This window comes from Narcine bancroftii, chromosome 8 (assembly GCF_036971445.1).
Source record: "Narcine bancroftii isolate sNarBan1 chromosome 8, sNarBan1.hap1, whole genome shotgun sequence".
Taxonomy (NCBI): Eukaryota; Metazoa; Chordata; class Chondrichthyes; order Torpediniformes; family Narcinidae; genus Narcine; species Narcine bancroftii.
Window position 1 is genome coordinate 170,928,018 of NC_091476.1, and position 56,818 is coordinate 170,984,835.

At 42.1% G+C, this 56,818-nt stretch overlaps 1 long non-coding RNA gene across 2 annotated transcripts; it reads left to right on the forward strand.

The window, feature by feature from the left end:
• The first annotated feature begins 14,502 nt into the window (after window positions 1–14,502).
• Window positions 14,503–49,796, forward strand: LOC138741947 (uncharacterized). Of its 2 annotated transcripts, none has more exons than XR_011343915.1 (4): window positions 14,503–14,563; window positions 15,235–15,335; window positions 47,538–48,153; window positions 49,623–49,796. It is a non-coding gene; the product is annotated as an uncharacterized lncRNA (long non-coding RNA). The 2 variants fall into 2 exon arrangements; XR_011343914.1 differs by having other exon boundaries at window positions 14,529–14,605.
• The last annotated feature ends 7,022 nt before the right edge of the window (window positions 49,797–56,818 follow it).

The window sequence follows — 56,818 nt, forward strand, 5'->3', positions numbered from 1 at the left end:
TTTTATTGGGGGCTCAAGCCCAACTCTTGTATGTTTTGTGTCCTGCTGTTACCCCCCTTTACTGACTCAACGGTCCACATAACAAAAACAGGTTTCCCACCCGCAGGTACATTCCTACATAGCAATTCCCTTCTTCCCCATGCGCGGTCCCTATCTGTTAACTTTGCAGTGGGGCCAGTGCCATTTTGGGGTCGCTGGTCCTTAGGCTGCCCTAGACATTCATCCGCCAGTTCACTTGCTGGGGCCAGAGCCGCTGCGCAGTCTGCTGGCTTTTGGTTAAGCTCTCCACCCGGAGCACTCTCACACCCACATCTTTTTTGCTTCCTCTGAACCTCTCTTCTTGATCTGATTGAATGGTTGCACATTTTATCTGATCCAAAGGTTCTGTGAGAGGATGTTGTGACCCAAGTTCTGGGAAACTGCCTCCGCTTCACACCCCGTCAGAATTCAATGAGGAATCCAATACTCGATGCTTTCAAGTCGGGCAAGTGGACTCAGTATTTTTGGGACTTTCAACTAATATGTGCAAATGTGGGAATTTGGAATAAAACTTGGCTAATATCTCAAGTAACATTTGGGGCAAAAAAAATCCACATTCTGATACTGTCAATACCCTGATAAAGTAGGTGTGCAGCAGTATTTGCACTGGCCTAAACCTATTTATTGAATTAAACTTCAAGATCTCCTTGAATTGAGAGGATAATATTCACCTGTATCATTTCTTCCTGCTCATTGGTTTTGTTCCATTTCAAGAAAGCAAGCGTTCTGTTTGTTCTGTATTCTATACATACTTTGTAATAATCCAGTTTTTAAATCATTATATATGTATTTTTATAATTTACTGGGGCATTTATTTCTCTCTCTCTCTCTCTCTCTCTCTCTCTCTCTCTCTCGGTGTCCCAAATTCCATTTATTTAAGTGTGTTTTACCTGGACTGTGGTTATGATGCGTGAGGCAAAGGTATCTCAGCCAGGTTTGAACAGAATTCCCTACTTGTAGTTTGGAAGAAAGGCCTTCAACCTAAAACCTTAGCTCTCTTTCTCTTTTCAGAACTGCTATCTGCCTTGCTGAGCTTTTTTTTCTAGAATGTTACTGTTTTTAATTTGTTTCCAACAGCTTCTTTTGTTGTGAATTCTTCAGTACAAATGATGTCCTTCAGATCATCGGATTACAATCTAGCAGGACTGCTTGAAAAACAAATATTTGAAATCCTAATTTGCCAACCCTTTATGAAAAGTAATACTAACTTGAAGTAGGGAAGACCAAACACAGATATTTGGTTAAATAATCTAAGGTTTATCATCTTAGTATTTTCCTATGTCTCCACAGGTACCACGGGAGAAAAAAGATCCTGTTTGCTATTGAATATATAACATTGAATATAAAATGCTAAGAGATCAAACATTGACCATGTAAGTTTCCACAAAGCATACAGGGAGCAAACAACATGGCCTAAGTGTGTTCCACAATCCTGAGAGTGCTTCTGAGCTAGAGTTAATTTAACAGATGGAACCTGTAATTCTTAGTGGCGAAAAAAAAGTGCTGCCCCACCGATTGGGACACCTAAGCTTTCACCCATCTTGGAGACGTAGGAGGGATCTAGGGTACCCGAGCCAAAATAATGGGATCACAGGGAGAATGAGCAAACACTACCTAGTTGTTTACAGTAAAGGGTAACTGAAGCAAACGATGAGAAGCTGAGAGAATCAAAAGGTCAGGTGGCAGCCATGGAGAGAAGTGGACAGTCAATGTTTTGAGGCAGGTCCCTTTTTCGAGACCAGAATGGGAAAGATTAGGCCATTTCATGTTGGGCCTCTGCCTTGAGGCTACAGGAGTGGATGGAAAACAAAGAACTTACCATTCAGACTGCTGTTCCAGTGTCCCATTCAAATAAGAGGCACCTCGCCACATCCTCCGGAGCCCATGGAGGTGGGCCAACTGGTGCTGTAGCTCCGCCCAACAACATGACATAATTGAAATGCGCCACAGCAGAAGAGCCCTATGCTGGATCATGGTGGCCCCAGAGCAGGCAAGGCAAATGCACCAGCCTATCCTTAGTGTTCAGACTGAGATCCAGCGCCCCCTCAGTGAGGCTGACGACGTCACTGAAATGTCATCAGCTGGCCCCTAAACAGCCACTTAGCATGGCTGTACATGCAGATTGATTGGCAGAGGGCTGCACTGAGGAGATTATCCGTCTCCAAGTGGGATTGGATTATGTGGCTCGGAGACAGAGAGGTATGTGGTTATGTATTTTGGTGGAGGTTTCTCCACCTTTACATTTGGACATTTACTGTATCTGAAAGGGCCTATTGACAGATGGGTGGTGGGAGGAAGGGTTGGGATGGGAAAAAGAAGGATACTTACCTTTTATACCTGCCAGCCACCAATTCCTTTTGCTGTACTGATTACAAGATTTCAGATGTATATTTCCAACATCACCCTTAAAACTAAATGATTTTTTTTCTCCTAGTTCTACTGAAGGGTGTTTTAACTGAAGCATTGACTCTATTTCTCTCTCCACAGATCTTGCTGAACCTGTTTTCAACCATTTTCTTGTCTTTTAGATTCTGAGCTCTTTTCAATTATTTTATATATATTGTATGTAAAATGGAATTTGGAACAGTTGCAAAAAGGACCATGAGATCCCAATGGTTTCCCTAAATGATCAGCAAAATGCTGTAAGTGCATGGATGGGAGGGGATTGGAGGGTTATGGGTGAGGAGCAGGTAGGTGGGACTAGAGGAGATCATTTATATCGGTACAGACTAGAGGGGCCAAGATGGCCTGTTTCCATACTGTAATTGTTATATGGTTATATGATCAACTGTGAAGCATGCGGCTCTTGATCTAAATTTCTAGCCCTCTGTTTATTTTATCTTGTATTTGTATGTGTGAGTTCTTAGACAACACATGGATGAAGGAAAAGATTATTTACTTTAAAGTTGTGGTAAACAGCACCAGGAGGCAGTCCATGAGGCTGCAGCCTCCATTACAGCTCTTGCCAACTATGCATCAGCTGGCAGTCAAGTCTAATCAAACAGTAAGGTATTGCTAGTTGCATTGCAACCACGATCCCTATCATTACACTATTAGCTGATTTGTCATGAGGAAAACATATTCTCTTTCCCGATCTTCTCTTTCTATCAGGAAAGATTTTTTTGCACTACACACCAGACATATTTTCCTCTCCCCTCACCTCTCCACATTCTGTAGGGGATGCTCTCTCTGGGACACTCTCGCCCTCTCATCACTTCTCACTAACCACCCCCCTGGAACTGATCACTGTGACCACAAGACGTGGTACATTTGCACTTACACCTCCTCCCTCACCACTATTCATGGGCCCAAACAGTCCTTCCCAGTTAAGCAACACTGTGCCTACGAACCTGTAAGGTTCATTTACTGCATCCTTTGTGGCTTCCTTTACATCAGGGAGACTGAATGCAGATTAGGAGATGGTTTTGTTGATCACCTTCACTCTGTCTACAGCAACAACAGGACCTGCAATGGCAAACCATTTTAATACCACACATGATCGCCACACTGTTTCATGGCTTCATGTACTGCTAAATGAAGCCATCTGAAAATTTGAGGAACAACGACTTGTATTTTATCTCGGCAGTCTCCAACCAAATGGCATCAATATCAACTTCTCCAATTTCCCTTAGCCCTCTCATCTGTATCTCACTCTTTCCCTCATCCTTGTGTCCTTTCCTCCAGCACCCCTTCTCCTCCCTTCCTTCTCCTATCAGATCTGCACAGCGCCCTCTCTCTCCCCTATCACCTCAACTTCATCTCTTCTACCCCTCCACCTGCAGCCACCTGTTAGCTTGTGCGGCTCCCCCACTCCTTCCTCCTCCTTCTCCACTCCCCCTAGCCCCAACCTTTCTATTCGCATCTACCTATTTTTTCCTGATTCCTGACAAAGGGCTCAGGTGCGAAACGAGTGTTACCACCTCCTATGGGTAGTGTGTGAATGACTGAATTTCTTCAGCATATTTGTGTATAGCACTTATTTCTTTTATGGAGAGATAAATCCCAAGTTCAAGGATAAGACATTCACGCTAATGTATCAGCTAAAACTTGACTGACAAATTTCCGTCCCAGAAATGAAGGTGCCGTTCTTACAATAACTTACACTTGCACTCACTGTCTACAGCTTTCCCCATTCAGTCAGTTAATACTCACTCTTTCCATCTTTGATCTGACTGAGATGTTGAGAATCAGTGAGCTGGGCTTTTGCAGAGGGAAGCATTGCTTGCCAGTCCCAGTCCTATCAGCTTTTGTCAGCTGTATTCTCCGAAAGTGCCACGTCAGGAGTATTTAAAAAAATGCTGCATTTCAATTATTCTATATGGAACCGGCAACAGAGAACAGATGTCCTACTGATGTTGTTGCGGTCTGTGAGGGCCGTGTAATAACACTGCTCATGTCAACGAGTTATTTCCATCCAACTTATTAAAGTGTCATTTATGAATTAGACAAGAATGAAGGAAATGGGTCTGCAAATTGGAAAGTGCACTGAAGTGAAAATAAGTCTGTAGTTTCAAATTAGCAAACAAAAAGACTATAAAAGTCACATAATTGTGTCCAACAGGAGAGGCATTTTTGTCATTGTCTCATCTGATGGGGGGTCACATACTTTTATTTCCCCTGCTCTCTTTCTGTAAGATGTTCAAATTAGCAAAGCCCATAAATAACCTTTTTTTTTATTTACTTCCAAATGCCACCTGGTTGGTCTTGGGCCAAGTAATTATTTCCTGCGACAGGAGTAAAATATCCCCATTGAAGTCTGAATTAAAATGTGTTTCTAACAGTTACGTCATTGCTTCCAGAAGACTCTAGTGAACAGATGGTGGTGATATTTTCTCAAGTTTTTCTCATTGAGTCTGACACTTTGCAAATTAACAGTTAAGTGAAGAAAAGGGGACTTCACAAGGCATCAATCTCCCTGAAGTGTTTTGATATTTTGTTAGATGCTAATTATGGCTTCGTTAAAAAAAAACCTTTGCATCAGAGTTGTGGATTGATGGTACCCTGTCAACCTGCACAACACTGAAGAATTGCTGCACTCTTAGAGATGCTATGTTTTGGATTAGATAATGAGATGTGGCCCTCTAATATGTAGATATTTAAGAATGAGTTAAAATATCTCAGGGGATCATTTTGAAAACAGAACAGGGCAATTCTAATGGATGCTTTGTCTCGTTTACTCACCAATTAACATCTCAAAAATAGATGACAGATCACATTCTTAAGCAAAAACATGACAATCTCCTAGAGGAACAATCTCCTGGGTTGACCAGCTTATATTGGAGAAAAAGAATGATCAATATTTTGGATCAGAACCTTTCATCAAATGTTTCTCCAGATGGTTCTTCCAGGTGAAGCAACACTTCTTTGGTAAATCTGCAGGGGTTTGCATCCATTGCTCCAGTTTTTGGTTCCTCGATGTCAGAGGGGCTGAGCATGGACTGGGAGGTGGAAATCCACCTCTGAGGAAGCTTGCCAACCCATGTAGTTTAAAAAAAATTCTACCCAGCAATTAGCCTGTACCTGGGTAGATAACCTACCAAACTGGTTTATTTATTCTCAGTCTCTCTTCTGATTTCCAAGTTGACATTATACATTTTTTTGCTACAGCTAAGGCTATCATAATAAATCTTTTTTGCGCTTCATCCAGTTTGAGGCCTAATTCTTTACTTCTTATATTACTTAGAAGAAAGATCTCTGGATTTTTTGGGATGTTGCTTTTTGTGATTTTATTTAATACCTGATTTAGATCTTCCCAAAACTTTTCCACTTTCTCACATGCCCAAATTGCATGTACTGTTGTTCCCGTTTCCTTCTTACAGCGAAAACATCTATCTGATAATGTTGGATCCCATTTATTCAACTTTTGTGCCATGATATATTGCATGTGTAACCAATTATATTGTATCATGCATAACCTTGTGTTTATTATATTTCTCATAGTTCCGTAGCATAGATTTTCCTATATTTCATTTCTTATCTTTTCTTTGGATCTTGTTCCCACTTTTGTTTGGGTTTATAGCTTATTTCATCATTTTCCTTCTCTTGCAGCTTGATGTACATGTTCGTTATAAATCTTTTAATTATCATTGTGTCTGTAATCACATATTCAAAGCTGCTTCCTTCTGGTAACCTCAGTCTGTTTCCCAATTTATCCTTGAAGTAGGCTTTCAGTTGATGGTATGTAAACATTGTACCATGAGTTATTCCATATTTGTACTTCATTTGTTCAAATGTTAATAAATTATTTCCCAAAAAACAATTTTCTATTCTTTTAATTCCTTTTCTCTTCCATCCGCTAAAGGAAAGGTTATCTATTGTAAAAGGGATTAACTGATTTTGAGTCAAAAATAATTTTGGTAGTCGGTAATTTGTTTTTTTTTCCTTTATAAGTGAATCTTCTTCCATATATTGAGTAAATGATGCAATACTGGTGAGCTTTTATATTGTACCAGCTTTTCATGCCACTTATAAAGTATATGTTCCGGTACCTTCTCCCCTATTTTATCTAGCTCTATCTTAGTCCAATCTGGCTTTTCCCTTGTCTGATAAAAATCTGATAAATACCTCAACTGTGCTGCTCTATAATAATTTTAAAAGTTTGGTAACTGCAAACCACCTTGGTTGTACCTCTCTGTTAATTTATGTAAAGCTATCCTCAGTTTCCCACCTTTCCATAAAATTTTCCTTATTATTCTCTTTAGTTCATTGAAGAATTTCTCTGTTAAGGGAATGGGTAATGATTGAAATAAGTATTGTATCCTTGGGAAGACATTCATTTTAATGCAATTTACCCTCCCTATCAAAGTTAGTGGTAATTATTTCCAATGTTCTAAGTTTTCCTGCAATTTCTTTATTAGTGGTTGATAATTTAATTTATAAAAGTTGCTTAAATTATTATCTAACCTAATACCTAGGTATTGGATTGCTTGTGTTTGCCATTTAAATGGTGATTCTTTTTTAAATTCTGTATAGTCTGCGTTACTCACTGGCATCATTTCACTTTTATTTGCATTGATCTTGTACCCCGATATTTCTCCATATTCCTTCAATTTCTTATGTAATTCTTTTATTGATAATTCTGGTTCTGTTAAGTATACTTTGGTGTCATCTGCACATAAACTGATTTTATACTCCTTCTAGTTTATTTTTATCCCTTTAGTTTTATTTTCTGTTCTTATCAGTTCTGCCAATGGTTCTACTGCTAAAGTGAACAGTGAGGGAGATAATGGACATCCCTGCCTAGTTGACCTACTTAATTTAAATTGGTTCGATATATATCCATTTACTGTTACCTTCGCCAATGGTCCATTATATAATGCTTTAATCCAATTAATATATTTTTCTGGTAGATTGAACCTCTGTAATACTTTGAATAAATAATTCCAATCTCCCCTGTCAAAGGTTTTTTTTCTGCGTCTAAAGCAACAGCCACTGTTGGCATCTTATTTCCTTGAACTGTATGAATTAGATGAATAAATTTACAGACATTATCTATTGTTCGTCTTTTCTTAATAAATCCAGTTTGATCTTGTTTTACTATTTTTGATACACAGTCAGCCAATCTGTTTGCTAATAATCTTGCTATTATCTTATAGTCTGAGTTAAGTAGAGATATTGGTCTATACGATGCTGGTGTTAATGGATCCTTCCTCGCCTTTGGTATTGCTGTAATTTTTGCTGTTTTACATGAATCTGGCAAGTTTTGTGTTTCTTCTATCTGGTTCATTACTTCCAGGAGAGGAGGAATTAATAACTCTTTAAATGTTTTATAGAATTCTATTGGGAATCCATCCTCTCCTGGTGTTTCATTGTTCAGCAGCATTTTTAATATATCCTGTACTTCCTCTATTTCAAATGGTTTTATCAGTTTGTTTTGTTCCTCTTCTTGCAATTTCATCAATTCAATTTTAGCTAAAAACTCTTCTATTTTATCATCTTTCCCCTCATTCTCAGTTTGTTCATAAAATTCCTTAAAGTTCTCATTAATCTCCATTGGATTATATGTAATTTGTTTGTCCTTTTTCCTTGTTGGTTCTTTTAGCTTGTTCTGTTTTAAGTTGCCAGGCTAATATTTTGTGTGTTTTTTCTCCTAGTTCATAATACTTTTGCTTTATTTTCATTATGTTCTGCTCCACCTTATATGTTTGTAATGTTTCGTATTTTATTTTTTTGTCCGCCAATTCTCTTCTTTTTGTTATATCATCCCTTGTTGTTAGTTCCTTTTCTGTACTTACTATCTCCCTTTCCAACTGTTCTATTTCCCGATTGTAATCCTTTTTCATCTTAGTTACATAACTTATTATCCTCCTTCTGAGGAAGGCTTTCATTGCATCCCATAATATAAATTTGTCTTTCACTGATTCCGTATTTATTTCAAAGTACATTTTAATTTGGCGTTCAATAAACTCTCTAAATTCCTGCCTTTTAAGTAGCATGGAGTTTAACCTCCATCTATATGTTCTTGGTGGGATGTCCTCCAGTTCTATTGCTTATAACAGGGGTGAATGATCAGATAGTAGTCTAGCTTTATACTCAGTTTTCCTAACTCTCCCTTGAATATGGGCCGACAACAAAAACATATCAATCCTTGAGTATGTTTTATGCCTACTCAAATAATATGAGTATTCCTTCTCCCTTGGGTGCTGCCTCCTCCATATATCTATAAGTTTAATTTCCTGCATTGATTTAACCATAAATTTGGCCACTTTATTCTTTTTGCTAGTCTTTTGTCCAGTTTTATCCAACATTGGATCCAAATTAAGGTTAAAATCCCCTCCTATCAATTTACTCCCTTGCGTATCTACAATCTTCAAAAAAATATCTTGCCTAAGCTTTTGATCCTCTTCATTAGGTGCGTATATATTGAGCAAATTCCAAAATTCTGAATATATCTGACAGTTTATCATTTCATACCTCCCTGCTGGATCGATTATTTCCTCCTCTATTTTGATTGATACATTTTTATTAATTAATATAGCTACACCTCTAGCTTTTGAATTATATAACGCTGCCACCTCGTGCCCTACCCAGTCCCTCTTTAATTTATTATGTTCCGCTTCAGTTAGATGCGTTTCCTGCACAAATACTATGTCTATTTTTTTCTTTTTTCAGTAAATTTAATAGTCTATTCCATTTTATTTGGTTATGTATTCCATTAATATTTATAGTCATATAATTCAACATGGACATCTAATACCGTGTTTATACATCATTTCTGCTTCCTCACCACCACCATCCCCCTTTTCCCCATTTTCATCTCTCAGTTTTCCCTTTTTAAACTCAAAGTATGACAACACATTTAAAACATAAAATACTTCAACAACTCCCACATCCAATATTCCCTTAGCCCCAAATGTCCCCCCCTCTCTGAGTTGCCCCTTATCCCTTGCCGGGCAATGACAACTCCCCTCTCCATTTGGATTTGCAGTGATGTTTATTCTCTCCCACCCAACCCCCCAGGAAAGACTTTTTTCTAACACATATAACAAAGCTCATCCTCTTTTTTTTCCCCCTTATTTCCTTTCTTCCCTTCTTTAGTTCTGACATATACATTATTTTTACATCTTTACATGTATTTTATCACCGTTCTTCATTCTTGTTACAACTCGTCATCTCTCCTACTGTCCTGCAAGTGTTCTGCAAATTCTCGTGCTTCCTCCGGATCCGAGAACAGTCTGGTTTGCTCCCCAGGGATAAATATTTTAAGCACAGCTGGATGTCTTAACATAAATTTATAATCTTTTTTCCATAGGATCAATTTTGCTGTATTAAACTCCTTCCTCTTCTTTAAGAATTCAAAACTTATGTCTGGGTAAAAAAAATATTTTTTGACCCTTGTATTTCAATGGTTTATTGTCTTCTCTAATTTTATTCCTTGCCTACTCCAATATACTTTCTCTTGTCGTATATCTCAAAAATTTTACTAAAACGGATCTTAATTTTTGCTGTGCCTGTGGTTTTGGGGTTCATGTTCTGTGTGCCCTTTCTATTTCCATTCCTTCCTGCATTTCTGAAATTCCCAGGACTTTGGGTTCCATCCTTTCATAAATTCCTTCATATCTGTGCCTTCTTCATCTTCCTTTAGGCCCACTATTTTTATGTTGTTTCGCCTACTATAATTTTTCCACATATCTATTTTCCTGTGACTCTTTAACTTTTTTGTCACTTTCTTCCAATTTTCTTCTTGTCATTCACTTCTATTTCTACAGCCGTTTCTCATTCTTCTACGTTTTCTACTCTTTTCCCTATTTCTGTCATGACCAGCTCTATTCTATTCACTTTTTCTTCTGTACTTTTCATTTTTCTTTTCATTTGACTAAATTCTAATGTCAACCATTCTTTTAATGCTCTCATTTGTTCTTGAAAAAAACTTTATCTATATTCTGTCCATCTATTTTACCTTCTATTTCTCTGTGCAGATCTTGGTCTTCTTCTTCCTCTTCTGTGTCTGCACCTGTGTTTGTGTCTTCTTCTTCTCTTCCTTGTATCTGTGTCTCTTCTGACTTTCCTGATGAGTTGCTTGTCTCACTTTCCTGGGCTTCTTCTTGCTTGGCTTCTTACTGTTGGTCCTCTTCTTCTGGGCCTCTCATCTGTTGGGCCTCCTGCTGCTGCTCTTCTTTCCTATCACTTCCTTTCCTGTCGCTTTCCTCTTCTTCCAGCTCAGAGCCCTGGTGTCGGGCATCCCTCAGATGGTCGTGTTGTGTTTGCCTGCTCCTCAGCTGAGATCCCCTCCTGTCGGTGTTCTCCTTCTCCTTAGTAAGCGCACTGCACACTTTTGTTTGGTTCAGAGAGCCATTTTTGCAGTCCAGCGATCGGGGGGTCGCGACTCTGCGGGATCATCACCAACCTCGGAGAACGGGCTCTCTTCTCCATGACAGCTCCCTGTTTCTTCATGCAGGTAAGGCCTTCTCCTTTCTCTCCCGGCGTCTTTTCTTCTTTTTTTTTCCCATTGTTTTACTTTTTCCTTCTTGGGTGTCATTTTCTTTCTTTTCTCTCCAACTTTATCTTTTATTTGTTATGTTTTGTATTTCTTGAACTTTGTCTTTTCATCAGTTTATTTCTTATTTTCTAGAGAGGGCTGGTATTCCCCTATCGGCCACTACTCCATCACGTGACTCCTCTGAACTATTGTGATTCACTCCATTCTCACGTTCTTGTTTGTGGAAGTTTCTGAAGCATAAATTGGTGACCTCAGTTCCATTATTCCTTACATCACTAGAGTGAAAAATATTTTATTAACTGCAAAGTAATTTGTGACAAGGTAAAAAAATGTACCAAGTAAACATATGCTTTAGTCTCCTTGCACAAAAAACATGGCTATATTGCATTATTTGCTGAATAACATTCGTTAGGTGATTGCAAACAGTTCATTGCCATTGAACTCTAATAATCCTTGTAATTATTCATTTTCGCTCAGCTTTCTTATGAAACTGACAGTTTATTGTGTGGGGAGTTGGGCATTGTTTTACACTTCTCTTTCTGCTAATGGATGTAATTTTGGATGGTGTTAATCAAGTAGATATATGGCTGTAATCAATAGTCATTCATTTTCCAAAACAACTTTGTCTGGAAATGAAAATTCTGAGGGAAAGATGAATGATAGCAGGACAGAGTGTAAAACAAAGCTGACAGAATGGTTGGACAACCCTCTGAGGAGTTAAACGTCTTCTGTGGTCACTTCGACTGTGGAGCCAGCAGGGAGGTGACATCCACACCAAACACAACAAGCGATATTTCCCCCATAGTCACTGCCAGGTCGCTTTCCTGTAGGTTGCCTCTGGCCCAGATGGAGCCTCAGAACATGTCTGGGGAGTTTGCATGGATGAACTGGTGTGCATGTCATCGAAGATTCTCGAAAACTTCTACCAGAGCATTCTGACTGGTTGCATCACTGTCTGGTACGGAGGTGCCAACGCTTAGGAAAGGAAAAAAAAAACTCCTGAGGATTGTTAACTCAGCCTGTGACATTGACGTCATGGGCAGTGGTTTTCACTCCATTGAGGATATCTACAAGAGGTGGTGTCATAATAAAGCAGCCTCCATCCTCAACGATCCCCATCATCCAGGCCATGACCTCTTCACTCTGCTACATTGGAAAAAAGGTACAGGAGCCTGAAGACGAGCATTCAGCGGCACAAGGACAGCTTCTTCCCCTCTGCCATGAGATTCCTGAATGATCAATGAGCCACACACACTGCATTAAACTTTTCTTGCACTACTTTTTAATTTATTCTATGACATGGATTATATAAAAGTTCACACCGAAACTGCTGCAAAACATTGTCATGAGATGTTCATGACAATAAATTCTGATTCTAATCTCTCCCAACAACAGGCTTTTTGCTTCAAAGCCAACATTACACCAGTACTAAGGCATAGTAACAGGCCTAAATTATTACCACCACCATGAAGAGGTTGAGAGATTGGTTATGGATCAGATCTAGCCTTCCAGTCAGCCATGACCTTGTAAGCAAAAGAGATCCTCTGAGAATGTCCATACTCTATCTCTTCATTTGACCCTGGAACATCTGGATGTTAGGGACACCTATGTCAGACGTGGAATGCGGGTCTCCATTCTCAAACTGCAGGATCTAGGCCTCAGTGCCCTCCTCTGCAACAGGAACTTTGGCTTCCTGTGAAGATGAGTAACAGCATCTCGGTCACTCTCAACACTAGAGCTCCTCAAGATTACGCACTCTGTCCAATACTCTACTCCTTCTGCATTCACGATTGCACGAGTAAGTTTCATTCCAACTCCATCTTCAAGCTCACTGACCACAGTAGTTGGTCAGATAATGACAAGACAGTACACAGGAAAGAGATTGAATGTCTGGTGGTCTAGTTCCGAAGGTAACTGAATCTCTCTCAAGCTCGATGTTGAAGGAGATGATCAAGAAGGGGCAGAGTCCACAATGTCACACACCTCCATCATTCCAATGTGATGACTGGAAGTATCTCAAATCATGAATTAAATACCAACAAAATAGCAGAGATAATATATATTAAACTAGAGAAAACAACAGCCATTCCCAATGGTAGCAAATTAATATCACATCATTCTTTCCACTTCGACTGCTGGCACACACCCCAATCTATCAGAATGATTTCTCAAAATAGTGGCACTAGGTTCAACATTTGTTGCTTTCAAGGACTGTTTCTCTTTCTGAATTACATCATTCCAGATTCAAAACAATTTTGCAGTTAAAAAATAATTTGCCCGTATTAAAAATGTCAGGTGACTTTAAAAGTTTGCTAAGTCATAATCCCTACAAAGCCTCAAATAAGGCACTACTAAAAGTAAACATAAGTAAGAATTGAAGATGGCGGCGCTCCTGGAGTCACTGTAGCTCCCATGGGGTCTAGCTGCCCTGTCAACTGCTGTTGACTCTGCATGGGCTTTGAATGTCCTGTTGACGGAGCTGACGGTGGTTTTAGTTGAGGTCCCACGGTGACCTTGTGGTCGGTGCCCTAGGTGTTGGTGCCGATTAATCGACAGCAGCCACGAGGGGCTGCAGACTTGAAGGAAGCAGACGGACTGGAGCAGGGCAACAGAAAATGGGAAGACTGACCCCCGTCTGAGGAGAAGTGGAAGAGACGACCCACAGGCTGGTGACCACGGAGGTGGACCGGTGAGGGTGCTCTGCGATGGGCTTCTGGCAACTCGAGCCAAGGGACCCGCGGAAGCCGTGGGCTGCTGGAGACTGCTGTCAGAAGATTCGTGCCGGGCTGCAGACTGCTGGAGTCTGGCTCAAACTGGCCGGAGAAGTACCAGGTATTGGAGCTGGGATGCGAGGAGGTCCTGAAGGGTCTCTGACCATGTCAGAGATTCAGATCCAGAGGTTGGGTCACCAATGGTTTGGAGTGAACTGCGTTTGGTGTGGCTGCGGGGGCTGCAGAAGCGCTGGCCGTGAATCTACGGATTCTCAGTGACTCTGGGGGGGGGGACACTCTCTTTTGCTTCTCTCTCTGATTGTAAGGAATGTAAGAAGTGCTTAGGCAATTTTGCTGGTGGCAAATCTGTCTGCCGTACAGCAGGCAAAAATGAAATTTCTGTTTTATTACTATGACGATAAATTGAATCTTGAATCTATTGTCATAGACAAGAATAGTGTAGATACATTGAAATTCTTGCTTACTATGGCCATATAGGTACATACAATACATTAACTACAATAGTAAAAATTTAAATGACCATAAATGCAAGATAGAAAAAGAAGCAATAAATAAATACGCAGAAATAAAGTGACATTTCACGAATGTCGACAGATCTTTTGGTGGTTTATCTTGAGGTTTAGAGACATTCAGGTAGTTTCAAGAGCCTTATCTCTGGTGGATGAAAATTCTTCTTGAACCTAGAGGTGCTGGATTTCAGATTTTTGTATCTCATGCCTGAAGGGAGCAGCAAGAAGAAATTGTGACCATGGTGATGAGGGTCCTTTATGATGTTGGCAGCCCTCTTGAGCCAATGGCCCTCATAGATGCATTTAATGGTTGGGAGATCAGTACCCATTATGGACTTGGCTAGGTTTGCCACCTTTTGAATATTTCTGCGTCTCTGTGAACTCAAGTGGGTCCCGGTCCCTTCTACAGATTCCAATGGCTAATTAACATTTACTTTGCAATTAGAATCATTCTAACATGAGTAATTTCAATCATAGCTTCCACCCTTCTAAGTTAACAATTTCTGTCAATTTATTGATGACACCATCATTGATATTTTGAGGTGTTGGTTGCATCACAATTGCCAGAAATCACATGTCTTGAGTTGAAAGACTCTTCCAACTCAGAGAAACAAAAGATTAGGCTAATCCACCAGGATGATTCTGAAGTGTCACCATGCCAGAAATGTTGTGGTTTAGATGAGCTGTTAAACTAATACCCTGTCAACTCTCTGGTTTGGAAATAGTTACATGATAATACGGATATACTTTGTATCCTGGCAGATATTCATCCCAAACTTATTCTTATTAATTGAAACAAACTGTCTAGACATTTGGCATTCAGCTGTTCTCCAACATGATGTGTGCCAAATTGGCTGTGTTTTTTTTTCGCCCCTCTTTTAGCTCCAAGTTATCATTAGCTCTCAAAGTTACACAGCCAAATATAAATTGTTTCTGTAAAGCACAACGCCAAATCTTCAGGTCATGACCGATCTTAATATAAATGCAAAGTCTTTCCTTCTTTCCATTAAAATAGGAATCGAATAAAAGATGAGCCTGCAGCTTACAGAGGATGTTACCTGGCCAGAGTAGGCTCCATCCCATCAGCATCTGCCTTGATATGGTAAAATTGTCGAAGTAAGAAGTGCTAAGTGTAATTCAATGTGCATCACTTAAAGTGAAAATATTTGATGGATCCCAATATAACTTGGTTGCACAACAATTCCTATGAAAGTTGTCAAAATTCACAAGAAGATTGAATTGTCTGTCTAATTTGCCTTTCATCGTCCTACTGCCTTCTCTTATTTGCTCTCCCTTTTTTTCTCCTTGCAACATCTCCTAAAACGATCTCAAGTGGCTCAGTTTTAGATCTTGTTTGGTGGCTCCCCTTAGAATCACAAATATTTCCAAAATACATTCCGTGAGTTGTTACTTTTGTCTATTTTATCTTCTGCTTGTCTGTGCAGCCTTCAATTAACTGTGGTCATTTTCACTTCAGGTGATCAAAAGTTACGTGCTGTGTAATTTAATAGAAACTCATGTTTATAATGGTTGAAACAAATATGCCAGTATGAAGATGCATGTTGAAATAAAAGTGGTTGAACCATGTTTCCAATCAGAGGGTGTTGTATGTGGAGGAAACGTGGCCTCCCTGCTTGGCTGGAGTGTGTGTATTGGAGATGGTTATGTGTCATCCCCATCTGAAACTTATTCGGAAGTCACATCACTTGTCATCAAGGTAGGACTCTGTCCACCTTACCGCTGGCTAATTTAAATCATGTAAGGTCATTATTGGCTAGAAGCTTGGGTTAGCACTGTATATTATGCCAACACACAGCAGATTCTTTCTCTGCCTCATGGTCAAAACCCCAGAAATCGCTCCATGATAGGTGGATATCGCTGGAAGTGATATGGTAAAATTGTCGAGCTGCAATATTGTGATAGATCAATACTTGCAGAGAGCCACACCCCCATTGGTACAGGAAACTGGGAGTGTGTAAGAGTCCCTGTTTGTGGTTTGTGTACTCGAGTGCGTGACCGTGTTGAGTATAGGTTCACTATTGTCGGAGTCCAACCTATGTCCTAGGTAAATGTCTATATCATTGCTTAAGTGACATAGTAATTGAGTATCATTTAACGTTCTCCCCTGTTCATTTCCCATGTGTTAATTAAAGTTATGTTTGATTGCAATACTTGTGTCCAGACTTGTCTGTGAACCCACTGATCCTGATACTCTTCCCAACATGACAGAGGGACATTGCCTTTATGATAGCCACTTAACAATGATTAATTCTTGGATACATGCATCAATTTCAGTGAATATCATGTATTGTTTAGAAACTAAATTTAAAAATGTTCCACAATTCATATGAATATTATACACCGCCATGTGAGTGCTGTAAAGGTACATTTTCTCGAAATAAATGTTCTACTTATTACCCCGTTGTAAGATCTAGTTGTACCTTAATGGATTCACACTGCTATTGTCAGAATTTATTGTCATCCTGAGGGATATTGTGCAAAGAAGGAGAATTGTCCATTTGTGAACTCTCTATTCCAGTCATATAAAGAGTATCAGTGTTCTCTGTGGTCATTGAGATTCTCTTCCATGAACATGCAAGTATTTTACAAATTTACTCTTCCAACTGGATTCCCCAGTCTTTGACGTGAATGCTTTGCAAAGGTTTATTGCAACCAGAGGCATTGTCTATTCATTAGTCCATACAGTAAGTGATGTCAGAATATATTGCCTTCTAATCACATCCATCTACATGAATATTTTGTTTACAATTTGTAAGCTTCTCTGCTGCTTCCAAAATGCAATTTTACTACGTATTTTACATTTGCATCTTGGCCAACATTTATCCCTCAAGCACCATCAGTAAAGCAGTTGATCTGGTTATTAACATATTGCTGGAACTGGAGCCATACTGTGTGAAAATTATCTGCCATGATTCCTTTATGATAACAGGTGACTACTCTTCAGAGAGTACAGCTCTAATTGGGGCATTCTCAGGTGTAGTATAATTGAAAGTTTTTTTGTTAATTTTTGCAAATCAGTTGTTAATGGTCATCCAATGAGTGGTACGTATTAAAGCAATTGCACTGTTTCATCTTTAGTTTTAATATTTATATAATAGAGATGGATTTTATCAAGATTAGATTATAAATACTTAACAGAGTGGGAATAAAGTTTTTATATAATCCCTTAAAGAATAAAATAAAGGCTTTAAAGCTGCAGAACAAGCAGGATTGTGAAACCAACAAATCTAAAATGGAACGATTTACCATATATTTCACTAAAAATGTCACCAAGTGATTTAGAAGACATGAATATTCTGCACTGCCAGATCCATGGAATATTAAGAAGAAATTAAGAAATTAACACCTAAGAAATCACCTTTGGGGTTTTAAAGAGACATTAATAATTAATAAGCTGTGGAAGAACCATGCATTTTCATTAAATTCACACAGTGAGAATGAATTTCATTCAACAAGGTGGTGTCGCCAGCCTGAATATTAAAAGCTTGCTGAGTGAACTACTGGTTTGGCTACAGGTGCAAGGGTTATCTCATGATGCCAAGGAGTCAAGTTCAACCCTAGCCTCAGACACTGTCCACTGTGAGATGGTTTGTTCTCCCCTTGAGCCTCCTCCAGGTGCTCTGGGTTTTGTCCCATATACCCAAGTTGTGCAGATTGGTAGGTTAATTGGGCCACTATTGAGTGAGGGGAATTGATGAGAATGAAAAATGGGATAAATGTTGAATTAGTGTGAGTGGATGTTTGATTTTTGGGGGAGTCTAGCTGAACTGGAGAACTTGTTCCTGTGGTCCATCTCTCTATGACTAGACAACATGAAACTGAGCTCAATAATGGCCCTTTTAGGGGCAACATTTTTTTTTAAATTCTGGCCCATGACCCCATGTCATCCAAATACACCAATTAACCTACAACTCCACCCCCACCCCCCTTCATTTTGAAGGATGAGGGAAAACCAGAGCACCTGGATCAAGCAACAAGGGGAGCACTTGAAAACTCCTTATAGTCAGCACCGGATTCGAACCCAGTCGCTGGCAGCTGAGTATTTTGACGCTCAGAAAGTTATTCACACAATGTACATTGAGGACTTTGATATCCGACATATCCTCCTACACATGTGTTCATCTGTAAGGGTCGTTGGCCAGATGTCTTACTATTAACGGTATTAGTGCATGAACAGCTAATGCCTTCTACGACTAAAAACCTGAAATTAGTGCTGGAATTTCAGGGCTCAGCCCTCCATCTTAGACACTTTGGTAGGGTTACCAGATTACCACATGCTTAGCAATGCAAAGAATTACCATTAATTTCCCACCTCTCCACAATGGTATTTAAAGAAATCACCAACAACTTAGTTAGTTGCTGCATGACTCCTTTTGGTTGTTGACAAAATTCTGCAAGAGTTTGGTCCAAGTGTTTGATTCACCAACATTTAATACAGAAGAAACAGGTATGAAAATGGAAACAACAAGGGATACCTAAGAGCTGTGACAGGGCCTAAATGCTTTAATCTGCTACAAAACCAATTTCACTGAAGTAGCAGATGGCAAAGCTTCACTCCCAGAAGAACTCAATGCCTTCTAAGCCTGATTTGGTGACATTAACAGTGAAGAATCACTCCTCTGCAGCCCCATGTCCCCTGATGATCCCATTCTGTCCATATCTGAGGATGACGTTGCTGCTGTCTTCATGAGAGTGAATCGAGGAAAGCATCTGGCCCAGACAGAGTACCTGGCCGAGTACTAATTATCTGTGCTGACCAACTTACCAACGTATTCACAGATATCTTCAATATCCACTCCAAAAGGATGAAGCTCCTGTCTAAGCGGCGATTTGGATACATTACAGTTCACCTGTCGTAGCAAAAGCTCCACAACGGATACCATCCCACTTACTCCTCTCAAAGCCTTGGAACACCCGGACAGTAAAGATTAATTCATCGGGATGCTCTTTATTGACTACAGTTTGGCATTTAACACCATCATCCCCTCAAAACTGATCAGCGAAATCCAAGACCTGGGTCTCAACACCTCTCTGTGTAATTGGATCCTGGATTTCCCCACCTCCAGACCACAATCAGTGAGGATTGGTAAGAAAATCTCCTCCACGATCTTCATCAGTACTGGAGCACCACAGAGCTATGTTTTTAGCCCCCTGCACTACTCACTCTATATTATGGCTGTGTGGCTCAGTATGACAATAACACCATCTACAAATTTGCCGACGATACCACGGTAGCGGGCTGTATAAAGGATGGGGATGAGTCACCATACAGGAGGGAGATTGAAAACTTGGCTGAATATCACCAAAATGAAGAAGCTGATTATTTACTTCAAGGGAAAACCAAAGGTATACAATCCTCAGAGGTGGAGAGGGTGAGCACATTTAAGTTCTTGGGAGTCACTAACTCAGAGGATCTTTGCTGGGCCCAGCACACTAATGACATTGTGAAGAAAGCACGTCAGCGCCTCTACTTCCTCAGGAGTTTGTGGAGGTTTGGTATAACACCGGAAACCCTAGAAAATTTCTACAGATATGTGGTGGGAAGGGCGCTGACCGGCTGTTTCGCCATCTGGTCTATGGACACCAACACCACTGAGAATAAAACCCTGCAAAATGTAGTGGATACCACCCAAGACATCAGGGGCAAAACCCTCCCCACTGTTGAGAACATCTACAGGGACACTATTGTCGGAGAACAGCAGCAATCATCAAGGATTCACACTACTCAGTACGCACTCTGTTCTCGCTACTGCCATCAGGAATGAGGTAGAGGTACCACAAGACTCGCTCTACCAGGTTCAGGGACAGCTGCTACCCCTCCACCATCAGACGCCTCAATGACAAACTCAATCAGAGACTCACTTAAGGATTCTTATTTGTGCATTTTATTGATTTTCTTTTATTCTCTCTGTATTGCAGAGTCAGTTTGTTCACATTTGTTATCTATTTACATTTCTTTATTTGCTTACATGTATTCATTGTGTACAGATTTTTTGTCCTAGAAATAAGCGGTAATTCTGCCTCCTCCACAGAAAGTTGAATCTCAGGGGTGTCTGTGATGTGTCGTGTTTGAGCTCTGACAATAAATCTGAAATCTGAACCTGCTTTGTATGGCTGTTTGAAGAACCACCGTCTCCAGGGAGTTCTATCCAGGGGGTTCTAGGACAGGTTCAGGGGCTCACATTTGTGATGAGATTCCTCAGGAGGTTCTTGCACCCAAATTACTTTTATTTCACCATATCAACCTACAGGGCTACAAGATGTTAGAAGGCTGAAGTGGGCTCTCAAGCGAAGAGCTCATTGTATTCAGCAGAGCTAAACACTGGTGCTTGAAGTACCATTATGATTTGCGTTTCAAGCATTTGTCTGACTTTTTGAAATATTTGTGGCTCAGCTGTAGTCAGTCTGAGTCCCTTCTATTGCCACAAAATGGAAAGACAGGGGTTTAGGTCATGGCCGTGAAGTCTAAAGAAAACAAGATCAATAGAAGCATCTAATCCCCATTAATTTTCTGGAAGCAATGTTCTTAGTTTAAGCTCCTGAATTTCATCAGCTTGGGTGTTGGCATTGAACTCCCAGTGGCTCAATGGACTCTTTGCCCCTTAGTTTCATCCATTCATCTTGCTAATCATTTTTTCCTTCATCTTCCTGCCATTTACAAAGTGAGATCTTCATCTAAAAATGTGCAATACATGCCGGCATTGCCAAAGGTGCTCAATTCCCAGGAGCAAATCCAGAAAAGTAGTTCAAAGTGCAGAGTATTTCAAAGGAAATAGTGAAAGAATTCGCCAATCTCGACTACAAAGATCACATCACAAAGCCATCCCTGCAGTATCTGCCAACGCAGATTGCAATCACAACTTTGCTGAACTTTTCAACAGCTTTCTTGGCAGCTACAGTTGTCACAAAACACATAGTGCAATTTGCAGTTCATGGCAGCACTTACAACTTCACAGAGGCTTTCTATCCAAGGAAAAGAGAACTCATCAAGGAGAAAGAATTGTGTGCATTCAGAAGTCTACCCATGCTGTTGGCTTCTGAATAGTCTGAGAAATTCTAAAACAAGAATGTGACTTTATTTCAGGGACAGAGAGAGGAGGTTGGGGGATTATCAAATGGTGCAAGAACAACAACCTAAGTCTCAATGAGTACAAGTGAAAGGAGGTTATTGTGGACTTCAGACAGATGAAGGTCAACAACACTCTGCTACAGATCAATAGCTCTGTTGTGGAGAGAGGGGAGAACACAAATTTCTGGCTGTGCAAATTACAGACAACTTATCCTGGACCCAAAACACCTCCTCATTAGTCAGGAAGGTGACCACTTCCAAAGGAAGTTGAGGCGAGCAACATTTTACAGGAATACAATTGAGAGGGTCCTGACAGACGGCATCATTGTGTAGTAGCAAAATATCGGAACAGAACTCAAAACAGAGGAGCATTAAAACAGCCAAGAGGTCTCCCCTTTTCTCTATTGACGATATTTACTTGGAACCATTGCTTAAGTAGGGATCGAAGAATGATTGAGGATTCCTACAATTCATCACACAGCCTCTTTAACCTACTACCCTCAGGAAGGAGATGCAGAAGCATCAAAATTAGAACAGTCATGCAGGGCAACAGCTTTTTTCTGCAAGCTGTGAGATTGATTAATAGTCTAATGAGGAAATTATTGAAAAGCATTTTGTATTGTTGCATTTTTATACATGTATATGATTATTTAGCGCTGACTTTGTGAGAAATGCATAAGTGCAAAGGACTGCACCCACTGCAATTTGCCTATCACCACAATCCACAACAGACACTGTATCACTGGCTCTCCACTCAGCTCTGGATCAACGAGACAACAGCAGCTCAAACACGACATGACATACACCCCTGAGATTCAATTTTCTCTGGATGAGGCAGAATTACCACTTATTTATAGTTAAAAAAAACTGCACACAGTGAATACATGTAAGCAAATAAAGAAATGTAAATAGATAACAAATGTGAACAAACTGACTCTGCAATACAGAGAGAATAAAAAAAATCAATAAACTGCACAAATAAAAATCCTTAAATGAGTCTCTGATTGAGTTAGTTGTTGAGGAGTCTGATGGTAGAGGGGAAGCAGCTGTTCCTGAACCTGGTGGTGCGAGTCTTGTACCATTTGTACTTCTTTCCTGATGGCAGCAGCGAGAACAAAGTGCGTGCTGGGTGGTGTGGATCCTTGATGATTGCTGCTGTTCTCCGACAATAGTGTCCCTGCAGATGTTCTCGACAGTGGGGAGGGTTTTGCCTGTGATGTCTTGCGCTGTATCCACTACATTTTGCAGGGTTTTATTCTCAGGGGTATTGGTGTTCCTATACTAAACAGTGAAACAGCCATTCAGTGCCCTTTCCACCACACATCTGTAGAACTTTGCCAGGGTTACTGATATTATACCAAACCTTCACAAACTCCTGAGGAAGTAGAGGCGCTGACATGCTTTCTTCACAATGTCATTAGTGTGTTGGGCCCAGGAAAGTTCCTCTGAGTTAGTGACTTAAATTTGCTCTTCATCAACTATAGCTCACTGTTATTCCCTCAGTGCTGGTCAACAAGCTCCAAACACTGAGCCTCTGTACCCACACACCCCCCACCCCTGCAACTTGACTTCTTCATTGGAAGACCACAGTGAGTATAAATTGGAAACAATGTCTCCTCCTCACTGATGATCAGCACAGGGGCCCTTCAAGTATGAGTGTTTATCCCACTGTTCTACTCACTATGTACCCCTGAGTTTGCAATTCCAATGCTATCTACATATATGCCAATGACATCACAGTTATTGACAGAATCACAAATGGCAATGAAGAAGTGTACAGGAGGGAGATAGATCATCCCAATCGAGTGGTGTCACACCAACAACCTTGCATTCAATGTTAGCAAGACCAAGGAAATGATTGTGGACTTCAGGGGGAAATCTGGAGAACATGAACCAGTCCTCATCGATGGCTCAGCAGTGGAGAGGATCAAGATCTTCAAATTCCTGGCTGTCGAAAACTCCGAGGATCTGTCCTGAAGCCTTCATGTTGATGCAATCATGAAGGGTGCTCGCCAGCTGCGGTACTTTGCGAGGAATTTGAGGAGATTTAGTATGTTACTGAAGACTCTTGAAAACTTCTATAGGTGCACCATAGAGAGGATTCTGGCTGGTTGTGTTACTCTCTGGTAAGGAGATGCCAACACTCAGGACCAGGAAAAGCTCAGGAACACCAGCCTTCAGTCCATTAAATACACCTACAAGAGTTGGTGTCTTAAGAAAGCATCCTCTACCCTCAAGGACCCCCAAGCTATGCCCCCTACCATTGGGGAAAAAAAACTACAGGAGCCTGAAGACAATCACTCAGCGGCACAAGGAGATCTTCTTACCCACCACCATCAGATTCTTCACTGAACAATCAAGCACAGGCACTGCCTTACTTTGATTTTTTTTCATGCACTATTTTTTATGCATTTTGTAAGGTGGTTTATATAAAGGTTTCCACTGTAACGCTGCTGCTAAACAACAAATTTTGTCAAATGTTCATGACAATAAATTCTGATTGTGATGTGGATGGTGGTCTGGTGAAACAGTTTCATCTGGTTGCATATTTACAGTCCAATGATATAAACCAATGGTTCTCAACCTTTCTCTTTCCACTCACATCCCACTTGAAGTAATTCCTATGCCATTGGTGCTCTGTGCTTAGGAAGGGATTGCTTCAGGTGGGATGTGAGTGGGAAGGTAAGGTTGAGAATCACTGCTCTGGACACAGTTGGTACTGAAATATTTTGCTTGAGAAAAATTGTCATTGGCCCATTTCTTTTGGAGTTATGAAACCATGCACATAACGAGTCAATTAAGTACAATTAAAACCGTGGTTCTCAGAATTTTTTTCTTTTCATGAAGGATAGGTGATGTGGCAAAGTCCAGCTGACTGGGACATTGCATAGCTCTGAGCACAAAAGCTGGGACAGGTAAAACCTCAGTACATAGTGACACTTGGTACCCTCGTACTTTGGTTCCACGCACAACCTGATGCAGCCACACCCAGTCACATCGGACTGGGTCACATCCAAACCGGATCCCCTCACAAAGTTGAGATGGACTGTCTTCCTTATGGTAGACAAAAGTTAAAGAATTTCATGTATGTTACATTCTAAAGGTAACAATAATGAAACCTTTAACCTTTAAAGAGCCATCACTTCTTTTTTTTATCTTGACATCAGCCTCAAAATTTGTGAATATAAACTCATGATCTGACCTGGCAATTGGACTTGGCTCCCAGGGTAATCTTGAGGCTGCTGTTACCATTGTAGCATCTATTGGATGGGCCTCACTGGAACCCATGAGCTAAGAGTAGGCTGCTGTTGACAACGAGAGCTCCTGAGTTCTGTTAGGTCTGCTTTGTTCATGAATGAGTGAGTCAGACACCAGATTGAGTCGAAATCAAGGTTCTTTGTTCTTTATTACCGGATTATAACACTTGCAACTAACAGTGTTAGTTGGAGAAGGCGCATTCTGCCGTTATCAGCAAGTGGTGTTTTTTTATACCTCAGGACACGCACTTAGTAAATTATCATACCATTACACTGTCCAATGAATAAGCTGTTGCTACCCTTCTCTGTTAGTCTGCTGCTCATCATTCTTGTTAGTGCCAAGCTTATCTTGAGTGTACAAGGTCACATCTGCATTCTGTTACTCCTTAGTACTGGGTGACTCCTTCTCCGGTCCCATCTCATGATGTTTTTACCTTACAGTTCCCACTCCAGTACTGCCTTAATGGTGTCAAAGATGTCTTACAGAGTTTTTAATTCTAATATTAAGAATTGGGCCGGTACTTCATTCTTCTCTCTGACTGAGAACACTGCCCTCTTGTGGTTAATTACGACGGCACTAAGCACTTATTTAATTTGACTGCTTAATTGTTTTAATTAGTCTATTTATTTGAATTGAATGTTCTTAAATGAGGTGCTAAATATATCATAGTCTGAAATATGGAGTGTTTTACAAACACAATAAACATTTAAATAAAAGTATTCTTTCTTCTTTGGCTTGGCTTCGCGGACGAAGATTTATGGAGGGATAATAAAAGTATTACCAAGGTATTAGTTGGTACTTATAGTGAAAAAGAGACAAATTGTTTGGGTATTTAATTTTTTTAAAAGCAATTCCCTACCAAAACCAGTCAATATTCATGTGGAACTATTAAACTGAAAAATGTATTTTGTTATTTGTGGAAACTTCTTGGGAGAAGGTTAGATCATTTGTTCTGAGACCCCATTTTTCATTCAAGAAGAGGTGAGCCTGGATAGATGGTGGGCTTTGCACCTTTTTACATGGTTACTATGGTGTACAAGAAAACTTTCCCCTCCCCCCATTCAGTCCCAACCTCATCTGATAATCGCCAGATCATTATTTCAATTTACCATTTCTACATCCTAGGGTTTGATGATAAAAGAGAGGGCAAACGAGGAGGAGTGAGAGGGCATGGAGCTTAAAGTACATTGTGCGTGTTCAGTGCATGAGGATGAATTTATACTCCAATATCACCAAGAAGTTAGATCATGCATAATCGTGACTTAGATGTCCTCTCCCTTGGGGCAAATTATATATATGGACATAACTTTCACCAATTCGTCATCAGTATATTAGAGAATACACAAGACTCCAGATTGTTTTTAGTTAGCAAAGCTTTTGACAGAAGGTCAAGGCAGTTGATATTATTTATTTGGATTTTAGTAAAGCGTTTTGATAAGGTCCCAAATGGTAGGTTGGTATGGAAAGTTAGGCCACGCAGGATAGGAGGTCAGCTAGTTGTGAACTGATGAACTGTATTGTATTCCTGATTACCTGTGATTGTACCTGTGCTCCCGCCCTCTTATGACCTTGTACAAAGCCTTCATCACCCTGACCCTTCCCCAGAAAGCCTGTATTGCAGCACAGGATGAGGTCCATGGTGAATAAAAGCCTGTAAATCAGTGACTCAGTCTCAGCCTCTCAACTTATTTACTGTGCGTCACGAGTCAATTAGATAAATAATTGGCTTATTGGCTGGAGTCAGAGTGGTTGGAAAGGGCAGGATGACTGTGGCAAGTTGAGTATCTTAGGGTTTGGTACCCTTTCTGTGCATGAATGATTCGGACAAGGATGCTTCTGGCAAGGTGAATGAATTTGCTGAAGATATAAAGTTTACAATGGCATCTAGATCAGATGGGGAACTGAGCTAAGGAATGACAGATGCAATTCATCTTGGAGAAGTGTGAGGTGCTGCAATGAAACAAGGCAGGATTTTCTCTGTCAATTGTAGCGCCCTAAAGTATGTTATGGAACAGAGGGACTGAGGGGTACAAGTATATTGTTCTTTATGGTGTCAGCAGAGGTAGACAGAGTAGCGAAGGGGGTACATGGGATGCTTGTCTTCACTGAACAGGACAATGAATATAAGTGTTGGGATGTCATATTGAAAAAGATCCTGGTGAGGCCACAGCTGTAATGATGTGTGCAGTTTTGGTTGCCCGACTAGAGGAAGGAGCTTAAAAAGTTGGAAAAGCTACAGAAATGGTTCATAAAGTTGTGGCTCGGAATAGGGAAGTCGAGTTATTGTGTGAGACTCGAAAAATCTAGGCCTTTTTTTCTTGGTGTAGGAGGTTGAGAGGGAATTTTATTGAGGTCTGTGTGATCATGAGGGACATGGATAAGGTGAGTCGAGACAGTCTATTTCTGAGAAGAGGAGAATCTAAAATGTGAAGGTGAGGGTGATGGGATTTGGATGGAACATTTGAACTTATATTTAGGCATTCAGTACAGTAACAGGCCTTTCCAACCCATGAGCCTGTTTCCCCTAAATATGCCACTTAATCTATAACTATTGTCCATTTTAAAAAGGTAGGAGGAAACTGGAGTATCTGGAGAAAACCCAAACAGACATGGGGAGAACAAATAAACTGCTTATGGACAGCACCTAATTTGAGCCCAGGTCACTGGCACTGTGGTAGCTATGTTAAACATGATGAGGGGCAATTCTTCACTCAGAAGATGCTTGGGATATGGAATGAGCAAAAGGGTTAGAAGCAAGTACATTAGCTTTCTTTAAGACACTATCAGCCGGCGACCCAACTCCCCGCTGCCCAACATCCCCCGCCAGCTGCCCCTGCCCCAACATCCCCCGCCGGCTGCCCCTGCCCCGACATCCCCCCACTGGCTGCCCCTGCCCCGATGTCGCCCCACCGGCTGCCCCTGCCCCAACGTCTCCTGCCTGCCACCCCGCCCCTGCCCTGACATCCCCCGCCGGTTGCCCCTTCCCTGACATCCCCTGACGGGTGCTCCTGCCCCGACATCCCCTGCCTTCCACCCCTTCCCCGACGTACCTCCAACCTCCCCTCCACAGTAGGTCAGGGTCTGTCAGACAGTGGGGTGGGGGGCTATCGGGCTGTGAGGAGGGGGGTTTCAGGCAGCGTGGAGGGGCTGTCAGGCAGCGGGGCAGGGGTGGCTGGCGGGGGACATTGGGGCAGGGGCAGCCAGTGGCCGGTGCGAGCTGTCGCAGCCCAGCTGCCTGCTCCTACACAGGGGCAACCCTTTGCTGCTCACAATGCAGCATAGTTATGGCGGTCTTCCCTACCCATAAATCGCCACGCAGCTGGAATTGTGTGGGTAACACAGAGTGGTTCCACCTACACGGGGGATTATGGGTAGGGAAGATGGCCATTGCTATGCCGCATATTTAAGATGGGTGGCGCTGTGGCACCAGTCGCCCAGCCTCCATCAGATGCGGAGGCGCTACGAGGCACCTCTGGATATTAATAGGCCCTTTCAGGTGGGCTGTAGCAGTCTTTTAGGACTGCCACCTGAAAGGTGAGTCTTCAGGCTGGGATCCGCTCCTCCAGCTGCCCTCAAGGCAGAGGATGTACCTGAAAGCGTCTAATGGCTCCTTCTGATAAAGCCTCATCTATTTGTGTGAAAATCAAAGTTTTCCTCTGGGTATTAGATGATTGACCTGCTCAGAGAATTACCCTGAGGTGAAATCCTCCTGCCAAATTCATCTCCAACTTTGAGAATTGTTCCATAATTGTATTAGCTTATTCCATAGCAGAATCTTATTATGCTTATTAATACTGGTAGCCAAATGTGGTCTACTACGAAAATGGGAACTCAAGGTACAGGATATCACAGTTTACCATCCAACTATCCTACAGGTTTTCTAAACATGAGTATCAATCTTGCAACTGACCATATATTTATCTATAATAAATAATACTTGCCATTTATGCCCCCCTTCAAGTTGTAGGTGTGCCATTCTGAACCGCTGTTGGCTTTCCATTATTCAAGACTCTAAATTTATGGTCTGTTCAGCTATGCCTGCATTTCATCCCTTCCTGTCAACGTGAAGGGCTATTCTTTTAATCTAATGTTCCACCAGTTAACAATTGTTTCTTCAAGTAGTTTTTCACTAAAGTAATGTTAAGTATTATTTACAAAAACTATTGCAGTTTAATGAACATAGAATATTCTAACAGCAATCAACCTGTTTCTTTACATTAAGGACACATAATGACATCACTACATCCATGTGGTATAAACATAAACATTTACAATTGAGCCACAATCAGTTCGTAATTATGCCTGATTTATATATGTATGTGGGAAGAATGGATTTGATGAGTGTGACAGAATTGTGTTATTAATCTTCAGGTAAATAAAATTATATTTTTTTTAGTAAAGTTATTTTGGACACCATCACACAATTACACTTGGAAATAAACTATTTTGAGAGCTGAAATGTCTGTTGATTCATTGTTCAATAAAAACTGTAAACATGCCATGAAATCAGAACAATGGTTCATTCAAAACTGAAGTACTCGAGAAGAACTGCTGGTCAATCAAGAGACATCTGTTGATTACCCATGTTTTTAGAATTGAAACTTCAAACTTGGTTGTGGGTCGAAGTGGACAGAGATGAAGTCATTTGCTTTTGGCATATAGATGTGAAGTAACTTTGAAGAAACTTCAAAAGACAGAAATGATATCATGTAATATGGTAAAGACACTTCAAGTCAGAAAGCATTTTTGAAGATTAAGGACCTCATTTCAAACTGAAACAAAAGATGCCTTACCATCCTTTAAAACACACAGGATTGAAGGTACCGTAATCAGAAATTACATGCTACTCCTGGTCAAAGGAGAACACAGAATAAGTGGCTTTCAAAAGAGAATGACCACTTTCAACTCTCTTTCAGAGAGAGAGAGGGCTGTCCTTCTGTGTTCATTTCTACATGGGAACTTCACAAAACCCTTGCCTGAGTTAGTGAAATCATCATGGAAGAAAAACAAGTACTGGATTCTCCATGCAAGAGGGGGAAATCAGTCATATGAAGAAGCAAGTCTTTGAAACCTACTCAACAAGAAATTTGTGAGTTTTGAGGTCTGATGTTTCAAACCTACTCCATAATTGCTGCTGAGCAACAATTTAATGAATCTGTTTTTCAAAACAAAACTGACTGAACTTTAAACTGTAATGGTGTTGGTTTTGCCACACACACACACACACACACACACACACACACACTTGAGCACATTGGGGTTAAGTTAGAGTTAAGTAAGAAGTGTTATGCATTTAATAGTTATTAATATGAAACATTAATATCTTGGTGAATTTCTAGTACATAACAACGAGCATAGATGACTTTGGTGAAAGGAGTCAATAGTTTTACGCAGAAAGGAAAAAGACCAGAAGCTAACATCTGTAAAGCATTGGTGGACACTTGAAATCCATCGACTTACTTTTAACTATGTCGGTTCAGATTTAGACACAATGCAAGAGAAATCGTCTTCCTCAACTTTAAATTACAGTTGCAGAACAAATTTGAGACTGAGCATAAATTTGCATTTAAAGACCTAAGGAACTTTTGCTTTGTTTTCCGAAAAGTGGCAGATGTTTTGTGGGATTCTGACCTTGCAAACAGAAAATAAATTTTCTTTGAGTAAATTTAGTGAGCGAGCATAGAGACGAGTGAATCTCTTTATGTAGCCTGAACTTCGAACAGTGCACTCATGAATGAAGCCCATGACACAGAGGGAATCACCTCCACAAGAGCCTTTGTGAATTAGCTGCATGTTGTATTTCAGTGTTTTGATAGGCAGGGCAGCAATGTAACTGTGGACAGCCTTGACAGACACATGAGTGTTTAGTGATTGGATTGGTGATGGGGATAAATTTATCAAATGCTTGAATCATATGTTGGGGAAAAATGTAAATGGAATATTTGAGAGCACGCTGTCATCAAGTATGTACTAAATCTGAAAGAAAGAATTTTCAAAGCAAAATTCCAAACAAGGTGTTGTAACTACAATAAGTCAGGGTGTTAAGTTCAATTGAAGAAACACTCCCACAAAGTGAGGCTTCTCCTTGGATCTGAGTTGATACATAACAAGTCTTTAACAGAATGGAAATAGCCAAAAGGGACATTTAGAAGAGGTCTAGACTCCCCAAATGATGAGAGTCCTTTATATTTTTTGGATATGGAAATTTTTTGGTTAAGCTGTTAATTTAATGCTCATCTCCATTTGTGACATGGAATCTTATAATGGATCTTTCCCCTTGAACTGTGATCTTTGTACACTTGGAAAACCTTCTATATATCCTTTGGATTTAGTATGAATATGGTGAAGATAAAACTGGCATGGATGATATTCATTGGATATATCAATAATCAGATTGTCCATAATACACATGGTCCTCGACATATGTCCAAGTTCCATTCTGACTGACTGGTCAGATTTCGAAATGGACGCAAGTCGAATGTATATTACTCTGGGCCGACACCCTTTTAAACTGGAGCCATGGCACTTGGTCCACGGCCCAACCTGCCCAGCACTGGAAGGACCCATTGGCCTCCACCACCACCAGCACCTGGCCTGCGGTAGCCTCCCCCACCTCAATCACTGGGTCTGCCACCATGTTCATGTCCCAAAAATAGAACATACTCGGTGGCGCCCTCCCAGCCCGTGGCCACCACTATGTTAGTCCTTCAAAATAAACAGATCCTGGATCCCCGGGGCCTGACATGTCATTTTTATATTTACATACATTTTTTCTTTATTTAAAAAAAAATTATACAGTTTTTTTTTTCATTCGTTATGTACAGAGTGTCGTAGGTCGCATAGGTCGTAAATGGGGGACCATCAAAAAAAGTCTGATTTATCTACTGCTGGTCATAATGACGTATCCTGTTTTAACAAAGAACACCGAAGATGTGTGTGTGTGCATGTGTGTTTAAGGGAACTGGGAATGATTGATATATATCATATTCAATTTGATAAGAATATTTTTTCTTAAATATGGCTCTTGGTCTTCCAATACAACTATTATGCTTGCAATGTAATAACAAAGCCACAAATGACTATCTTTTTAACCCTCAACCTCAAAACATCTACTAATCTTTCACCTGATTGTTTTATACTCTCAGTAATGACCCGTAAACAAATCTCTTCAATCTCAATCATTTCCAACATTCTCTCCTCCAATCCCAACCTTCTCCCTGCACTTCTTGAAATTCTAATAGGCCTATAGGATATCCGAAACATGAATGTTGTATCTTTATACACATCCCTCTTTTTCCATCTACCTCACAGTTGAAGTTTTCTCCACACCTTTAATAGACCTTCCATGTCAGTTCTCATGGTGCCCAGAGAGTGGACTGAAGTAAGTTTTCCTCTCAGCAAATCTCCTGAACTTGATATAACAGCATCATACTGGTTTAACTTCAAATCGATCTATTTGGACGATTACCATCACTGGCTAGAGCAGCATTTTATTATCCATCCTTTATTGTCCTTAAGAATGTTGGAGTGAAAGTAAGCCAGTCTGTCATTGCAAAGAAACAGGAAGAAAATAAACAAAACAGATGCTGTGACAAGTATTCATGGCTGGTGAAGTTGTGTATCATGAAGACTCCTGTTCACCACACTAACATTAATTGCATGGACCTACCTTGCATAAGGATCTGATGGAATGCAAGTATCCCCTAGTAACCCAATCCATTAGCAAAGAACAATATGACAACAGAATAGAAGTGCCAATTCTTTTAACAATCAACTCTCAATAGAAAGAGCTACAAATGCCTATTTGCTTGTACATTTTGGCAAGGATAAACTTGTTATGGTTAGAATGGAAAGATAACACAAAGGAAGAAGAAATATGGCCAGGAGTGATGTGGAGTCATTTGGATATAGGTTAATAATGTAAAATGGCCAAACTCATCTTGGCACCCATTAAAAGCATCCCCTCCCTTTGATCTCAGATATTGACAAATGTTATCGATTGCTTTAGTTTATTCCAAACTATAAATGTCTTCCATGGCAATTAGTAATATGTACACAGAAATGAAAAGTGAAATTATTTTTTGCGAACGGTTAGCTTCATTGAGATGCTTCGTAGAGATCTGAGGCTTCTTACTTTGAAGAGTCATCATGAAGCCAAGCAGTTGATTGGGAATTCATCAATAGTGAACTTTGAAGGTGTGGCAAAGGACCACATTTCTCTCAATGAATGAACTCTGTGCAAGTAGATTATCGAACACTTCATTACTGAGGGAAATGCAACAGAATATGTCGTTCATTTTACTCTATTGCTTCAATTACCATAATCTGATAGTTGCTTCACAGCACAAGAAGTGTTTTTAGATTCTGAATGTTTGAATAATAATGAGTTACAGAAGAATGAGGAAAATAATAGATATGAGCACCCTGAGGCTATCTAACCACTCAGAGATTGAATATTGTGAGCTACAAACAAGTTATACATCCCTGTTACAAATTGGAGAACACTAAATAGACCATCATATCAAAAGGCATCTCCATTTCTTCTTCATCAGAAACCTGTTCTTATTTAATATGATGGTATGTATTAATTTTCGTCAGATATACAATAGGGCTTGAGGTGCTAGTTATTTCCACTTGTAATCTGGTATCTTACCTTCATGAAAGTTGACTCATTCGGCACCATAACCGTTCCTGCCACATCATTTCTTCGACCGCAACAATCCATGTGATACTCGTCAATGCTTGGAAAAGAAGAAAACTATAGATGCTAGAAATGTGAAATAAAAACAGAAAATGCTGTGAAACCAGGCAGTATCGGCAGAGAAAGAACAGGGTTAAATGGCTCATATCCCAAGATCATTTGTCAAAATTAGTAACACTTCTTCCAAGTGCACTTTGTTAATCATTCCTAAAAAAAACTAAGCAAAGAGCTGTCGAAATGACATTTGACGTAAATTATTAATTATTTCACACCATGAGAATATCAAAAGAATATATCATCTGATTTATTAGGAACAACTAATTTCATTAAATGAAGTAAACTCATAAATGCACCATGCGACATAAAGCAATGGGTTATTTTATCTGACATACTGATTTCTTTACATTTTCATAGATTTTGCTGCATTTCAACCTTTCTTTTGAGAATAGAGACGACGTTGGATCTTAATTCTTACCTGGTACCAATTATTCTATCAGGCTGGTAGCAAGGACTCACATGGCAAGTTATGTAAGTGTATGGTTTGGAGAACAAAGACACACATAACCTATCAAACTATGGTACTTTAGTTCAAAAGCAAATTCTGAAATTTGGAAATAAAAGGATTATTCATTTACATCAATTTAACATTTCATGCAAATGAAATCAAGGACAAGAAAAAAATCCAGAGAGTTGTTAACTCGGCCAATAATATAACGGGCACCAACCTTCACTCCATCGAGAAAATGCACAAGAGGTGATGTCTTAAGAAAGTAGCCTCTATCCTCAAGGACCCCCATCACCCAGGTTATGCCCACTTCATTCTGCAGTCATCGGGAAAAAGGTATGCCATCAGATTCCTGCCATCAGGTTGGGTGAAGGGGTGGGGTTTCTTTTCATTTTTCTTTTTTTTATATATATAAAAAAATGTTCATGTTCATGTTTAATTGCTGTATATGTCATATATTATTTGTTTTTTGAACGAATAAATAAAGTTTAAAAAAAGATTCCTGCCATCAGATTCCTGAATGGACAATGAACCCAAAGCACTACCTCATTTTATCGTATTTTCTTGCACTATTTATTTACTTTTGAAATGTAATTATTAGCAATATTTGCTCTATAATCTATGCAAAACAATGAATTTTGTGACAAGTTCATGACAATAAATTCTGTTTTCATTAGCTCACTCTGACCAAAGACTGTTTTTAACTCTGTTCCTCTTAACATAGTGTTTAGCTTTAGTCTACATAATTAAAATCCATGCAGATGGTTCAGGCAAAGACCAGAAAAGGACTTCAGCTCCTTCCACATATGCGGTAAATGTTCACTCCTCCGCCATTTGGCTAAGATCAAGTGTAGTTCTTATAAGAGCTGATCAGCTGGATCTGTGACAAGTGAGGAGCTATACCCACAGCATGGAAGAAGAAAGAAGAGGAAGACACCTGAGAGATCGTTCGGGAGCAGGATTTCGTCTGGTGTGAACCACCCTGCTGATGCAAGGGTATCCATATGGATTGGACGACCAATCTAACACCCTTACCAGCCGAAAGCCCTCCTCCACCAGCTCCATGAGGATGGCTGCAACAGGAAACGCTTTCTCAGCTGCACTAAAAATCCACAACACTGTCAGGGTGGCAGTGAAGGTCCTCAGCGATGGATCCCCATTTTCCCAGGACCTTTTTGTGTGCAAGATCCTGATGGAGGGCCTCAAATTTAAGATGCAACCACTCTTCACTCTTCTGACAAAGGAAAGGGTGATAACGGTGCACATGTTCAATCCACATGTGCCAGTCGGGATGTGCTCACCTTTTTTGGCCATTATAGTGAGGGGACAGGGACCTATGTGGACATCAAATTCACATTTGGAATCTGGAGGAGCAAATGGCAAGGGAAGGTAAAGCTGAGACAGTAAGGGGGTATCATCCACCCCCCCCCCCCCACCCCACATCGGAGTTTTCCATTGGAGGGAACCATGGGTACCTGGTCTATGGTGAACAGCCCAGCGTGTGCAGGAATTGCAACAAACCAGGACATTTGGAGCTCTGCGATCCACAGCCTTAAGGAAGAGGATGGTTCAGTCACATCCTTGCAGAGGAGCATTCAGAGGATTGGCTGATCCTTTTATGCCAATCTGTATGGCATTAAGTCAGAATAGCCTCCCAAAACTTTCTATTACAGACATCTTAGGTTACAGCAAGTGGAAATGTCTGGATCTGCATTACTCTGGGGATGCTAACAAGACTCCATCCATTTCTTTTTGGTGAGTCAGACTATCAGAAGCAATGGCCTACCAGCTGAGTTGTGCATGGCTCTGTAGGTCTGGGTGGGCTCGGACATGCTGGAAGTATTCAACGCCATGCTCCTGGCAGGAAGCAAGTCAGACTCCATGAGGTAGATCCTCTTCGCCTCATCTGCAAACAGAAGGGGGAGGAAGAGGATATCAGGAATTGGAGACCCATTTCATTTTGTTGTCTGCAAACTCCTGTCCCAGGCCATTGTCAATTGAGTCAAGTATTTGATAATTGGTATAGTATTGGTATCACAAAGATAAGCGTATACAGAGCCGTTGTCATACCCACACTCCTGTTCGGCTCCGAATCATGGGTCCTCTACCGGCACCACCTACGGCTCCTAGAACGCTTCCACCAGCGTTGTCTCCGCTCCATCCTCAACATCCATTGGAGCGCTTACATCCCTAACGTCGAAGTACTCGAGATGGCAGAGGTCGACAGCATCGAGTCCACGCTGCTGAAGATCCAGCTGCGCTGGATGGGTCACGTCTCCAGAATGGAGGACCATCGCCTTCCCAAGATCGTGTTATATGGCGAGCTCTCCACTGGCCACCGTGACAGAGGTGCACCAAAGAAAAGGTACAAGGACTGCCTAAAGAAATCTCTTGGTGCCTGCCACATTGACCACCGCCAGTGGGCTGATAACGCCTCAAACCGTGCATCTTGGCGCCTCACAGTTTGGCGGGCAGCAACCTCCTTTGAAGAAGACCGCAGAGCCCACCTCACTGACAAAAGGCAAAGGAGGAAAAACCCAACACCCAACCCCAACCAACCAATTTTCCCCTGCAACCGCTGCAATCGTGTCTGCCTGTCCCGCATCGGACTGGTCAGCCACAAACGAGCCTGCAGCTGACGTGGACTTTTTACCCCCTCCATAAATCTTCGTCCGCGAAGCCAAGCCAAAGAGATAGTAAAGGTATACAGAGAATAAAAGATTGTTTCTTAGGATCTTTTTTCTTAACTTTTGATCAATTAAAAGATAAATACAATACACATGATATTACAATTTATTGCATATTATCGATTGAAAATGTATTTGTAAAAGAGACAGGGAGCAGATTTGAGAATCCCTCAACTAAGTCAATACGAAGATATAATAACAGATACATTTGTTGTTAAGAAATGTATTACTAATATGTATATAAAATTACAAGAGACTGTAAAGATAAAAGATTTATATAAATCAAAAATCGGATGAGAGAAAGATTTAAATCTACAAATTCAGGAGGAGATTTGGTCAAAATCATGTTATAAAAGTGTTACCAATACAGTAAATGTTCGATATCAAATGGTTCAATAGAATTTTCTTCATCAATTGTATTATACTCCACGTAAGTTAAATGATGAATGCAACAAGTATTGTTCGGAGCGGATTGCAAAGGTCTACGGAAAATTGGGACTGTGGGTGCGGCGCTCCTTCTCGATAATGGGGAAGAACCTGGTCATCAGGTGCAAGGTGACGTACATGGTGCAGGAGTGGCCCATCCCCCACATCTCAATTACCAGAGCAGTTTTCCGATTCATGTGAGATATGAAGGAGAGCCATGCACAAGTCACCAGAAAATGGGGCAAGGGCATACCCAACATGGTATGCCCACCTTCATGTGTGGCTGCATCAGACTGTGCATGGAACCAAAGTACGAGGGCACAAATGCCGCAATGGGATGAGGTTCTACCTGCTCCGAGTGTTGTGAAGGATGAGCCTGGACCCGGATCCGTGCAATGTCCCAGTCAGCTGGACTTTGCCACATCACCTCAGTGGAAAAGTTTTTTCCAGAACAACACCTTCGACCACAAGGCCATCAAGCTGTGGTCAGCACGGAATGTCCTGCAGAAACTGAGATGAGGACTCCATAGATCCAGTGGGATGTTTCCTTGTCTGGGTCATCTGGCGGAATGTCTCATCACCAGGGCTCACAAGCAAATAGCAGGACTTGGCCTGGCTGGTAGTGAGAGGAGCCCTCCCAGTGAAATCCTTCTTGTACAACTGGAGCATCACCCTCCACGTACGTTCTCCTCAGGACAGTTGCAGGGGTCACCCAGCTCTTTGCTGAATGCAGATCTGCAAAGAGTGTGTGAAGAAGGAGGCAGGGGGGGCTTTGTCACAGTTCATCCCCAGCAGCAGCGTGACAGAGGGCTCTGATCTATGGACTGTCCCCAGGGACACAATCTGAGCTTGAACTGCTGGAAGACCATCAACTCGGTGAAAAATGCTCTTTGCTCTTGCTGAAACCTGTTGGTCTTCCAGCACACTGAGATGTTGTCCTGGGAGTTCTGCCGACTGGCAAATTCCAGACTGCAGGAGTATGTGCTGAGGGACATGCTGAGGCTTGGTGCAGCTGACACGAGAGCATTGTGGGGAAGGACCACAGTCTAGAGTCCTCCCATTACCAGGCACTGAGGGACTAACACTGAGGGGAAGCCCCTCTTCCAACAGAGGTGGGGTGGGGTGGGGTAAGAAACCACAAGGTGCCACAGTGGTAGTAACGGAGCATTAAGAGAAGAATGCAAAATGCACAATGATAAGAATGTATTAATATGATTAATACGACGAATGTAAAAAGTCTTGAATGGTTTTCTTGCATTATAAATAATTTAGTAAGAATAAGGTATATTTTTGGGGGGTTAAAAAATGATTTTCAGTGAATCCCAAAGTGAATGTGTTGGAGGACAGAAAGGGTGCCAACTTCAAGCTCCCTATTTTGAAGAATTCCCAAAAGTTTGTGATGAAACAAAATTTCAAGTAATTCCTGGCAATCTCTCTGCCTGTGATGAAACGTCTTAAAATGGAACAAAGTGTCTACTGACAGTATCGCATCAGCTGATGAGTTAGAGGTAAAGGGGCGATGATGGGAGTCAGGGCTCAGGCCAAGCAATCAATCGTACAGCAAATGTAATTCACACAGGAAGTAGAGTTTATTTAAAGTATGGAAGAATAAGCTGACTGCAGCAAATTCCACCATTAAAGGCCTATATTGTCAGTGGGTGGTTGGTACTTACTTACAAACGACGGGATTAAAATCACCTCAGTGTGATTACTTTATTTGATTGATGAAAGAATTACCACTCATCTCCAATATGACTAAAAGTAGTTTTCCTTATATATACAGCTTCAAACTTTCTGAAATATCTGACTACTTGGAGTATTCCAGATGTGGGAATTAATTTGCCAAAGCAGCAAATTTGTGATTCAAATTTTGTCTTCAGTTTATTGAGTAGCAGGAAATAACACTGATTCTTAGAGCTAACTTGTTACTCTATGCGTAGATGTGAAACGTTAATTGATTAGTACATTATACAGTGAGTCTAAAAAATATAATACTCATCAGAAACGATTGGTGTCATGGCTCTTTCTTACAGAATCTTGAAAATATCTTACAAGTATTTTCCTCGGTCATTCTTCATCTAAGTGCTCACAATGTCCCGAAGAAATCCAGTGATAACAAGATCTTGTCCTTTATGTCATATGCATTAGAACTTCTCTGATGTCTGCCTGTCCCTTCTCACCTTTCACCTATATTTATAACCATGGACAGCGTTTTCCTATTTTAGCTCTTGCTTGGGGAGGTTGCCTATGTGGTGGGGTGAGGCAATGATTACCGCCATTAGTAAAAGATAAAGGTTCCACTTTTGTCACGTAATACTACATTTAAAATGTGACACAGATGAAATTTTTTAACATTTGCCTACCGCAAGGCAGACAGAGTCGCCACTTTGTCTAGTGCCCCTCACAGAAACCCACAGCAGCAGGTGTTCCCAGGTGGTCTCCCCTCCAAGTACTGACCAGGCCTGTGCCTGCTTAGCTTCCAAGATCATACAAATCCCAGGTATATTCAGGCTATAGGTGCTGTAGGCCATTTATCCTTTCATCCTAGCTCGAGCATTCAGTAAATTGATATTAAACTTCAGCCCAACCTCATTGCATTGAATCTGTATGCCTCCGTTTGCTTAATATCCAACATACTATCAATTACTAGCTTCAATGTAGAAACACAAAAATTGCAATGGAATCCCTAAGTGAGCAAATAGAAGCTAGAAGGACTCACTGGATCAGACATCATCCATGAAGAGAAATGGTCAGTCTTCGTTTCAGGTTGAGACTCCATATCAACCTAGCAAGGGTTCAGACAAAACTCCTGGAGCTTGTTTGCAAAATGAAAACTTAAATAACTAAAAGTTGTTGGGTTTGTGTAAGCAGCAGGAAGAAATAAATTGCTTTTTTTTATGTCTCTTCCATTGGATTTGGAGTCCAATATAAGACTCTACATGCTTAATGACTTGGATCAAGTCCATTTGTCCTCCAAGTTGCACATGAATTGCTCCCTCATTGAGAAGTTGAGGAATTCATTAAAGTTGCGGTGTCTTAATGAATCCTTTAACATTCCCATAGCCGCTGAATCTTCCTCCAAATCTGCACCAGCTCTATTAATGGCCTCCTGCAGAGCTCTGAGATGAACAAGTAGTGACCTCAGAGTGAAAGTCAGTCCTTTAAGGTTCCACAATGGATGTGTTTATGCTCAACCCTATTCTCAAGATTTGTTGCAGCACTGAAGCATATCTTAAGTAAATTGGTCAAATTATACCTCAACACCATTAGGCCAACTAGACAGCCACCTAGGGTGCGGACCTCAGAGGAGGGGCACTGTTGAAGAGAGATTCCAACAGCTCCAGCACCTCTGCGTCATGAATGACGTGGTTCTGACTAACGTGCTATAAGCACGTGTGTTAGTCTGGTAAGGCGGATGGAGGAAGTGGTACGGCGCACATTGAATGTCACATGCAATTACCACATTATTTTTACACAAACTCATTATTTGAATGCAGGCTGGCAACCATAAATATTGATAACAAGAATTATTTTTATTCTAAAATTATTCAACAACCTTGATTGAATTGCTTGTGACATAGATGGCTTCTTTTTTTAGTAAAAATGTTACTTTGTGATGTTGAAGCCAAGAAACTCTTGTTATAATTCAACTAAGATGGCTGGTTTAACTGAAGTCAAACCAATTTGCTTCGATTATTTTATTTGCTTTGACAGCATCTTCCTGTTTTGAGATGCTCTTCCTTGATCATATATTTATGTTCATCATTTGTATGATATTGAAATGTTACGAGGTCACGTCAAACACTTATCTTTGGGCAGGGTTTGAATGGTTGCAGCATTATTTGCGGAAAGGCTCCCGTATTTATTAACATAGACATTGATTCAAATTGCTTTGTGTGACAAGAATTCAAATGGAAGATGAGACTTGAGAAGAGTCACACTTTGTTACAGAACATGGTGTCCTGGAAATGCCTGCTTTAAGCCTTAGTTAACAAGTGTTGAAAAAATCTAAACATTGATTCCTGCAAAGACTCTATTCATTTGACAATATTTGATACTTTATTATATGACTGCAGTGGTGTTTGGCCTGGAAGTCAGCCTGAAGAAAACTGAGGTCCTCCATCAGCCAGCTCCCCACCATGACCACATTTCCATCGGGCACACAGAACTCAAAACGGTCAACCAGTTTACCTACCTTAGCTGCACCATTTCATCTGATGCAAGGATCGACAAAAAGATAGACAACAGACTTGCCAAGGCAAATAGCGCCTTTGGACGACTACACAAAAGATTCTGGAAAAACAATCACCTGAAGAAACACACAAAGATAAGCATGTACAGAACCGTTGTCATACCCATGCTCCTGTTCGGCTCCGAATCATGGGTCCTCTACCGGCACCACCTATGGCTCCTAGAACGTTTCCATCAGCGTTGTCTCTGCTCCATCCTCAACATTCATTGGAATGACTTCATCACCAACATCGAAGTACTCGAGCTGGCAGAGTCCGCAAACATCGAATCCATGCTGCTGAAGACCCAACTGCGCTGGGTGGGTCACGACTCCAGAATGGACGACCATCGCCTTCCCAAGATCGTGTTATATGGTGAGCTCTCCACTGGCCACCAAGACAGAGGTGCACCAAAGAAGAGGTACAAGGACTGCTTAAAGAAATCTCTTGGTGCCTGCCCCATTGACCACCGCTAGTGGGCTGATATCGCCTCCAACCATGCATCTTGGTGCCTCACAGTTTGGCGGGAAGCAACCTCCTTTGAAGAAGACCGCAGAGCCCACCTCACTGACAAAAGACAAAGGAGGAAAAACCCAACACCCAACCCCAACCAACCAATTTTCCCCTGCAACCGCTGCAACCGTGCCTGCCTGTCCCGCATCGGACCTGTCAGTCACCAACGAGCCTGCAGCAGACGTGGACATACCCCTCCATAAATCTTTGTCTGCGAAACCAAGCCAAAGAAAGAAGCAATGATGTCCCAAATGACACAGGAGACAGAATATGCTGCAAAAAACATCAGGTCAGCCAGTACCTGTGGAGGGAAATGGACAGTTTGTGTTATCTTTGCAGACTACCCAAGCAGAAAATGAGGTACTCCCTCATATTCGTACCCATGAGAACAGCATGACATCACATAAACACTGAGATGATTTTCCCTGTGGGTGAGGCAGAATTACCACTTATTGGTAGTGCAAGAAAAAGCTGTACACATAAACAAATAAACAAACTGTGAAACACAGAGAGAGAAAAAAAATAATTGAAGTGCAAAATAAGATTCATTAAATGAGTCCCTGATTGTGTTTGTTGTTGAGGAGTCTGAGGGTGGAGGGGTAGCGACTGTTCCTGAACCTGGTGGTATGAGTCTTGTGGCACTGATACCTCTTTCCTGATGGTGGGAGGGTTGTGCCTGTGTTGTCCTGGTTTGTATCAAATACCTTTTGCAGGGCTTTTCACTCACAAGGGTATTGGTGTCTCTGTTCTGCTTGGCTAGTCTATAACCCAAAGGCATGAACACAGAATTCTCTAATCACAGGTAACCCACTCCCCCTCCATCCTCTCCCCTTCTGATCTCACATATATATTTCTCTTCTATCCTTTGCCAGTTTCCTATTTCCCAGATTCTTTCTCCTCTTGTGCTGGCTCTATTCACCATCACCCACACTCTTCTCCTACTGGAATTCTTTTCTTCTCTCCTTATTGTTCCCATTAGCCTACCATCCCTCTCTTATTTGGTTCCAGTCATCATCGTATCAGATGAAAATCTCGGATGGCCAGTGTGAGAAGTTTCTTTGGTCGCTCAGCATTCTCACTGCCCGTGGGCAGAAGTTGTTCATCAGCCTGATGGTGCCAGCTCTGATACTCCTGTATCTCTTCCCCAATCGGAGCATGCTGTGTGCACACAATTAGGGAATGAGACAGGGCAGGTGACAGAGAGATGTGAAGGGAAACATTTTGGATCCAGTGATCCTAATGCAATTAGTTTCAAGTCAATTATGGAGAAGATAGGTGTGGGCCTTGGGTTGAAATTTTATGCAGAAAGGTTAAATTTGAGGAAATGAGAAAGGATCTAGAATGTGTGGATTGTTCACAGGCAAGGATGTGCGAGGTAAATGGAGGACCTTCAAAGGTGAAAATTTGAAGTACAGAGTCTGTATGTTCCTGTCCCGATTAAAGGCAAGGTTAGAAAGTATAGCGAACCTTGGCTTTCAAGGGATATTGGGAATCTGGTTCAGAAGAAGAGGGGGTGAATAACAGGTATAGGAACCATGGAGAAAATTAGGTACTTGAAGAGTATAAATAATGCAAGAAAAATCTGAAGAAAGAAATCAGGATGGATAAAAGAAGATGTGAGGTTGCTTTGGCAGGCAATGTGAAGGAAAATTAATGTGAACATATATTAAGAGCAAAGGGATAGTAAGGGACAAAATAAGTCCCCTTGAAGATCAGAGTCGTCAGCTTTGTATGGAGCCAAAAGAGATGGGGGAAGATCTGAAATAGTTTTTTTCTTTAGTATTCACTTAGGAAACGGGCATAGATTCATGGGATGTAAAGAAAGCTACCAGAGAGTCATAGAACCATTACGGATTAAAGAGGAGAAAGTGCTTGTTGTCATAAAGTGAATAATAAATCCCCAAAATATTCCCTTGGACCTAGAGTGACATTAGTGTCAAAATCACAGGGGCTCTGATATAAATATTTGAAATATCCTTAGACATGGGTGTGTTTCTGAAAGATTGCAGGGTAAGTCACATTGTTCCATTGCTTAAAGAGGGCTCCACCTGGAAATTGGAAGATAATTTGAAAATACAACAATGGTATATAGAAATGAATAAATGTATTCCATTAGAAAAAATAACATATAGTTTAAGAAATAATATTGAAATATTCGAACAAATATGGGAGCCTTACATTAAATACAATAGCGAAAACCTACCAGGGACAATCATTACCTAAGTTAACGGAAGGAAAAGGAAATGAAAAGAATGGACTCAGTAGAATTTCTGGTGTATTTTTATTGAATGACAACATTGTCTGACTGGTTTAATGTATCCTGGATTGTATACCTTAAATGGACGGGAGGGGGGAGGTAGGGAGGGTGGGATGGGAGGAGGGAGGGGGGGGGAGAAAATGGCACTGTATATGTGTGAAAAGGAAAAAGTGTGTACCATGGTTAATGTGATTTATGGTGTGAAAAAAAAAAAATTTTTAAAAAAAGAGGGCTCCAAAATAACCATGGAAATTATAGATCAGTGATCCTGATGTCAGTGGTAGGTAAATTATTGGAAGGTGCTCTAAGAAATCGGATATACAATTCTGTCTTTATGCATGGTAAATCATGTTTTTTGATGAAGTTACTAGGAAAGTTGACAAAAGAAAGGGTGTGATGGTGTCTGCCTGGACTTTAGTAAGGCCTTTGTCAAGGTCCCGCATGGTAGGTTAGTCAGGAAGGTTCAAACATTAGGTATTCATGGTGAATTAGTGAACTGGATTTGGCAATGGCTGGATGGGAGTAGTAGTGGATGATTGGTTCTCAGATTGGAGGCCTGAGACTAGTGGTAGGCCTCAGGGATCGGTACTGGGACCATTGTTTTTTGTCATCTCTATCAATGATTTGGATGATAATGTGGTTGTAGTGATATGATTGTATGTGCTGGCTGGCCCTCCCTCCGGGTGTCCTTCGACCTTGGCTCCTCCCTTAGTCCTACCCATGTGACCCTGGGCCATAAAGGTCGAATCCCCTCTCCTTCCCATTCATTCTTAGCCTTGGACCCGGGCCAGCAGTCTCTACTACAATAAATCCTATTGTTCCCCTCAGTCTTTGTCTGAGTCATTATTGGGGCTACTGATAGTGCCCAACAGTGGTAAAATGGATTAGTACATTTGCAGATGAAGCAAAGATTTGAGGTGTTGTGAACAGCGAAGAAGGTTTTCAAAGTTTGCAGAGGGATCTGGATCAGCCAGTAAAGTGAGCTGAAAAATAGCAGATGAAAGAACAAACTAAGAAAGGATACACACGATACTGGTAGGATACTGAGGAGTGAGGTTGAACAGAATGATCTGGGCCAGTGCCACAGGGTAGTAATCAGTGAGGCCTGCTATTGTTACCCTCTTGGGTATTGGGATACTGGTGGCATTCTGGAACCCTGCAGGAACAATGGACTACTGCAGTGAGGTGTTGAAGATTTCCATGAAGACCTCCGTCAATTAGACTGCGCAGTCCTTCAGTACCCAACCAGGTATCTTGCTGGTCCTGCCGCCTTCTGTGGGTTCACCTTGGGTAGGGTTCTCCTCACCTCGGCAGTGGCTACGCCGGGAGCCAGTTCATTGGGGGACACAGATGTATCTTTTGGATCATCCTGTTCTTTTCATCAAACTGTGCATAGAAAGTGTTCAGTCTGTCTGGAAGGGAGGCAACATTGTCCTTAATTCACAACGTTATAGTCTTGATCTCTTGCTGCATGTGCCTTGTGTTGCCGGTGTCCACACAGCTGTTTGTGGATCTCCTGTGCATACCCTTTGCTTTTTGGATTGCACGGGAGAGTTCAGTCCTGGCTGAACAATGCCATCCCATCTCCTGTCCTGCAGGCAGCATCATTTGCTCTGAGAAAGGCTTGGACCGCTGCATCCAACCATGGTTTCCAGTTAGCCCTGGTTATGAAGCATTTGATCTCGACGACATCCTCCTTGCATGTGATGATGTAGCTCGTGTACTCCCCTATGTTTATTTGACCATTGTTCATGGCCGCCCCTGAAACAGCTTCAGTCTGTGGTCTCAAAGCAGTCCTGCAGTGCTGCCATGCCCTCCCCCACCCCTGGCAACATCCTGCTCTCCTAGTGAACTGATCTAGATTGCTTTGCCAGTGGTCTGTACACCAGGGTTAGCAGGATCTATGATCCAAGAAACCAAAACGGGGGCTGGGTGCATCCTTCAACACACCAGGGATGTTGTTCTACACTTGATCCAGGGTATTCTCTCCTCTGGTGGTAAAGTTCACATGCTGTTGAAACCATGGTAAGACCATTTTTATGTTGATGGGGATGTAAGAGCGATTAAGTTGTTGAATAATAGGGTAAATCAGGGTGGGAAGGGAAATGAGACACAATGAGTCTAAAGAATTCTTGTGGTCCTGTGATATGACCCATTGTTCTTCATCATTCATTCTCTCTCTGTTGTCCTGTCTGTTTGTGATGTTATAAATCCATGGTCTGCAGACACATAAAATGCGTGAGGTTGGAAGCAGCAAGTTAATTATCACAAGCACTTCTGCTCCACTCAACCCAGCAGCTTCTCAACATTAGAGTAGCAGAAAGAAATCAACACCTTCTGCTGGCATTGTTCATTCTCAGCTGATTATTGATCTTATTATGTAGAATAATTGAGTGCAATAGTTATTCCTGCATTTCACATGCTCTCTCTAAAATAGCCTCACCTTTAGATTTATGCTGTGGCTTCTTGGACAGAACTGTTAGATAAATATGAAAGCCATCAAACCCCTGGGGGAGGCCAGCAGCCAAGTACAGCCAAGAAAAGCTGGTGGATCTTTCAGATTCACCAAACTTATTGTCACTTACATAGAAAAATGTTAAATGTGCTGAATTATTTGCAAAAGCCAAGACAAATCCATCACATTGACATGGGACACTTACAGACAAAAAACACAATACATTTTATTGCAGTGACTACACGCACAAAAGATTAGATAGCAATTACAAAACTTCGAAAGAGGATCAAAAGCTACAATCTTGTCAAGAGGGGAGAGAGGTTCGAGAGACTGAATGGCCTATTGCCTTGTTTCTATCTTCCAAGTCTCCATATTCCATGTTGCAAGTGTGAGTGGAAGTTGGGTGGAAAGCCAACATTCAATTATGATATCCCTCGAAATAATTTGCCTTGATTTATCAAATGATTAGTTCGAAGCATATAAAGGATGAGTCCTGAGCTGAGCACAAATGAAATCTTGCCCAAATGATGAATTGGAAGAGGATGAAAATATTAGGAAGAACAGTCATTTTATAAACCATTGCCTTTTACAACATTTGAAGTTTGATCATCTGACCTAACCTGCTTCAATCCCAGAGTCAACACATTGGGCTGTCAGAAGATAATTGCCTGAACTTTAGCAATGTTAGGATAAACCTGCATCTGTCAGATACATTTAGCCACTGTTCCTGTACCCTAAACCTTCAAGAATCAGAACTTAATTTTTGCACCAACATATTTTTACTTGAACATAAATTGGTGCTTGTTATTCTTTATGTTATGTGAGAAGTTTATTGAGAGAATCTATGAATATTTGATTATATTGAGAACTGCACGTTTCCACAGATGAGAACATGAGGATCATTTCTGAGTGTTTTATCTCCAAATGAGAATACACATAAAATGAGTCAGGCACAGAGCAGTGATTTCTATTCATCAATTCCAGTGACTCTCCAATTGATACAGAATAAAATCACAAGATTAGAGTTGTCATCTCCTATAAGCTTGAAAATTTCTCATCCAAATCAGAAAAATTGTTTCCTTCAAAAAAGTAATAACGTGCTTGTAAATGCACACTACACTTATTTGACTATAACATTTTGACTGATGATATCTCCAGAATAATAAATAACACATGTCTTTGGTTTACTCTTTTCAGGGAACGAAAAGTACATTTATCTCCAAAGCGGGTAGGAGCAGGAAGAGAAAGGTGATGGTACATCTCCGAGTGCACTCACTCAACCCCTAATCGTATATGGATACTTTCAAGCATCATGGACATTTTCCACATTTTCCAAAAAAATAATTATGATGCAATTGATTGATCCTTCTTCTATCAATAAGCAAACCTGAGATATTTTATAAGGATGAATCAACTTGTAAATAAGTTAAAGCAACTACACAAGACTGAGCTTTGCCAGATGTCTATATATGTTTTCTATGTCATAGGCCACAGCTAAGACTTCTCTGAAACAATATAAATATGAAACTGACTATCTGATCGGATTGATCAGTTTCCCCAGACACATCTTTAAAGCTTGCTCTAAAAATAAACAGTCCAACTCAAAGGACATTGCTATTGAAACAATATGGCAGGTGAAGCTGCCTTCCAGAGACTACGATCACTATTTCTTCAGTAAACGTATCTTGCTTCGAAGATGGGAGTTCAGAGAATCACTGGAGTCCTGTGCTCCAAAATGTCCATGGTCTCAGGAGTTTCTTCCCTTGATCGTTCGTTCATCAGGATGAAGTAACCGATCCTCCAATCAGACCAGGTTGGTACAGAAGATCATAAAAATGGTCGCGGAGATCATAGAAAACCACAGCGCAGAAAATGGGCCATTTGGCCCTTATAGTCTGTGCTGAAACATCATTCCACTAGTCCCACTGACCTGCACCCATTCCATGACCCTCCAGACCTCTCCCATCCATGTATCTATCCAATTTATTCATAAAAATTAGGAGTGAACCCACACTTACCACGTCAGATGGCAGCTCGTTCCACACTTCCTCCACTCTCTGAATGAAGTTCCCCCAAACCTTTCCTTTTTCACTCTAAAGCCACATCCTCTTGTATTTATCTCTCCTAATCTAAATGGAAAGAGCCTATTCACATTTACTCTGTCTATACCCCTCATCATTTTGTAAACATCTATCAAATCTCCCCTCATTATTCTACACTCCAAGAAATAAAGTCCTAAACTGTTTAATCCTTCCCTGTAACTCAACTCCTGAGGACCAGCAACATCCTAGTAAATCTCTGCACACTCTCAATCTTACTGATATCTTCCCTGTAGATTCAAGATTCAAGGTTAAGTTTATTGTCATGTAATAAAAACAGTGTCATATTACATAAAATTGCCTTTTATCTGATGTAAGGCAGACAGATCTGCCATCGGCAGAAATTGCCGAAAGCGACTCTTACAGTCAGAGAAAGAGAAGCAAAATAAAATCCCCCCTCCCCAAGTCACCAAGTGAGTGCCCATGGATACGCCTCCAGAACCCCTGCAGCCTCCGCAGCCATTTGGACCGAGTCCAGTCCAAACCATCGGCAAACTGAGTTCCAGATCTGAACCTCCAATATGATTAGGAACTCTTCAGTGCCCTCAGCACCTTCTCGCATCCCGGTTCCAATACCTGGCGCCCCTTTCAGCCAGATGCGAGCCAATCTCAAGGAGTCCGCAGCCTGGTGTGGAGTCCGTTGACAGCATTATCCAGCAGCTCACAGCCTGCGTGGGTTCTTCAACTCGAGTCACCAACAGCCCGCCACTTGTGTGGTTCCTTCAGCTGCAGAACCCTCAGTGGTCTGCCTCCCCGGGGTCACCATCCCATGATTTGTCTCCTCTGGTTCTCCTTCTCAGATTTTGGGGAGGGGGGAGTTGTGATCTCCCCATTTTCTGGTTCCCTGCACTTTCCTGGTGTCTGCAACCCCCTCATGGTTGCAGCCGATTACAGGCGCCACCATCATGGGCGCAGACCCCGCAGTCACAGAATTTTAAATAAATCGACCATCGGCTCCTTTAACAGGCCATTCAAAGCCCACACAGAGCTGATGGCAGTCGGGCTGGTGCTTGAACCCCACGGGAGCTCCGTGACTTTGCTCTCCATTCTCCGTGGTCCGCACTGATGTTAGAGCTGCCATTACAGCAGTTCCGGAAGTGCTGCCACTACTTTATTTTTCCCGGGAGCATTGCTTAAGTAGGGCTCAAAGAATTACCAAAGACTTTTTTCATCCAACACTCAGGATCTTTGCTCTACTACCATCAAGAGGGAGGTACAGCAGCATCAAAATCAGGACCGGGAAACAGCTTCACCCCGCAATCCGTGAAATTGACGAACTGTATCTTGTGACCGAGTCAACCCAAAATATTTACATTTATTTTAATCTCTATGTTCTTATGTGATTATTATGTACTGTGTATTGCATATGTGGTCTGGAGAAATGCTGTTTCATCGGGTTGCATATGTACAGCCGAATGATAATAAACTGGAACTTGAATGAGTTTCTGAGTTGTACACCCCATAATCTTGAGTCTACCAAGTGCTTTCAAGTTTCTGCACTTCAAGAACTCTGGCCAGGGAGTATTGTCCTCATGGCATCACCAGGGCCTATTGCTTGGAGTTCATGTAAATCAGTGCACAGAAGTCCCCAGATTGGAACCTTGTGGTTGCTGCGGTGTCTCAAGCAGCATCATGCGCTGTTAATCCAGCCGTCTTTGTAGGATGACTTCTTCTTCACTTGATGGATTGCACCAGTGCAACAAAGCCAAATATTTTGATTTAGTGGTCTCCTTGCATCTTGTGAGGCCCTCTCTTTTGGCAGCCTGCTTATTGATTGAGGTGTAAAGGCATTAATGCCACATATTGAAAAATCTCTATTCTGCCAAACATTATAAACTGTGTGGATGTAAACTGTGATCCAAATCAGCAAACATGTTACTTGTAATTCCCTCAAAACTGCCAGTTGTATTTGAACTAAGTCTAGTCGAGCTGATTAAGTTACTGCAATATTTACGCATAACTGGAGTACATCATTTAATTAACAACCTTGCCCCAGGCCCAGCTAAATGTCACGTAGAGCTAAAAATTCTTGACTGATGAACTTCGATATTGTTAATAAATACCATGCTTGGAAATGTGCTGTTTAAACTCAGGTGTCATGTTTCAATAATGAAGACATCTTGGTTTTCACAAATACAACTCCAGTGACCCATCTCTTTTACATTGAAATCATCCAAGCAGGTGACGGATTTTGCCAAGAGCTTGAATATTTTATCTGACCAGACCAATGTGTTTGTTCAGCTTCTCCCTATGCCTGTTGACACCTGATGATGGACATGTTTAGTGGATCTCATGCTTCTCATCTCATCTGTTAAACGTCCAATTACATCACCAGGCACTTGAGGATAATTCTGTATCGAACACTCCTTTTGTTTACTGGCTTATAGTCATTTATTGCATATATTAACACTCCATTATTAAGTACACCATTTCTTTTGTACTTGATAATATTCCTGCTAAAACATGCCTTTATGCCCAACAGAAGACTCATAGCTTGGTGTCAAACTTACATTAAACCAACAATCATATTTTTCCTCGAACAGGCACCTTCGTGACCAAACTGGAATTCCATTTCATTGGGTTTTTGCACCAATTGATGATCTCTGGCAGATGCCCAACTTAAGTAAATCCACTCTTCATCGTCCAAAGCAAAAGCGATGCCTTTCCCACACTCTTTACGTAGTTTACCAAGATCAAGTTTATTTTTTAAACATGGAACTCATGTTTTCTAACTACCATCACTTTGTCTTCCATGCAGTTCTAGAACACACCCCTCCTTGGGATTTCTTTAAGTTCTATTTGAAGCTTTGTTTAATGTCATAACATAACAATTTACAGCACGGAAACAGGCCATTAGGCCCTTCTAGTCATCACAAGAGATTTTTCTGCACCCACATTCTGCCCCAATAATTCACGAGTGACGTCAAGTTGACCTTCCATGCTCTCGACCACCTGACCACAAATGAGTTGTTTTCCTAAAGATCATTTTGGTTTGTGTAACCCAAACTCCTCCGATCTGCAGTTCTAACTTCTGGCCGGAACTCGATCTCTGTGCATAAATGCGGAAAACCTTGGAGCATTTTCACACCACTGTTGTGCATTGATGATAAGATTCGCTGGCCTCTTATCTACTCTTAATATATTTATACCAGTTAGAGCAAAATCCTTGCAGTTTTGACACAGCACTGAGAGAATTTTTTAAACTCCGTCTTCCATTGACCTGAACTTCAGCCCAAATTCTATAAGTTGAATAAGCCACATGTAAGAAATATTACAAACAAAACTCATCCCATCTGCCACTACAACCATTGGAGGTCCTACCTGTGGCATCAGAGTTTTCAAAGATCAGTATCATATAGAATTAGTCCTTAATGAGTGCAGTCATTTTAATGAAATTATTGAGCCCTTGAAATGGGATGGGGCCACTGATGCACTCAACACACAGGAGTCAGTCGGCCAGCTAACAAGAAGTCCCTATGAGGAATAAAATTCATGAAGCTACTCCATACATTTAAACCAACCCTATGATTTATGAGAAAAAAAACAATGGGAATGTCACTACCTACAAGCCTCCCTCCAAATCACAGACCATTTTCTTGGAAATACATTGTTGTCGTGTTAGAATTCATAAAGTCTCTACTGAACAATACTGGAAGATTGCTTTTACAGGAAGAACTATGGTTGGTGAGTACAGTTCCAATAATAATCAAAAGGGTTAGGCTTATGGTTAAGGACAAAGCAGCCCAGTTGACTGTTATCTTCTCACAGAGATATCTGGAAAGAGCAAGAATCATCAAAATTGATTCAGATTTAAGATTTATTGTCAGAGTCCTTACATGACTTCACATGGGGTAGCATGGCAGGTTTAGTGGTAACACAACACCTTTACCTTGCCAGTAATCGGGAACAGAGTTTGAATCCCGCACAGTTTGTAAGGAGTTTGTATGTTCTCCCTGTGTGTGAATGGGTTTTCCCCAGGGGCTCCGGTTTCCTCCCATCATTCTAACCGTACCAGTTAATTGGTTATAAATTGGGTGGCAAAGACTCATGGGCCGAAATGGCATGTTACCATGCTGTTTGACAACATTTTTTTAAAAAATTACAACCCTGAGATTCTTTTTCCTGTGAGTGAGGCAGAATTATTATTTATTGGTAGTGCAAAAAAAAAACACTACACAATTTAATCATGTAAGCAAAAAAAGAACTGTAAACTGATAACAAATGTAAACAAACTGACTGTGCAGTACGGAGTGAATTTTTAAAATCAATAAAGTGCAAAAATAAGGTCTGTGGCAGCTCACCACTAGGCAGGTGAATTGGCTCCGCTTGTAAGCCATGCGGCAGGGCAGCCGGCCAAAATGGCGCTGTCGTGGGTTTTCCCTTCCTCCCAGTACGGTGCTCAGAAGCCCGCGCTGGGGGACCACGTGATGCCTGGATGATGTCAGCGCACTCCAACGTGGTTCTCAGCCAGGTCTGGGCTGGGAGTATAAGTGCAGCCCAGCAGCCTGCAATAAACTAGTCTGCTCACTGAGCTCAACCCGTCTGGTTGCGTGTATTCTTTCAGTAGTAGTGTGGCTACCGCTACAATGGGTGACCCCGACTGATTCAAACGTCTTTGAACCCATCACGAGTGAACCTGGAATCAGCGCTATAGCCATGAAACTGCTTGAATTCTGGGTTCAGGAGCCAGAGACCTGGTTCGGCCACGTGGAGGCTCAGTTTCACCTCCGCCAGATTTCGTCGGACATGACCAATTTCTCGCATGCTGCCTTGGACCAGGCCACAGCCAGATGCACGCTGCACTTCATTCAGCACCCACCCGCCGAAGACAAATACGAGACCATCAAGCGAGTGCTTACCAGATCCCTCGGACTATCCAGACACCAGCGTGCCACTCGGATGCTCTGGGGGACAGGTCCCCAATGGAGCTGATGGACGAGATGCTCGCGCTCATGGGTGGGCACACCAAGTGCCCACTTTTCAAGCGCCTTTTCCTCAACCATATGTCCGGGGACATCCAGCCACTGCTGGTCCAGGAGAGCTTCACTGACCTGAGGACGGTCACCCAGAAGGACCAAGAGCTATGGCTCGCATGATTCCCGGAGGGATCAGCAGGTCAGCAGGTCAGGAGGCACGGGAACGACCACGCCAAGCCCGCACCTAGCGCTGTGGTAGAGCATCCAGCTGCATCCAGCCCCTGCAGGGGCCCCCAGGAGCATAACCAAGGCCACAGCATCTGCTCCAGGCCTCTGCTTCTACCACCAGCGCTAGGGAGCAAAGGCTCGGAAGTTTCAACAGCCCTGCTCATTCCAGGGAAACTACCAGGCCAGCCGCTGTTAATGGCTGCAGCGGCTGGCCAAAGACACAGCCACCTCCACCTGCGGGTCTCAGTCAGCAGCCGGTGGTTCCTCGTTGACACTGGAGCCCAGATCAGCATCATCCTGGCCATGGCCATCGAGTCCAGCAACCACAAGGTTCCAACAGAAATCTGGACGTATGGAGGCAAGTTGTCCACTTCCAGATTGGCCAATGAAAGTTTGCTTGGAGGTTCACGGTCTCATCCCTCCTGACTGCCATTCTGGGTGCAGACTTCCTCCTTGTACACGGGCTTCTGGTGGACATTCGAGGTAGGCGCCAGATGGATGCCCCTACCTTTCAGGCCATTCACCTCAACGCCTCCCGTTCAGAGCAACCACAGATGGCCACGGTCAGCACGCCCAGAGATGAGTTCCAGCAAATCCTGGATGAGTTCCTGACACTCCTCAAGCCACAGTTCTCCACTGCCTCGCCGCGCCATGGGGTGTTCCACCACATCCCCACCCAGGGCCCACCGGTTCACGTCAAGGCACGTTGGCTCCTGCCTGACAAGTTCCAGATGGTGAAGGAGGAGTTTTCACAACTGTTGAAACTGAGGATCATTCGGCGGTCTGACAGCCCATGGGCCTCACCGTTCCACCTGGTCCCGAAAGCCTCCGGCAGCTGGCATCCCTGCAGGGACTATCGAAGGCTCAACAAGGAAACAGTTCCTGACCGTTACCCCATCCCTCACATCTACGACCTTTCACATCTGTCCATCAGGTCCACGGTCCGGATGGTGGCAGGACGGTTCGTATAGCATGGGCTGTGGAAGCAGATCGCGGACTGGGCCAGATGATGCATCCATTGCTGGACGTCCAAGGTGCACAGGCACACCAGGGCACCCAAACAGGAGTTCAACCATGTCTGGGAATGTTTCAGACACATTCACATGGACATCGTCGGGACCTTACCCATTTCCCGGGGCAACCGTTACCTGTTTACGATGGTGGACTGCACCACTCGCTGGCCCGAGGCAATTCTGATGCCAGACGCCTCCACCAACTCCTGCTCCCAAGCACTGTTACATTGTTGGGTCACCCGGTTTGGCATCCCTGTCACCTCACCAGCGATCGGGATGCCCAGTTCACATCTGCGCTCTGGGCACAGCTCACCAACAGGTTGGGAATCCAGCTACACTACACCACGGCCTACCACCCGCAGGCCAATGGACTGGTCAAACGCCTGCACCTCCACCTTAAGTCGGCACTCATAGCCCGCCTCACCAGTCCTGACTGGGGGGATGAACTGCCTTGGGTGCTCCTGGGCATCCGCTCCACTCCCAAGGAAGATCTGCAGGCATCATCAGCTGAGCTGGTCTACAGTGCGCCGCTGGCACTACCTGGTGAGTTCACAATCCCCAACGGTCGCCACACAAACTACTTCCTCACCCCCACCGCCACTCAGGCATGGCACCCGCCTGTCTCACGTTCCCGTCAAACTGCTTTCCGCGAAGTACGTTTTTGTTCGGTGGGACCCGACCGCGGCACCTCTTCAGTGACCGAACGAGGGGCCGTACAGGGTTGTAGAGCATTCCGGCTCTACATTCATGCTGGACATTGGCGGCAGGCAGGAGCTGTTTACCGTGGACATGCTGAAGCCAGCACACCTCGATTCCACCGAGCCCATGGTCGGAGCCCAGCCCAAGAAGCGAGGCTACCAGCGAAAAAGGACTTTGGCGCTGGATCTGGGGGGGAGGGGGGGGCTGTGTGGTGACTTACCACAAGGCAGGCTTGTAAGCCACGTGGCAGAGCAGCCGGCCAAAATGGCGCCTTCGGAGTTTTTCCCTTCCTCCCAGCACGGGGCTCAGAACCATGTGACACCTGGGTGACATCAGCGCCCTCCAGCACGGTTCTCAGCCAGGTCCGGGCTAGGAGTATAAGTGCAGCCCAGCAGCCAGCAATAAACTAGTCTGCTCACTGAGCTCAACCTGCCTGCTTGTGTGTGTTCTTTCAAGAGCAGTGTGCCTGCTGCTACGTCCTTAAATAAGTCCCTGCTTGAGTTTGTCATTGAGCACCCTGATCGTGGAGGGGCAGCAGCTGTTCCTGAACCTGGTGGTGTGACTCTTGTGGCAGAAATGAGAACAGAAAGTATGCTAGGGGGTGTGGATCCTTGATAATTGCTGCTGCTCTCTGACAGCAGTGTTCCCTGTGGATGTTTTCAATAGTGGGGAGGGTTTTGCCTGTAATGTTCTGGGCTGCATCCTCTACCTTTTGGAAGATTTCATGTGTATTGGTGTCCCCAGACCATGATACAGCCAGTCAGCACACTTTCCACCACCCATCTGTAGAAATTTGCCAGTGTTTCTTGTGTCATATCAAAGCTCCACAAACTCCTATAAAAGTAGAGACAATCTTGTGCTTTCTTTATGATGTCATTAGTGTGTTTATTCCAGGAAAGATCCTCCTAGATAGTGACTTTCAGGAACTTAATTTGCTCACCGTCTCCACCTCTGATCCCCCAATGATCACTGGATCATATACCATATGGCTCCGGTTTTCCCTTCCTGAAGTCAACCATCAGGTCAATGGTTTTGGTGACATTGAATGCAAGGTTGTTGTTGGTGCATCATTCAGTCAAGCTTTCAATCTCCCCTCCTGTATGCTGAGTCAGTGCCTTTCTTTATACAACTCACTACCGTGGTATCATTGGCAAATTTGAAGATGCTGTTATTGTCATAGCGAGCAACACAGTCAAGAGTAGAACGCGAGTAGAGCAGAGGGTTAAGAAAGCAGTGCCTGACCCACATTGCCTAACGATCCAATATGCGCGCGCGCACATACACGCACGCACACACACACACACACACACACACACACACACAAACATGCACACACATGCACACACACGCACGCACACACACACGCACACACGCGCACACACACACACACGCACACACATGCACGCACACACACACATACACGCACATACACACACACACACATGCACACACATGCACACGCACGCACGCACAGACACGCGCACACACACACGCACACACGCACACACATTCACGCACACACA